The sequence below is a fragment of the Opisthocomus hoazin genome, chromosome 3, assembly GCF_030867145.1.
Source record: "Opisthocomus hoazin isolate bOpiHoa1 chromosome 3, bOpiHoa1.hap1, whole genome shotgun sequence".
Lineage (NCBI taxonomy): Eukaryota > Metazoa > Chordata > Aves > Opisthocomiformes > Opisthocomidae > Opisthocomus > Opisthocomus hoazin.
Genome location: NC_134416.1, coordinates 33,983,568 through 34,055,368, shown reverse-complemented (window position 1 = coordinate 34,055,368; position 71,801 = coordinate 33,983,568). Strand labels below are relative to the sequence as shown.

The window sequence follows — 71,801 nt, the reverse complement described above, 5'->3', positions numbered from 1 at the left end:
TAATCGTGGAATTAAAGCTATGTGCAACTGGAACAATAGTAGTTTGGAACAATAATGTGGATTTCTGTAGCCTGTTCTGGACTGACTCTACACAATATGTGTTTACTTAGTACCCTGTACTGTGACTTTATAGTGACTATAGTTCTGGCATCCTCTCTCATAAAGGTGTCCTATTCATTTCAGTGATCTCTGTGGAGAAGAACTGAAATCACAATCGCTATCCCAGATTAAATTGTCCATTGGGTTAAGGAGTGGCCTTTGTTTCTTCAGACCGAGTCTATGTCCTCTATTTTTTGTGCCTTCAAAATGAATGTCTAGGGAAAATCCCACCAGTTACACCCAGTGCTGCTTTGGTGAAGCTGAGAGGGAAGCATTTTGAACTGTCAGTAATCCATAATTTAAAGGGGAATGTAAATGACACACTGAAATGACACCTAGAAGAAGGATATTGTTGGAGGAATGACGTTAGAGCAGGTCATCCAGAGTCAACCACAGGCTGAAGCACTTGGAAGAAAAGGACCCAAAGAGATTGTCCCATGAAATAGTTGGATACAGCTACCAGGAGTCCAGCGAGTACCATGAGGGGAGAATACATGACAGTAGAAGAGAACAGCTTACTTTGAAGTAAAAAGCAGCATGATGCTTCACTTTGCCCTACAACTGGCACTTCATCTCTACTTCATCTTTGTGCGAGGAAGGTGTTCTCTTAAACTTGCTTTTACCGTGCAGTTTTCTATGCTTTAAAGTGTTCTTTTAAAAAACCTCAAAGGCTCTGTGTATTCTCTGACTCATCTTCTGCATAACTGAAAAAAAAAGCAGGGAGAGATAGAAGAGGTAAAGAGAAGAGATCAGTGGGCCCAAAAGGAAAAGGGAATATCGCTGCTCAAGACATTTTGATCGCGCTGATATGTTGGTATGCCACAGTTTTTCTTCTGCTGGGTCTAATGGTTTTCTGGAAGAAACATGATATTTTGCGAACATGATAACTGAAGACTTCAGTCTTGGATTGTGACCATATTTATGACGACAATATTCTGACAAAGGAACTCTTTTCAGAAGCTCTTTAAAATTTACTTGGGATAAATGTAGATTGCTAGGCTTGTGAGATGGGACTATAAGCACAACTAAAAACAGGTCATCAGGGAAGAACATTCTTGGGGAGGTGATTTTCCAGGGATCTAGGTTAGCCCTGTTCAAAACAGGCTGTGGAAAAGCCTCATTATGGAAGTGTGATTCAGGTATGCTTGCAGACTTGCTTTCACTTCTTAAAGCAGTGAGATAATAAGGCTTAAAGTGGATTTATCACTGCCCAAGTGCCAGCATTTCACAATCTGAAACAAAATTACTCAAGGCTTCCATAGCGCACACTCTACGCTGCATGCACCTCCAAGGTGAAAGGCAAGTGGTTGAAACAATTAGAAAGTAGAGTGTGCTTGCATCAGCCAGGTAAGAGGCTGCTGGAGAGGAGCCCCAGCCCTGTCAGCAGAGCGTGACGTGGTGCTGGCTGTGCTGGAAGTGGTGCAGAGCCTCCCTGCCTCAGCAGCAACCTCAGCGTTTTGGCTGAGACAGCTCTCCTGACACCTACTACCTCTGCAGTTCTTTCCACATTTCCACAAAAGGTGCAGCTGTCTCCCTTTGGGGAACCTTCCCTAGGATGCCCTGAAGGATAGGCATGCAGTTTTGTCCAGGTTTTACAGGGATCGTGCAAAATGGATATGGGAAGACAGGAGGAAAATGGATGTGTGTCTGTCCTTGTTTCTAAAGTGTGCATTATGGTACCTAATGTGACAAATTAATGTCATGGAAAGACTAAAGACCTTGGAAATTATTGTAGACTACAATCAGTGCAGACTGTTGCATGGCCCAAATTCTGTATTTTGCAAAGCAGTTTGCTCTGAGTTGCTTGGCACATCTGCTCCATGGACTATAGGATAAGAAGGCAAGGGAGAAGCAGCCTTTATTTTTACTCATGAGACCACAAGGGATGGAAACCAGCTACTCTTACAGTAGTATGAACAAAGCTGTAATTCTCAGCACCTTGCCCTTTACTGCTCTGAATGGGAGTATCCATGTCAGCATGGTTTTTCTTTTCACAGAGCTGCATCAGAGAGCAAAAGTCTCCATCCAGCAAGACTGGTACAATATCTGCTGGTGGAAAGAAGACAGCTGCAGTATGCTCGTTGCTCCAAGGAAAATGTAATCTATGAATGAAGAATGTGTATATGGGGATTTCAGCATTTCGAAAGACACCAAAGTCAAGAATTCTGAATGCTACCCTCTTAAAAAAGACATAATAGCCCCTCAGAGCACTTTTTTTCTTGCTCTCCTTGTACACCACAGGACAGGGACAAGTCCTTTTAGTACAACTTACATAAATGAGCGTGTGCGAAAATTCAACCCTTTGAGAAATTTCATTTCTTCAGAAACCTGAGCAACTGTTCAGACTAGTAACGAGTTACTGAACACTTTCTTTTGTTCAGTCTTTTATGGATTTTTCTAGATGTGCTGCAACAGCCCAGGCCTCTGACCATGTGAGACAGCAAAAAAGGGTGATGACAGTGCTGGATTGTGAATGGAGGAGTCCAGCCACAATGCCACCAACCTACAGAATGCAGTCTTCAACAGTGTCATGAAAGATGCTTTGTGAACCAATAGAAAAGCGGAGAAAGGACCGGATGGGTACAAAAGCTGACTCTAGCTATATATCCCAGTGCTGCCTACATGGGGAGACGTCATCACACTGAGCATAACAGCCTCAAATGATTCCTTAAAACCACAAAGCCTGCAACTGTTCATTTTCTGCATATTTCTCCCACATCAGTGGAAAAGATATATTGAGGAGAACAAATACCACTTAAATTAGAAATGTTAATACAAATATCTTTTCTTTTTTTTAGCTGCTTGAATGGTTAGGACATGCTTTGAGTGGTTACATCCACCCTATTTTTGTGTGCTCAGACTCCTTTGTCTCCTCTCCACGTTCAGAGGCCTGCAGATTTTCCGGTATTGGTTTACATACGTTAGTGATATAATTTGTATTGTTTCTGCACTAAGTGCTAAAATTCTGTCTTATTACTCCTAATGTATGAGCTGTCTTTTAATTAAAGACAAATGCAATGCAAACCACAATAGTAAAATAGATGATAGACTCCATCCCTAGTACCTAACCTTCATACAGCAGGCCACGCAAACACAGCATGGTTGCTCATCTCATCTCCTGGCACGACAATGTCCTGAAGACTTCAATTTGTACAAACATAACTCTTAAAATGTGTGAATATTTCTTGTTTCTCCTGGCTTTTTGACGGCCTCTGAGAAGGCCCTGTGAAAAGAGCCAGGAGAAGGCTGTCATTTTCCGAGTGATGAATTCAGCCCATTCCCAGCTGTCATCCTACGATGGGAGGGATTGTAGGTCCTGGTGGTGGGAGGCTGGTGGCCAGCGCTGGCTCGTTCTGCCAGACCAGTTTGTCTGGCACTACGGAGCAGTCCCCTCCTATCCCTGGGAACTCTGGGAAAGAAAGCAGGAAGAGTTGGTCCAGATTAACCAGTTTGTCAAGCCAGATCTAGTGGGTTGGTTTGAAGTTTGACACCTCTGTACTAAGTAAATTAGTATAATACCCATTTTAGGCCATATTTAGGAGCTAAATATCTTAGGAACACTATAGATGGAGATGTTTCATGATACATGGATGCTTAATTGATGCATATTTTGAGTTAATAATGGTAAATTGTCAGTACCAAAAAATTTAGCTCAATCCTTATCCTGTCTTTGCTAGCATTATCACAATCAGTCCCATAACTCTCTGGCTGAAAGAAAAAATTCAAGCCACATTACATAGCTGGAAGTCTGGATATCTGTCTTCATTTTATCTATATCACCATGTAATAATACCTTGCTGTTTTGTGTAGTTCTTTTGGTCTTTAGTGACATATTAGGTTCTCATCATGGTCACTCTTTCGTAGGTAGGGAAGTAGTATAAGGAATGTTAGTTCAAGTGACAGTCGAGAAAGTTGGAACACAAAGTAGGTTTTTATAGTTTTTTTGTTTGCTAGTACAACCACTTAAATTACAGCAGAATTTAGGGGCTTTATGTTGAAATTATAGGAGGGGTGTTCCATAACATATGTTGTGCAAGTTAGATCAGAAATTAGCTGCTTTTTGGCTTGAGAAATTTAAGAACACTGCTATTGTAAGCCCTGGGGAAAAGTACTGTTTGGATAGAATTTGAGAAAGGCAATTATTGCCTCCTGTGACGAAGCTGATGGTGCCCAGGAAGATGTGACTGTGTGTCTAAGTCCCTTTATCTAACCAGCTTTTGCAGCTGTAGGCTTGCAAGGTGGAGAATCTTGATGCAAAAATTGACACTGTCATCCCAAGCCACAGAATATAAAGACAAAGAAGAGAGTCTTGTGTTGGTAATGTTTGCTGAACCATTTGTTTTGCATCTGGTTGATTGACAGGGCTTTTGAGATTATTTAGGATTTGGAAAGCTTAACAGTAGCTCCCCAGAGGTAGTTTAATGGGCAGAACTGGAACATGGCATCATACAGGTGCCACCTTCTTCTGTTTGGGATATTATTAGAGAGGAAGAAGTTTATTCTCTTCTTTACAGCATGTTCAAAAGGGTGTCACTTCAATGTGGCTTTTCCTGCAGATTATTCAACAGCACTTGACCTGTGAATGAAAAGGGAAAGTGCAAATATATTCTTTGCAAAAGCTGCATTGAAAAAAAATGAAGGCAACTAGTTTCTCCACAGTTTAACTGCTATCTTTGTTCTGCACCCCTATATAGGAGTCACATCCACCAGTATGCTTGAATGTCTGGAGTATAGTGGATCTTTAGTCAAAATCTCAAAACGTACCAAGCAAGTGCTTACCTACTTAGAGAAGAATGTATGAAAAGAATGTGAAATAGTTCTTCAAGTGTTTTTTAAGAACAGGTCAGCATAATAAGAAGATGTAATTCTAGGAAACTATGACTACTTTACGGGCTTGTGTTAGTTAAACTATGCATTTCTGTGCTGATCCAGTAAACAAGCACGAAGAGACAAAAAGCACTTTGTCATTACGAGTGAGGCAGCTGATGCAAAGCAGCAGCTTTTGAGTTTTACTGGTCTGTGAGGGATGGAGGCTAACAGTTGTCCCTGTTGGGTTGCCTGATACCTGAAGTCTGAAGTCTCTTCCAAAGCCAGTTCAGTTTGTGGTTCAAGTTGAAGTAAGACATAAACAAAGCAAAATTTAAAAAGGCAACATAATACTAGTGAGTTAGAGGGAAGAGGGAAAGAGATAGTAGGTGAACTTGAGAGTGATTTCTCCCTAAATCTTTATAAAATCCCAGTTTAATCCTGAAAGATTAGGCTGAGAAATACCGCCAACAGTATTTTTTGTGGGTGAACTGATGTTTTCAGAGGTTTTGGTAATGGGTTTTACAGGTTTCATTAAACTGTACTCTGTCTGGGAAAGCAGCCATGAATTTGTGACTGACTGGAAATCCAGATGCAAAGCTGAGCCATTTTTTGCAGTTGGGCTCCAGTGAACGTAGTGAACAGTTAAGGGAAATTACAAAGCGTTCCTGAGGGAACATTTGGGGAGGGAGGAGTGTAGACTGTCTCCACTTTGGCAGGAAAGAATGTCACTAGGAAGTAAACAAATCTTACTTAGAATCAAATGGAGAATTTTTTTCTGAAGGACAGTTGCCATTTTCTTTTCTATAAAGGCAAAAAGTTGTGTTTGTCTCAGGAAAGGAAACGAATGTGGGACCACTTACTATAATGTTGTTACTTGCCTTACTTGCTTTCAAAGCACTATAGCACATCCAAATGAAGACGTCCTTTTGGACATCCTGCAGGAAGGACTACTCCTACGACCTCATCTGGTGAACAGAGCAGCATGGCATCAAAGCAAAGCAAGAGCAAAGAGTGACAGCCCGCTTCCTCTTCCTGTTAACAAGCCAGGCCTGGTTCCTCAATCCTCTGCTACAAGTACGTATGTTTTTAATATATACAAACAAAGGACTCTAAAGTAACAGAACATAACCCAGAAAAGGAACATAAGGCAAAAAGAACAATGCCCCAATGTATAGTCCAACTCTGTGCTAAAGAACATAGTGACTGTTTTAAATGTAAAAACCATTTTACCGCCTATATAGGTTAAAATAAAATTAGACTGATGTAGTTTTTGCTTATTGCTTTGTATCTTTTTCTTCTAAAGGTTCTTCTTCAGCGCCCAATTTCTTTGACCTTCACAGCAAACTATGCCACACCACGTGCTGAGCCTTTAAATGAATTGGCAGAGACACACCCTAGGAGTTTCAAGTCTGTTCGTATGGATTAATTTAAAGATTATGGGCTGCTGTAATCTCGTATGAGAAACAGAAACATGTCCTTGAAATGAGACAGCCTTTGGTAACTTCTACAGAGTCCAACAAACTATGTAACTTTGCAAGTCCTTCGGTGTTTTGCACTGTTTTCTAGCATCCCCATTTTGTTTCTGTTGTGCAGAAACATTTCAAATGCCCCTTGTGCTCCTGCTGCAAGGTGATACCCGATGTAGGGTGGGTAAGGGAGGACTACTCCTGGAGGGGGAAACAAAAACCTAGTCCTCACTCACGACAGGAGCAGAAGCAGAAATCCCTGTTCACCATTTGTCTGCACTCTCTGTCCTTTCTGCTCATTCAGATTTCCTCTCTTCACTTTACAATATGGTGCACCCTGGGTCACAGTCTGGCCTTTTTCTTCTCTATCATCATTCCTCTGGTGACCTCAACAGAGGAGGGTGCACTGGGGTAACTGGAGGAGCAGAGGTTCACTGCCCTAGGGAGAAGCCACATTTGACGGCTAACGGGTGGGGACATTACATGCAATGATGGCAGGAGGAATAAGTGTTCGTGGAAGGGAAAAGAGGAAATGACCGTAGAGCTTGGGAAGGCCTGGGAAAACAGGTGAGAATCACCTTCTTGCCCCAAATTCTATTCTGCTTCTAGAAGCTTCTAAAATAGTGCTACCCCTTCCCATTTGCCCATGTCTTTCTGCAGCTTCCTCCTTATTGACTCCTCCCCCTACCCACCTTGCCTAAAACCTTCTCTGCCATGACCACAAAACACAATTCAGCCCTCAGGGTGTGCTGAGAGCAGTGCTGAGGCTTGACTCTGGCTGTGTGACTAAGGACCCTCAAGCAGACCAGGGCAGTGTCCCATCAGCTCTGATGGGACAGCGGAAGGTAACCATCTCTCTGAGCACTTCCGTTGCTTCATGGAGTACGTGGAGCTGCTACAGGTATGGACTGTCTGTAGTGGCACCTGTGTGTGAGAATTTGGAGCCACTGGGCCACCACCTGTAAAGCAAAAAATGAAGTTCTGTGGAGATACAGTTATGAACCTTATGATCTCCTTATCAAGCTATCATGCAAGTAAATGACCTCAGTTTTTGGTAGAAACATTGAAGAGGTTAATTTGCCTACATTTTGCCTGTCATAGGAAGCATGCAATCAGAACAGCTACCATCTCCTTTGAGGTCCCTGTGGATTGCAGAAATCCTTGTCCAAATACTGACCAGGCAAAATCTTCTCTCCTATAAGGCAACAAACAGGGTACAACTCAGAAGTTAATGGCAATTCTGTAAAATAGTTCAGCTATGTTACGTTCCTCCAGCTCTTTCCTTACCCCATTAGCTAAAAATCCTCAGAGAATTGCACCAAGGACAAGTTTCTTCACTCAGCATGAGTCAAAGGGTGGATGGATGCATCTCAGAAAGGCTGACACCGAGGAGGAGGTCCCTACTAAAACACAATAATAATTATGACAATTATATGTCAAGACTACTTTGCAAAATACTGTTAAAATATGGCAAGGTTTTATTGCAGGAAAAGAGATGGAGAGTCAGAAACAGTTGCTGTATCTTGTAAATGAAAGTCTTCATTGCCAAGTCCTGTGTTGTTACAGTTGATAAGAAATCTAACAATAATAGATTCCTATAGTAATAGGGTTTACTTTACAATAATATTTTGTTACTGTAACAGCAGAGAAAATACTCTATGAATTGAGACCCACTACCAATAAGGGCTGTCATAGGCGTGAACTTTTGTAACTGATTTTAGTCACCTGTGACCTGATTATGAAAATGCTAGACTTTTGCAATGCACTTGGAAATAGCAGGCTGAGCATGAGAATGCTGCTCTAAGTTGATGATTACATTTTATCCTCTCTGGTGTGACCCTTGGCCTACTTAAAGCAAGTATCAGATGACCTTTTCTGATTTGTCTCATCAGCAAAGAAGACTGGATATTTTAATGAGCCTTTATTAAGCAGTTTCATGCCCCAGCTTGGGTTCAGGAGGGTGGATCAAAATGATATTCAAGGCGGAAATTTATTTCATCCAACTGCCAGAACAGAAGTTGCCTCAGTGAGAGCCCAGCATGGCCACTGAGGCTCCCTCTATGTGCAATGGACAAGAATCCCACCGACCCTAAGCAACCGTTTGCAAATGGGATCAGTCATTCCCTAGCGCTTTCTGGTTTTCTCTGTTTGTTATAGAGAGAGCACAAATGACTAGATTATACCTAGACAACTGCCAACAAGACTAAGAGGGTTAAGGCAAATTAATTCTGCTAGGTAAAGAATAAAGGTAAACTGAGATCTAACAGTATGCTGTCTCTGGATGGAGTACTGCGCATTGCTACCTAAATGGCCTGTCAAAGTGCCTCACTGATGAAAAATAGTCTAAAACTGAGTCAGATCAAATAAACATGTAACTGAGGAGAAGTCAAGAACTTGAAGTAGACATAACTCAGTCTTGGACAATCCTTTGACAGGAGGCACTTACTCCAAAGGAAGGTAAATAAATCATGGGGCTCTTCTGTAACCAGGTTTTGCTGACACCTGAAGGAAGCTGGTAAATGGGCATGAAGCCTAGGGGGTTTTCCACGTATGTCTTTTTGTACTTTTTTTTTTTTTTGTAAATGTACAACATTATTCACCTGTCTGATAAAGGGAGAATATGACTTTTCATTTACTTTTTTCTTGAAAGAGATAACACGCTTCATGTATTCACTATGGTCTTCAGGAACTGAGAGGTGATCAATTCCTGCTGCATTTCCCTGACATGCCCATGGAGTTCTGGTCCCCATGCTAGGACACTTGCCAAGCTACTTACTGCTCTCCTGATGCAAGCCAGGAGCGTTTCATCCTTGGTGACGTCCTCATGCTGAGGAGCATTGCGTCTCTTCATTTTTCATACCACCACACCCACTGGGCTTTCACTGAAGTCTTCTCAGGGGGGTTATCAATGCAACACAATACTCCTACAGCACTGCAATGGCCTAATGGAGAATGGGGGGAAATAGTTAAGATTTCATCACTGCTCCAAGCTATCTGAATCTCGAAAATCTGGAAAGCAAATGTTGAACTCAGGAAAGCCTTTATGTTGCCCATTGTTAAGTGAAAGCCTAGGAGAAAAATGAAAAAAATACAATGCATGTTTTTCTATATATTGTTGATCTCCTCAGAATAAATGTTCTACAAATGGTCTCAAGGAAGAATAACGAGTGTAATAGATGCATTTTTGTTTGGACACATTCATGAATATGAGGAATTATCCGTTTCCTGATGATTTCCACTCTTACTAGTATATACTACATCTTTCCAAGCATGTTTGCCTTATTGCCATCTGATCTGTTCATTGAGGACAAGCGTTTTAAATTTCATGTTTGCAGGGTATGTGGGAAGGGTTACATCAATTAATTACTGAGAAGGAAATATCTCAGTTTTCTTGCAGAAGTGTCAGATGAATGGAATATTTTTGAGGTCTTTGGCAACAGCTTGCTGAAGGTATTACTGGTTTTAGACACAAACAAGGGAGATGAAACTTTGTTCAGAAGCAAATGATTTAATATACCATGGTGGCCAGAATGTATCTTTTTTTGCCTTCATAATAATGTAAAATATTGAACCATTATTTTCCTAGGCAACGACAGACATGTTGATTTTTAGATTCACTCTTGATCTTGCACAGTACATCAAAAGAGATCATTTGCCTTCTATATTTAACATTGAGATTTTCTTTTTCTTGCACAGAATTTCATAGAAGATTTCAACAGGAGTTGAGAACTCTGACTTATTCGCCAGCTAGGAATTTTTTCAAATGCTCATGCAAGTGCTCTCAGCTAGAATAATCTGGCCGCATGCTTCCTGATGGGCATGGTGTACCAGGCTGTATCTTCCGCAACTTTCCTGGTGACCATTGGTCTTACTTTTTAGTGGTGACACCTGTGAATCAGTGCTTCAGGCATGTCACAGTCAGCTCTCCCATCATTACCGAGATAAAAAAGTCCCTCAGGCAACTGTCTGCCAGGCTCACCTCAGCTGCTCACTGGTTCTTCCACTCCCTGCCTCATGTCCTAGTTTGCTCCTTACCCTCCATCCATGAGTTTTCTCCTTTTTTCATGTCTTTTTGGAGAACATGACCATTGGTTCTGCTGTGGTCCTGGAGCATCTGAATTAAGCAGCTAAAACGAGCTCCACGAGCCTCCTCTCCATCCCTCTAGATTACTTTCCACATTGTCCTATCTCTGGGATATTTTTACTTGATCTGAAATTTTCTTCCTTGCTCTAGTGGTTCATAGCACCTCAGAGAGGAGATGTGCTCTATATGTGCTCTGCCTGGGCCCCATGACTACTCTTTGTCAAGGCTCAATGTAGGATTTTTCTGTATCTGTGTTCCTTGTCTGTGTCTTTCTGTCTTTTTCTTAGTTTACGTCTTGAAAGAGGATCCTAAAGTGTGCTCTCCATCTCCCAGGCCTATTTCTGGTCTCTTCTTTTTGTTTTCTATCCAAGTTGTTCTCTTAAAACCCGGACATATGTTTCCCACCATGGCCAAACATTTCCTTTAGTGAACAGGAGTTCTATATAGTCCAACATTCAATTTGCAGAAATTCTCTTACAATAATATTTTATCTCCCTCCAGAAATCTCTCCACATCCATGAAGTGCAACTGTCTTGTATCGCACTGAGGAGTTGCTGATATGTTGATAGGCTGAGCTGTTTCCAATTAATAGCTCAAAAAAAATTATTAACAAAGAGTTTGAAAGTATTCTGAAAAGAAAATTTTCTCTTTAAGGACTGCATCCACTTTCAGGTAGAAGTGCTTCATCATCCTTCTTTTCTTTTTCATGGGCTTTTCCAAGGTCTATCATCCACCAAGTGTAACTGAGCTGTCTCCAGCAATGAATTTCTCTTGTTCCACATTTCTGGATGACGTTATAGCTCTGAAATGTTCCTGCCAAACCATTTTTCATGATAAATATTTTCTATTCCAGCCATAAAATTGCTTGATCCTGATTGTTCTCACTGAGATAGGAGTTTAGAGGTGTGGACCCCTTCTCCTTAGAGATTTTTAAGAACAGATCATGGAAAGTCTTACAGGAAGGGATGGACTAAGTGCTCATTACTATTCCTACTTGTCTACAGTATGAATGTCTAAGCTGAGAGAGAAAGTGGTTTCTGTGAATCTCAAAGCAGAGTAGGCCATTACCGGAATAAATGGTGACACCACTGTCACTCTGACTCGATATTACCTGGTGCACCATCAGGCATTGGCTCTATTCTTTCCTTTAGACTGGTGAGTGCTATGAAGCCACTCCAAAAAACTCCACGGATTGTAACTGTCTGCAGTGGAAGACCTTCTGCGTAAATTGAATCTTATCTGCATTCCAGCGTTCCAGCTTTGATCCACTTTTCTTCTTACCTGCAGGTATACTGCACCATTCCTGTTAAATTCAAATATACTAATCTCACTGCGTATCCATGTTACTCAGAACTTCCTCCTGCCTAAGAAATCTCCCCAGCCACCTTCGGAGTGCTTGCTGTAACTTTGAAGTTACAGTAAGCCAGAGAAGCCTGCCTGTAGGGAAATCTCACTCTTTGTTCCCTTTCCCTTTACGTCAGGTGTTGGATTTGCACCTTCTGCAAATCAGCACGAGGCTGCTGAGGCCAGAGAAATGGTCTGTTCAAATCTAGGTGACTTCTTGTTCCTGAGGGCGACTGGTCATAGAGAAAGACATCCAAGTGACTCTCAGATCCTGTGTTTTATTTATCTTCTTTTAAATTTCCTCAATCCCATCTTCCTATAAATATAGAAAAATAGCTTATTAAGATTTGAAAGCATACTTGATCATCTTCTCTTTCCAAGCTTCCTGCCTCTCCAGACAGCTTGTAGTTTGTCTAAAATTTACAATCAAAACAGGCAGCTTTAGCTACCATAATAAATAGGAAAGGTTTCCTGTCCCTTCTGGTCCCTCTCCAAAACTTTCTGTTATTTCACAAGAACAGGTCCACTGGACAATGAGAGTGTTTCCATAGCTATTGTGCTTTATGTATCTAAGGAAGTAGGGTTTGCAGGGAAAGCTATATGAAGTCTTTATTAAACTAGCTGGTACAGGTGGAAAAATCAGGTAACATTTCAGGCTCAGAGTCCCTTCTTCAGCTCAGCCAAAATCACTGTGTTCCACCGATACGGATATATATCATTTCTATTTGTTTGTTTCAGCCCTGTTACTGATGGACAAGGTTGTAGGAGTTTAAAATCTGGAAGGAAACAAAATGTCACTGTTGTTGATTATTCAAGCTGTCAGCTTTGATCACTCATCTTCTGGGAAGGACTGTGAGTCTGTCTGCATAGAAAAGCCTCTACCTTTCAGATGGCTCCTCATTCAGGGATCTTGAGTTCACTCAGAAAAGTTATTTGAGACAAATGCACTTCAAAATCTGAGCGCTGGGATGTGTGTGACACAGTCAAGTCTCCCAAGAATGCTTTTTGAAGGAATCCATACGCCTGCTGCTAACAGCCCTTTGCTTATTAACTGGAATTATTTGCTGTAAAGTTGCATTGATTTTCTCAGCACTGTAACAACATTACCTAGTGACATTAGGCAAGAATAGCCTGTACAAGTCTATTACCACATACTCAGCAAGTATTACCAGACAAGAAAAAAGAACAACCCTTTGAGTACTGGGAGAAAGGTTGTCCTAGTTCTTTGGAAATCTTTTTTGTTTCTTCTTTGACCTAGCAGGGACCTGAAACTGCCCGGTGGTTTCTTCAAGGTTTTGCAACCACGAGGCAGAGTCTGGCAGAATCTCAAGCGCGGAATCAGTCAGGGCAACTCTCTGAATTCACTTGATAAAAGTGTTTGGAAACAAGATAACAAAAGAAACAAGCCAGCACTAGCTATTTTCACTCCTGGTAAACAAAGGGTCAGGGCTGTGGCCCTCAGTGGGAAGGCGAGCTTGGAGTGCTGCTCTGTGAGACAGAGACGAGGTTACGATGGGGCAGGCTGAGGCACATCTGGAGTTTCAAGCACAGAAGAAAAAGTACAACAAAGTGCAGAGCGCTATTGTGATATTGCTGGCTCCTCCTGTCCTGAGCACGTGATGGAGAACGGCACAAGGAAAATGCTGCAGTTCTGATGTCAAACGTCTCCTCCCGCACGTGGAGCTGGCAAGCCATCTCTCTGTCATCCTTGCACAAAGGTGCGCTCTCCTTTACTTTAGTCATGTGGAGACATCCCTGTCATCAATCTGCAGTGGGCCCTGTCCTGTCAGGTTAATAGACCGTCTGGTGCCGATGCACAGAGATCTCTTAAACTGAGGGATTCTTTTAAAAGGATTGGGAGGGGGATATCCTGTACTCCACGCTTTTTGTCTACGCCAGCTCTGGCCCCCTCCTTCCACTCCCACACCCTGAGCTCAAGTTTGTAAACCTTTTGAACTATTTTAAAAAATGTACAGCTTGTCCTCCAAGACATAGGAAATTACATTTGATGGTCTATTGTATAAGAATTTCCATATTTAGAGAAAAATCAACAGATACAATCTCTGATTTCCTTTTCCCTATACTCCTCATATTCGCCTCTTCTTGCATTGCTTGATTTGGCTGCTGCCATGTTGTAGCAGAAGCAGATATCATCAATTAGAAGATGGAGTTAAAACTAATGAGGGCTATGTTCAAAGATCCTACCTGCTCATCCAGCTACCGTGTAATCACCCTGGGCTGGGTTCTTCGCCCCAGCCCACATTGGGTGTTTTTGATGCTTTGTAGTGCTTTTAAACGTACTTCAGAGATAACCTTCTACTCAGCCTGTGCAAAAATATGTCACATATAAGGAAATTTTGTCTCCCTCATCTACAAATTCTGAAGCACTCTTTCTAGGACTCAGAAAAACAGAGGTCAGTGATGTTAGACCGGATCAGTTATGTAGCTAAACTCTGAAAAGGATTTCTAAACATACAAATTGGGTTTCTTGCAGTTAACTATTTGCTATAATCATAGTGTAAGTTTTCTCAGTGAAAGTAAACTCAACAACAACACTGATTAAGGAAGGAACTCACTTGCGGGAGTTCAATAACTCTGAAGTAGCAAAACTCAATTGTACAGGGGCTGGAGAGGAACACTGCCAAGCAGAATAAAACCAGAAAGATATGTTTAAAAATAAATGCAGTAAAAATTTAGCTGTCTGATTTAAAAGGAAACCCCTCAAAATCTTTAAAAGTGTGATTCTGGCTAATTTTAAAGACAAGGAAATAACTGATAAATTCAATAAATAAATAGATAAATAAAAAGCTCTCAACTGAAATGATGACAGCAGCTGCAATTAATCATATAGCCTTGAGACAAGACTTTGGCCCTTTGTCAATTTACACAAGAGCTATTCTCATATTTGGTTTCCAAACTGTGAGATGAACTCCCTTTGAAACCAAAGACGCTTGCAAAGATCCATCTTCTACTCTGATGACAGCACAGACTTTGACCTTGCCCTTCCCAAAACAAACACACATTTCTGTACTTATTGCACACATGAATTTATTGCTTGGGTGGACTTTGTGAGAAAATACATCTCACACGGCTGATGCTGGTCACCTCCTAAGGCAGAAATTGATGGCTTCTGCACTTTGGTACCCAAAGTGACCCAGGTGCCCAGCTCTGAGTGGCAGGAATTCCATGTGGTTAAAAACAGTCTTTCGTGAAGTGTTGCTTGAGAAATCTGAGGGTTAGAGTCCACAGGAAACAAATTAAGTTATTGTCAAAGAGAATGACTTCTTCTTTTCTTGTGTTTTGTTTTGTTGCACTGGATCTGTATCGCAAAATGAGGCAGATATTTATAAATCAAAACGTTAATGCTTTTTGCTGTTCACCTTCCCACTAGTTTAAATATTTTTGGCAGTTTTCACTGTTTAGAAAGCACACATAAAGCTTGCAAACTGGCCAGTTTTTTTGTGCAGTATATAAATTTACAATATTTAGGTTCAGCTAACAACCATATTTTGCATTGTCAGTCTTCTGGCTCTTTTTCACTGGTCTACAAAGTATATTTTGCACTCTGAAATACCCAAGTAACTACAATGTTTGTATTCACATGGAGCAAATTATAAGCACATGAAAGTAAAGCACATTCCTCATGATCTTTACGCTGCTTGGAGATTAAGAATACAATAGATTAAAAGAATCCAGGAATAAATTGGTCTCAGGGGAGCATTCACAATATTTGTCTAAGTCTATGCTGCTTTAGCATATGAACCACAAATAAAGCCCTAATAGAAATGTCTGAAATATTTTCCAAGCACTCTCATTATATGGCCTCACCTCCCTTTGGCTTTTGTATTTCAGCAGTAGAGCTGATCAGAAGAGCTTGTACGATGTCTTTTAACAAAAATTAAAAGCTAATAAAAAATATAGGAGTCCAGTCTGTGCACAGTAAGACAGTTCAAGCTAAGTAGTTTTGCAAATGCTAGGAAAACATTCTCAGAAAGCCACTGTTTCCAAATAAACAGATTCTCAAAACAAATACGTAGTAATTTTTTGCAGTATTTATGCAGCTTGACTTTTTGTAGATGGTCTCTAGCACAAGAATGACATGGACCTGTTGGAGTGGGTCCAGAGGAGGGCCACAAAAACACTCAGAGGGATGGAACACCTCTCCTCTGAGGAAAGGTTGAGAGAGTTGGGGCTGTTCAGCCTGGAGAAGGGAAGGCTCCGGGGAGACCTTATTGCAGCCTTTCAGTACCTGAAGGGGCCTATAGGAAAGATGGGGACAATCTTTTTAGCAAGGCCTGTTGTGACAGGACAAGGACTACTGGCTTTAAGATAAGGGAGGGTAGATTTAGACTGGATGTAAGGAAGAAATTTTTTACAGTGAGGGTGGTGAAACACTGGAACAGGTTGCCCAGAGAGGTAGTGGAGGCCACATCCGTGGAAACATTCAAGGTCAGGTTGGACGGGGTTCTGAGCACCCTGGTCTAGGGGAAGGTGACCCTGCTCACTGCAGGGTGGTTAGGCTAGATGACCTCTAAAGGTCCCTTCCAACCCAAAGCATTCTATGATTCTATGATTCTATGATTCTATGATTCTATGATTCTATGATCTCAAGGCTCTAGTAGATGTTTGGGGCTAGATTAAGTAAGTTCAGTGTAGTTAAGTTGATTGGTGTGATCTGAAAAGCTTAACCATTAACTGCTTCGATCAAGAAATCACAACCACCTTGTCACATGAAGCAAAAGCTGTTGTCAACAGATGAATCATTTTGAAACAAATGATTAAATTAAATTTTTAGATCTTGTTAAAATAGAGCGGCCAAGTGGTAGATATTAAAAACTCATCTAGCAGGTGCCAGCTGAAAAGCAGTAAGAGCAGTGCTAACACTAAGTCACAGGTGACGCACTTCAGAGAGAGTTCTTAATTTATAATCCTTTTGCTATGATATCAACTTGAAAACTGTATTTATCCTTTTAGGATTTATCCTATCCATATTATTTCAGAAATAAACAAAACCAGACATCTGCTTCTCTCTTATAGGTCACAAAACTTTATCTTGCTCTAACTGTATGTCTCTATTCTTACTCAGTTTTGATAGCAATCTATATTCAAGGTGTATTTGGCAAACACTAACAGTCTTCCAGTTGTCAGTGAGAAGCCAAAAGCCCAGGGCTGAATGCAAATCTGTTTCCAGGAGGATCTGACTGTCAAGCATGCACTGTCATATCTGCTGCTTTCTGTAAAGTTAGATTCTTTGGAATGACACAAATAAACCTTCAAGAATATTTTATTATGTGTGACTGAAACCTGTAAATTAATTTCCATGATATTGGAAAAATGAAATTTATCTGAGGTGATCAAGTGTGCAGGAAACATTTGCCCTGAAAGAAAATTCCCAGTTTATTCATGCCTACCTGACCCTATGAGAGTATTGTGAGAGTACGTGTTCTCTTGCCCCACTTTTAAAACCTTCTGAATGATTTCAAGTGACCTGAGGTCCAAATGTTGTTATTCCCTGTGAAAGTAGAGAAATCAATTTGCTCGTCTGACCGCAAGACTGGGCACGGTAGTCTCCTTGGACACAGTGTTAGTGCCTTCAACCTTCCTCAAAAGCTTCTTTGGTTATTAGACTTCACAGCCTGTTAACATCAATGGACAAAAGTGATTCACAGCTCTCTGTGCCCATCAGTGTCCTTTGAATCAGAATTTGCCTTTTGAATGCCTGTGCATAAATTAAATTTTTGGTCAGCACTGCTTTGATGATTTCTGCATCAAGCTCCATTTTGTGGTAGAGACGTCCCTGTTAGCTAATACAAAGAGAGCTTGCAAAACAGCCATCGTGAAATGAAGAGAGTGCTATAATCAGATGTTGTTAGCAATAAAGACCTAATTAGAGTCCAGTCCCATGCGTGGTGCCAAACCCAAACAAACTCTTATGCATGAATTTTATTGTGCGGCATATTTAATTGAATCCTTTGAAGCAATCTAGGATTCACATCCAGATGATTATAACCCCAGTCTCCTTAAGAGTTAAATCCTCAAATGCTGTGGCCAGGAGGAAACTTCAAAGCAGAACTGCTGGCAGCTTTTACCTCCTGCGCACGCTCAAGGAGCAGCAGGTCCGCGACGCCCCGGCGGGACGTGCCTGTGGAGCAACCTCGGCATGTCAGGGAGCACTGTGCGCGCACGTTGGCAAACGCTTCCCTCCGTCCAGCCATACAGCCACAGTGTTGTCCTGGGCTAGCTGGCACCTTTCACATTGTGGTTCGTGGGGGTAGCGTGGGCCAGGAGCAATCCCCACTTAGCAAGTTGGATGTGATCTCCTAGTTTGGGGAAATGGAGGCGCCGAAGGCTGTGCATGCTACCCCCTATCACTTGCCTCACTGCCAGAGAACAGTCGCTGACCCCTTTTAACTATTAGCACAAGTGCAGCCCCTGAGACCTGTTAAAACAGTGCATTTGTGCAAACAAAGATTGCTTTAAGTGACAGAGATGTATACTGGACCAGTTTGACTCGTGTGTTAGGAATAAAGACATCTCCATGCTTTGTTAGACCAACAGGCAGTCTTTTCTCATATATGATGCTAGAGGAATAGGGATGGTCTGAATGCTCTCAAAGGATGCTTCTGGTTTGTGAGGTTATTGGACCCAGGTCTATGAACTCTACTCTACTGGTGCTTTTCTTCCAGTATTCTTTAGGAAATGCTAAAGGCAGAGAGGTATGTCTGATGATAGGAAATTAAACTTCTGCAAAACAATCCTTTTTCTGCTCTGAAGGAATTTTTTAGAAAGCCTGAGCATAAAGACTCATATTTAATGCCTAAACAAAGCATTTCAAATGGTACACCAAAATATCAATATGAGGAACAAATAAAATAAGTAGAATTTGTTACAGATTTTACAAGGGAACTTGAAATGAGGCAGAGGTGCTGAAATGGCTGGTTTCAAATCCGAGTGTGTCCACCATTGTCATGACCTGAATGGTCTCTTGGGCAGCCTGACTTCAGCCAGTGTGAAACATGAGCAGGCTTGATGGCCCTGCCTTCTGCTGGCAGAAGCCAAGTACCTCCCTAGTGCTTTGGGCAGGGATTTCCTTTGTTGCTGGATATATTTCAGCCCTGAATGGGTAATCATGTCATTTTCTAATAATTACAGCCAGCTTGCATTTCACTGAGGTGAAGGGGCAGGGCTGCCTCTTGGATTTTTACACATTTAAAGAATTATAGCAAACAAGTGGTATTAGACAGAAGTTCACTGAAAGATGACAGCAAGACACCTTTCAAAATTGTTTTCTGAGATACTTGTGCTCTTTTCATGAAAAAGCAAATGAAATTTTTCCTGATTTTATTTCACATCTCCTTGCTCTGGAGAGTGAGGGGAGGAAGCTTCTTTTAGCCAGCCTGGCTGGGTAGTCTGGTGGTGTATTAGAGAAGGTGCTTGTGCGGAAGTAGGATTTCAGAAATGAAAATGGTTTAGCTAAAGTCCACAAGGAAGCTGAAATGTGATGTTCAAAAAGCTGCCCCCAGCCCCCTTTAATAAATATAGTTTTCCCATTAAGGTTCATACGCTATCCTGGGAATTTAACTAGGAATTTTGTCTCTGATTCAAGATGACAGGACCACACTCCTGGTAATTAGCTCACTAAGCTCAGCTATTCTCAGGCTATTCTCATTCCTTTGTTGCATGTGGCCGGTATGTTTATGTCTACCACGGGCATTTCTGGCCTACTGTGTTTTCTGCTTTGCAGACATACAAGTTGAAAAACGTTAATGAGTGATTTATGTGCAGTTCTTCCCACTACTTTAATGAACAGCAAAAGATAAGCTCTTTCTTCAGTACAGTTTTTTATTTCTCCCTGACCGTATCTGTCAAGCTTGTTGCATGAAAACCGAACTAATAGCAGCATTTGCTATACAATGCTGCTGTGTTCAGTGCAGTTGAGAAACCTGTAGTCTCCGTTAACTTTGCAATATCAGGAAGTTTACTAAAATATCAGGAAGAGCTAAAACCATTCGGTTAGGTGAGCTTTCCTGGACTGTAGGGTGGAGGGGAGGACAAAACATTATAAACAAGCCTAACATCAGAATCCTCTTTCTACAAATGAATAAAATAAGGCATAGAAAGCTACTGTCCATCTTTAGCTTGTAAAAAAATAACCAGGCTCAGGTATGATACAGACTTACAAAGTAATTTGTAGTCTGGGGAAGATGAAGCAAGAATGGTTGTTTTCCTCCCTTCACTTTTTGCAGAATCCAAGAACTTCAGGGAGTTAAGAGGCAAACACTGAAAAAGAGGCAAATGGCCATGATTTCCACGCAGTCACTAAAATTTGCTACATGGTGGAAACTGAGACCCCAGAATGGTGAGAAGACCACATGCAGAAAGCATTTTGAAAAGCAACTAAATTAATTTGGGGAGGGAAGCATCCAGAGTCTTCTTTTTAAGAATGTGCATGCGAGGTCCAGCTCCAGCAGTGCCTCATCCGTGGATATCTGGGAGGATGTAGGAGGCAACAACCACTTAGTACATGCCCTGCTTACTCTTGTGTGCTTTCCTCTGCATCCATAGATGGCCACTGCTGGAGATCAGGTCCTAAACACATTTTTATTCTGATCCAGTGCAGCAGTGCTCATGTTCTTATCTCTAGGTAAGCAATGCTTAGGCACAGATTTATTTTAATGCATCTTTATCTCAAAAGCCCTGTCAAGCAATTTCTAAATGATTTGAATAATTTCTTTTCATATCCCTAGTAAGTGATGCCAGGGAGCATTTGCTGTTCAGCATTTGTGAAAGTGCTGATCTATAATCAGATACTAATCTGTTCCTTTGCTGCCTGGAGAAAAAAAAAAAAGTTGCAATAAATTCAAAGCTGTCTCATGAGGACTGCGAAGATCAAACGCTTTTTGTTTCCCGTTTTCACCCACAATAGCCTGCTTCACAAACTAGCTGCAGTAGGCAGTGGCACAGCAAGTGAATTCCAAATCGCTCTTGGCTTTGTTTGACCTAGCAGTCAATATAAGACAGAGACACAACTGCATTATAACTTCCTTCCCACAACACAGCATTGTTTGGGAGCTGCCCAAAGAATATTACACCACCAACTACATTCTTAGCCCAGTGGGTATCGGTAGCCCAGAGAATTGGTTCCCTCCTTTGTTAGTCAGAGTTCTCAATAGGAACGTTATAACATTTTTACTGATCATTAATGAAATGGCAGCTGCTGCTTTAAATGTGATGTCTGCTTATTTAATGCTTTCTTCCTCCTTCCTTCCCCTGCACCTGTTTGTGTCCTCAAAAGCAATATATTTAGTCATGCTGTCTTTCAAGTAGTAGGAACAATATGAGTACACAGTCACTGAAAATATGGCATCTACCATGAGTTTACTTGATAGTGACGGGTTACATGTTTTAATTAACATCGTATCAGTGAAAACTATTATTCACAGAGGCAAGCTCATTATAAACCCTTCCTATACTCTTAAAGCAGGCAATGAGGGCACAAAGTCCAGGAAGCTATTTGCATATTCAAGATTAAGCACTAGCTGAAATCCTTCACTGTTTCAGAGTTTAAGACAGTAAGATATGATACTGAATAAGGAAGATAATTTGTGATAATCCATGAAAAATTAGTTGTGTTATTAATCCTGGCTACCACACGGTTGGATATTATAATCCTGACACAAACCTCTCCTTATCTAAGGCCAGACTGTCTTTGGGTCTGATCCAAAGCCCACTGAGGACAGCAGGAGTCTTCCCATTGACTTCAATGGCCTTCCAACCAGGCTGTTTGCTGTCATCTATTTATAGGCATTTTTTGCTGTGTTTTGTTGTATTTTGCAATATCTGAACAGCTGCTAATTAAACACATAGGGGTATAATGGGGAGAATGTACCAAGAGCGCAAAACGCTGCCGGCGTGGCTTGGGGCAGGAAGCCCATGCCTGGTGCTGACGGCAGCTTCCCTGGGGCAAGGCACCAGGCTTGCTCCGGCAGGCCCAAATCCCTGCGAAATGAGGGAGGAGCGGGGTCCTGCCCTGCTAGGACAAGCTGTTAAATCACTCAGGAAATGGCTTTCATTCCTGGCCCCACTTACCGAGGATTTCTATGAGGATGTCCATCTTTAACGTGCAGCCCGGAGAGCAGTACTGAGAGAGCGGGCGGTGGGCTTGCTGGCTTCCTTTGCTTTCCAGAGCTGTTGCCTGCACCCCACCCTGTGCAAAATATAGACTGCAAAAGGAAAATAGGTTCATTAATATCCCAGTGTCCTTGCTTCAGGTTTCCTTGTCTTTCCCTGGCCAGGGTGCCACAGCAATTGGTGGTGCTCTGCGTTCACTCCAGGCACAGGGTCTTGCGATACCTCATGAAATAGGTCTGGGCTGGCTGCGGTCTCCAGGACCTCGTGGCTATGGGGCTGGACACAGGGAGCAGGGGATGGGGCTGATCCCAGGGGCACTCCAGCAGATGCTGGTGAGGACCAGTTCAGGGCCTGTGCCAGGACCGGGTAGCGGCACGAGGTGAGGTACCTGTGGGTGAAGTGCTCCCAGGAGGTTCGCCGAGAGGGGCAGAGACTGAGAGTGGCTCCCTGTGCTCTGAAATGAGAAGATGTTCCATAACACCCTAGGCAAGGTTAGGGTGAAAAGTACCTTTTTCAAACCAAAATATCACCTAATGTTAAGTAAAAAAGTGTGATTACCTGAGTTTCTTAAGAAAGATATGGCAGCTTTGGTGATCGCAGTATTTCTTGATTTGCAACCCAAAAGCGACAACACAAGTCTGTGCAAATACACTGCCACCAGCATCGGATTCAGAGTCATTTTTACTTATTCTGAATAGTCTCTATGGAAAACCATAAATGTGTATCACAAATACAGATGAATTTCTGTCCGTGAAGATTTATTAACCCAGGTTTGAAAAGAATGGGGGTTTAATAGGCAAACCTATATATATGAAACGTTACTGGGTATCTCCTACCCGTACGCCCAGCAGCTTTGTCACCTCACTTTAAGAAAGAAGAGCAGATTTACAGGTCTTTTTTGGAAGATGGTTTGGATGTTGGCATTTACCCAATGAAGCCAGTGCCTCTGTCTGCTAACTGTAGTGACACTTCGTTGCCTCTGTGAAGGCATAGCTTCCTCAGCTGGCATTTTTGGGATCATTTGAGCACACAGGAGCACAGAGCTTCCTAGGGACTAATGTGATAGTGATAGTGATAAATCAGGGTGCTCTAATTTTAAAAGAAAGTGTCCTGCTTACCAGTCACCTGGCAGCCCCAATGAAACCAAGTGGTTATTTCACTTTTCCCATGTTGGCTCTAGTTTGTTAGCTGGAGACGCCAACTCTGAAGAGGAAATATACTGAAAGGACTCATGTGTGCACGAATTTCAGACCTGTTAGTACCACCTACCTCAGATATGTTACAGGATATCTACTAACACTTTTTGGAAGAGATGATATCTGAGCGAAAGAGTGAAAAGGATCCTCTTTTGCGAAGTACTGCTTAGCCTATAGAAAGTGTCTCCATCAGGAAAGCAGGCTCCCTAACCACCTTTCTTCTATTGCCAGTTTGGTGTCACTGTTTTGGGGAAGTTCACTACAGTTTTCTCTGACCGTGTTCTCATGCCCTGACACAAGCAGACCAAGAAAATGGCTTTTCAAGGTCAGACCTGGCTCTAGAGCACTCATCACAACTTCAGCCACAGAAGCGTTTAGAGAAGCTCTACTGAGCCTGTGCATGTAGCTCCCTACCTGCTGTTGTAGCTTTAATCAGCAGATCACAGCTCATTCTTACAGCTTGAAGATCTCGCTGCCCCAGATCACTTTCTTGGAATTTGTGAAAAGCAATGTTTGTGTTGTGCCCTCCCTTTAGATTCACAGAAAAGAAAACAACGTCTCTGCTGCTGGGTGCACGTTGAGCACAGCTGGAAGATGTCTGTGCCATAGGTCTTGTGGATATTGATAGTAGACTGTGCCGGGAACCCACTTAGAAAAAAAAGAACAATATGATCACTGAAAGTCTCTATGTACTAAGCAGAGGAATTATTTCTACGAGGAAATTTTTATCTTCTGAGGGCTCAACTTTGCAGCTAGCACCATTCTTTTTAACATTTCAAAATACCGTATGGATAACCTATACATTCCTCTCTTAATAAAGCCTAGATGAGTGAAGGCACAGAAAGTAAGCTGTAGACTATGCACTTTTAGCTTGCCAGCTGGAATCCGACTCATATGACTTATTCTCCTCAACAGCTCTCGGGAGGTCTGTGCAGAAGCAGAGTGAGTTGAGGGCCATTTTCTGCTTCCTGTATCACTTAATCCTGTGCCAGGCTTTGCGTTATCTGCTACGTCTTTCCAGGGATGGCCATAGGGATTAGAAGTGTCATTAGGCATTAGGCATATTCGTCCTAATAATAGGCCAGGGATGACTTATGCTTGGAGAAAAAATGTACGGGGAAATTTGTCCCACCCTGCACTGTATCCACCTTGAGTAAGACAGGCTGTCGCATGGATGACTAAGAATAGCAATGGCACACAGTCAGCGAGAGTGGTGACTCAGAGAGTGTTTTTCAGCTGAAAAAAACCTCAGAGTTGTCACTGAGGATTATAGATGGATGAGGAAGGTAGCATTAAAATTTGGCCTTTTGGGTTTTATTCCTTTAATAATTTGTCAACCCACACATTTCTTCATGCTCATCTACCACACATTTCTTTTTAGAACAAAGGTCAGTGCCCTTCTGCCCTGCACAACCGTTCAATCACAAAAGACATGGAAGAAGAAAATAAAGCTATGTATTAGCATTGTTTTTAAGCCACTCATGTAGTTTCAAACTTTTAAGAAAATATAAACAAAATACTACCCCCTTTTCCCCCATCAAACTGTCTGTTTCACATTACAGGTTTGCTGTATGCCCCTATTGCAACTGACAGGGTACAAAATAGACAGTACATCACAAAACACCAAAACTTGTCACAGGTTCCAGATACCTTCTGAGTAGAGGCTGATGAGCAAATGTTTTAGTTAGATGTCATTTGACTGCCAGGGTCTTGGAGTGTCCACTTTTCTGATTACAGGAGTAACTGTGGGATGCTAAGCTATAAACTTTCTCAAAATACTAAAAATTCTCCCATTCCTCAGCACCATGCCAGGATTTCTGCATGGTAAGGAGTCATGTCATTAGTGTTGGAAAGCAAAAATTCTTAATGAATATAAGTTTTGCTAATCAGCCACCAAAAAAAAATCAACAGAAATCTGCTGTAATATAGTTTACTGACTTCAAAGGCTTTGTAAGTCTCTGTAAGTCGGTTAACTGCATCTTCCCCAAACCAGCTTTAAAATAAAATAATACGTATGATCAACAGGGGTCCTTGGCTTAGGATGCATGTGACTTTTTAACATAAACCTTAATCCTGGGCACTGAAGCATTCACATGATTATTTAATACATATTTAAAATACCAAGAAAAGTACATGACTTTGTAAGATCACTGATTTACCATATTCCTCTCATGTACAAATGAAAACCCAACATTTTATACATGCAGCTGCTTTGCCGAATCTTCTGGGACACTGTTCTCTGTTGGACAGGAAATGAATTGTATAATTTCCGATTTATTTTCTGCCAAAAAGGTTTTTTCTGATTTCACCCAATGCCTATCCTTCAAGCATACTTTAAACTGGAGTGTGCAAACTAGCTCAGAGCTTTCCTAGAGAACCAGCTCAAATATAATGGGTATACAAAGAAAGAATATTTAACATGATGGTTTGCATTAGCACGTGAATGAAGTTGAGAGTGTTTTTTACATGCTTTGTGACCTACTGTTCACAGGCCCAAGTACTTGAAAGGGTAGCAGTGAAGTCGAAGGGAGGTGCCTATGGCTCCCACACAGTGAAAGGACAGTGACAAGCACCTGGCCACCGTTCATGGGGCAGCCGGCCTTGCTAGCTGCAGGTGCCATCTCCCTGGGTGCCTGGGGAAAGAGAACTGCTCAACAAACAAAAAATCCGTAACTGCAGGAATCATCTTGAAATACAGATCTAATACCTGTACTGACAGGTAAGGTTAATGTAGCCACAAAACACTGTTTTTAGGGTCAGATTGTCTGTGTAACTTCTCAACAGGAACTGACCTGAGGAGATTTTTATCCCAGCCAGGTATTATAAGAAGCAGTGATACAGCCATTTCTGTGGGACACCTGACTTTGCAAACTCTTGTCTTTCTGTGGCAAGCTACCTTGGCAGTGTTCAGTCCCTTTGCTCCAGGAGAGTTTCGTGACAAGAGCTGTGTATGAAGTCTGTTCGAAAACGTGTGGGCTGACCTTATTCATGGCGTTTCTACTGTTGTTCTTCTACATTCAAAATCTATTACTGATTTCTATGATTTAATCCAATTCTTTCACCTCCTTACCCAAACAGTTGTGTTTCAGTGAGAGTTTGTGAATCTGAATCACGTATTGCTGGACCTTTCAGATGTGTTATCAGTGCATACTGTTTCAAAATGCAAAAATGCACACAGTAAATAGAAATAGAGAAACAGAGAAAAGAGAATTCCCCTAAACTTTTCGTACTTGGTAGGCATATTTGATCTTTAAATACACACTGCGGAGGCAGGAGCCTGGGGAAGACATGGCTAGAAATAATAGACAAAACATGGACTTTAAAGGTAGATATTACCTTCTTCTTTTTATAGAGCTTTGAGTTCACTAAGACTCATGTGGACCTTCAATGCTGTCACATGATGTCGCGTTAATTTGGCAGAAAATAAACCCCCTTGCTCTCTAACGCTCTTCACCGAAGTGAGAGGCTAGGTGCGGCTAGGTTTAAATTCTGAGTGATATCCAATTTGCCACTACCAGTCCAGTCGCGTTTAATATGTATGTTAAACTACCACGATTCTGGATACACTAATAGCAGTCTGCACCTTCAGTCCAGTCGTGCTCATGAACTAGCATGGCCGCATTCGGTCACATTCAGTGAGAAACTGTGACAACTGGCTACTTAAACAGTGCAGTTTTATTTGTGCAACAGATATATAGGTTTTTTTGAATTGCCGGTGATAGTGACTGTCTGCAAGAAAGCACGTGCAAATATAAAATGCATGAAAAGGTTATAAATAATACAGCCTGGCTATAAACATTAGGGAGTAACTATTCCCGAGAAAAGCGCTTAGTTTAAGTCTCACCCAAGGCGTCCCAAGGGGGGGAGAAGCAAGGCTCAGCCCGTCGGCCAATCCCGGTTGTCAGAGGCAGTCTTCTCCGAAAATCTACGGTGTTATCTTCTTCTCCAAAAATCTACGGTGTTATATTCTTCTCCGAAAATCCCCCATTTCCCTGGCTATTTTTATATCCTTTCTACCTTTAAGGTGGAGTTTGAGTGACTGTAGTCATACATACCTTTTATCATGATTGGTGTAAAATTCTCTCGCTTCACGTTTAAAGGTATAGTTTACGAAAAATTGAGAGTGCAGACTCGAAGAGGGGTGGTCGCACCTTGGAGGCGGGTAGCCTTTGGGATGGAGGTGTGTTTTGGTATTAAAATGATATTAAAACGAGCAAAGTTCACGAGAGCATAACACTTTGGCAAGGTTTCGAAAACCTGTTGGCTCAGGGGGCCAGATGAGCTGCGTATCAGTTCTAGAGGACCATTTCTTCCCACTATATCATCACGGAGCAGGGCCACGGAGTCTCCACTCTGTTCCGTCCTCTATGGTACATTGCAGGGAGTTGCTGTGTGAGTGGATTCCTTGCATGCCTGCTGCAACTGTGTCCCATCCTCAGAGCTCCTTTTGATTTCATGCTTTCCCTCAATGGGTGAACACTGCTACGTTTTTCATGTAAACCTTAATTTTCGGATGTAAAACCTTAATTTTACTAATAATTCCACACATGACCCTCTAGTTAAATATATATAAAAGTATTTTTTGTCTGGTTTTTGTGTTTGTGGAGTCAGTCAGGTTTCCTTGCACGTTTTTTTAAAATTTGATTTAACAATGTTTATTACTTTGCTTCTTTATTCTTAAAACTGTTTTTCCTGTAGTAGTGTTATCATTTGAGAGCTTCAGATTCACTAAAAAAAACCCTGACAACAAAATAACCAGCAAACTATTAGCAGAGGAAACTTGAAAATGTGATCATTAGCAATGGACGGACCAGAAGACAAAATGAGAGGGGTCTGAAGTACTGTGGTTTTGGACAATATCAGGGTTCTACGTGTTTGGGGCTGATGACAATGAAATGGTGAGGCCTAGTTACACATTTCAGAGAGACAAGATTCCTGTGCAATGACATGCAATACGTGCTAGATCCACCCTTAAGGAAATCTCCCTTCCTCTATGGTGGCATCACATCTGTAGTTAACCTCTTCTGTCTCTGTACTACATAAAAGGCAGTTAGCGGTGTTAAAACATCCGGGTAGAGAACAATATTTCAGTTTCCTCCAACAACATGTCGTCTCAGAAGTCTTTTAAAATAGTTTATAAAAATTCCAGTAGACACAGCAGAACAATAAGGTGATAACTTAAGAATATCATCAAAAGCAAACTAGGAAATGAAATTTTTAGAAAAAAGCTGGGTAATCATGAAGACTGTCTACGCACTAGCTTTTTTTCATGTAAAGAGGAGGAAAATATTCTTTAGTTGGTAAGGTGGAGCTATGCAGAGACTTTGTCAAGTTACCTCTAGTGCTACCTGCTATTAGGAGTAGCAAGTGGCAGCTCCATTTCCACCAATTGTGTGCCTTGTCTTCATTTCTTCTACAGGTGAGAGCAAATGTTTGTCAGAAATCTTATGGATGATTAACTTCTGTTACAACAGATTAAGTTTAGCCTGTCCACCTCCAAAATACGTTTTGATGGTCTCTGTCTATTGATAATTTTGTATAAAGTACTCCTCTTTCTCCTATGCTGATTTTGCAGCAGTCAGAGATATTTCAACAGCAGATCACCACAGTCAAGAGATCAGTAAATAACACAGGTGGGAGATCTTTTCTGAGACTCATTGCAACGGAGCCTGAATTTTATACTGGACATGCTAGAGGAAAGGGATGCCATCCAGAGGGACCTTGACAGGCTTCAGGAGCAGGCCCATGTGAACCTCATGCGGCCAAGTGCAAGGTCCTGCACCTGGGATGGGACAACCCCTGTTATCAACGCAGTCCTGCAGAGTAGGACCTGGGGATACTGGTGGATGAAATACCATATATGAACCACCAACGTGCACTTGCAGCCCAGAAGGCCAGCTGTATCCTGGGTTGCACTGAAAGCGGCGTGGCCAGCAGGTCAAGGGAGGCGATTCTGCCCCTCTGCTCCACTCTGGTGCAATCCCACCCTGAGTACTGCATCCAGCTCTGGAATGGTGATGAGGGTGGTGAGACACTGGAACAGGTTGCTCAGAGAAGCTGTGGATGCCCCATCATTAGAAGTGTTCAGTCAGGCAGGATGGGGCTTTGAGCAACCTAATCTAGTGGAAGATGTCCCTGCCCATGGCAACGGAGTGAAACTAAATGATCTTTGAAGATCCTTTCCAACCTAAACCATTCTGTGATTCTATGATTCTAAATATCGCCCTAGTCTTTGCAAGGACAAATCCAGTTTAAAAAAAAAATTTGAAGATCCTTATTGTCCTGTATAACACAGAAATCTAATATGGCTTATTAGCTCTGTTATTAGCTGTTCTATCTCACATAAGCAGCCATACATATTGAAATAAATGGAGTTTTTATGTGTGTTGTTTTTATTTTCATCAAAGCATTTTGACCTTTTCAGTTATTAGTAGTGTAGGTTTCTTTCATTCTTCCACTGCACTTTACCTCCATAAGCCTGCCATAATCTGGAGTGTGTGGCCTCTCCAATTTAATGAAAAGATGCTTCTTTCCAGGAAAATTTGATAATAGGGAATCACATTACTTACCCTATTCCCTTCCACACAGGGAGGCATTATTACATACCCGTGTATATAAGGTGCTCCATTAGAAAACCCACACTCTTAAACAGCCCTGCACAAAAACAAAGGCAAATCTATGTACACAGGAAGCCATCACAGCTGTTGGATCATACTTTTAACAGCTACCTGAAAGTTATGTAGTAAAATCCACAAAAAGTTACAACAGGAAACACTGAGCCCTATCCAAGTGAAATCCCTGAAATTCTGAGCCCAAGGATCTCCTTAGCACAAGATGCCCAGAGTCATCACCTGCAGAGTCTGTGACACAGGAACCTGAGACAAGGAATAACCTACAGACAGTAACGCAGTGCACAAGCAAGGAAAAGGGCTTCGTTACCTTACCTGGACAGAGAAGAGACTCTGGCATGAGACTCTAAAGTGAAGTACATTGGAAAGTGTAAAATCAGTGCTGAACATAAATGGGATTTTTGCAAGAATACTTTTCTGTCCTTTCTTGTTCACTGAGAATACTTAAAATGATTTTTTCTTTTGAGTGTTTTCAGTTTAAACAACACTACTTTCTAACAAATGAGGCAATACAATTCATCACTATTTTGCTTTTTCTGATTGGAGAACACACACAGGACAAAAAGAGTATGATGTATTTCACTATCTTTATACAGAAACTTTTAATGTTGGAGAATAAGAAGTGGTTTTATTTAGCTTTTATAAATAGCTTTTCTTTCGTGGCTATAAACATAACACAGAGTTACTGTTCCACTATTCATCCATCTCGAGTATCATGCTTAATATGGAAATAAATAATACATGTCTCGGATTTCATGAGTTGAAGCTTTCGTTTACCTGAGGGCTGGATTTCTTGCGATTGTTTGTTACAGGTGACTGTGTATGCTCAATGACCACGCTGAAAACCAACGTGGTGCCCGAGGTGGTTTTTGGCCCAGTACTTGCAGAGTCAAACTTCAGAGCAGATCCTTCTGTTTGGGTTAATAAAGTAAAAATAGAAAATACTCTTTTCTTTTCATGGAAAGACTTTTCTTCCTTCACTTTGAAATGAACGTCAACTTTTTGATGTGATTTAGAGTTCGTTCCTTAAGTAAGTGTCTTGGGAGACAGATTGTCATGCTGAGGTGAAAAAGAAAAGCAACGAGCTTTCTGCACATTCAACTGCAAACAAGTCAGTGCATGATGACCCATCTGACCATGGGTTCTTTAAAAAATGGCATATACAGAATGATTTTCCCCTCTATGTCTTGACACATGGCTCCTTTCACCTGTCTGCCACAGTTACCATTCACTTGTGGTGACTACATCATCCTGTTCTAGTTTCCACCTGTATGAATGCGACTAGACTGTGCTTGGTAAGTTTTTGCTTGTGAAAATGCCACAGTAAAAAGTAGTTTGCCTTGCTGTGGATGCACAAACTCAGATCAGATCCGCTCAAGAAGATGACAGAACAGCAAACACAGCACTGGTGGAGGAGAGAGGATATGTAGTCTTTCAAACCTACAGTCTGCTGCTTTCAAAATGAGCATCACTTCCTAAGTGCTCTGATTAGCAGCGGCATTGATTGCTTATTACTTTTTTGAATATTCACCAACTTAGGTACTGTAGTTTGGTTAAGCCAGCTGGGGAGTGGACACAAACCTCAATGTAAATACTGTTCTGATAACATGCATGGAATCCATTTTGCAGAGCAGTATGCAGCCTGGACTCCCTGCAAGAATGAAATTTCTCCAGCATGTGGAAATTGTTTGTATTTACTGCAGAGTCTCTCTCAGCTGCAACCAGTGAATTCAAAAGCAGCAATTCAATTTTACTTCTTTTTCTCCATCACTACTCAGCTGCCACACAGCAGCAAGTCTGCATTATTGGAGGTGTGTGATAGTCCAGGTCCTTGTACCACAAGCTCTGTGGAGGAGAAACTATTCTCTGTGTTAGCAGAGGCTAACACAAAGGGTGCTAGTCCTGGCTTCATGGTATTGTTGCAGTCGGATTGCAGATATTGTTCTCTTGGAGCCAGAAGATCTGATAACAAATGGTTCTGCTTTCCTATTGCTAGCAAAGAAGATAACCTTGTCAGATAAAACATCCTTCTCAAGAATGCTCTTTTAAATTATCATCCTGTATTTATTTCTTATTAGTAGAAGGGCTAGTCACATCCAGGAGAGTAAATACGAATATATTTAGAGAAAAAACATCACACTTTAAAGGAGAAGAGCATCTTTCTTATAGAAGTTGTAGACAAGGTTCCAGAACGGATGAAGAACAGTCTATGGACTAATAACAAATAAACAAGAAAAAAAAAAAGCATGTTTGTTTCAATTAATATTGTAGATTATAACAATTAACAAGACATCTTGTTGAGTCTTTTTACTACCCCACAGACTGTCACTGACCTCACTTTTATGAGATTCTCTATAGGCTTTCAGTAAGACCAGAGACTAGGCAGATGTCATACATAAGCACCAGAAGGAAAGACCAAAGATGTATAGTGATGTACTGTTGTTATGCCTTCAGATTCACCTCTTCCCCATAAATCGTTGCAGAGGGGTCAATCACAGTAATTATTGCATTGTAAGATAACGGATTACTTGGGTTAACTAAGGAAAGCTAATGGATTGTTTGGGTTAACTAAGGCTAGTGAACTTATCCTCTCTTAATACCTCACATTTAGATGCTAAAGGGGATACCTCAGTTTTTCTGTCTTTCGGCCGTGTGCTCTCTCCATTACAGCTTGAGAGACTTCTCAGAAATTTGCAGGATTATAAAAAGTTTTAGCCTATGAATGGGCTTGTAAGCAGAAGGAGTACATCAGCTCTGTGTGTGTTTGTGTGTTATGAAAAGGATGTGAGTGGAAAGGCATGTAAATTACAAAGGATAGTGTCATGGTTTATAACTTATTTCCTTTAACAAGTACTTCTATTCAAATCCAGAGGGTGCTTGGAGGATTCTCTGCTACTGAAAAAAGAATTCCCTTCCTCTTGGCCGCAGTACATCCTTGCACCACACCTGGGAGTGACCCTGGTCACATTCCCGTCACCTGGCTTTGGATCTGAATGTTCCACTGTGTTCTCATAATGTGCATGGTCAGCTCAAGTCCCTGAGGTGATGCCTCCCTTTTCTCTGGGACATAAGCAGCACGCTGTTGTTGAACTCTAACATCCTTTCTATGTTTCACCCTTTCCCCATCTACTAAAAGTACTCTCTGCAGACTTACCAAGAGAAGGGGAAGAAAAAGCAAAGGCTGCTCGGGAGATTACTGAGTAATTTCCTGATTTAACAAGTAAAGCTTGAGAATCTTGCTGCTATTTTGTGTTGCTATTTTGTGAGTAGAAAAACCGCAGTATTTTTAGCAACAAATGAGGAACAAGGATTCAGAGTCAGTTTTGCTTCCAGCATTTTCAGTGTTTGTCAGATTCACGAGAGTCTCCTGGGAGCCCAAACTAGGTTATGACACAACAGCACATTGTTTCATTTAGGCAAGAAGGACCTTTTAACCCCTCAGATTCCCACACGTTTTCCTAACACTACAATTGCAAGCAAGTCGAAGCTACTTGCGAGTTCGGATAGGAAACCAGCTGGAAAGCAGCCATCAGTACTGCCCAACTGCTTAGCCCGAGAAGCGGGGCAGGCTGTCAAATGCACATCAAGAGCAGGAAGCACAGTAGCAGCATGCATGCAGGGGCAAATGAACCGACACCACCACACGTAATGACGTCTGCCCATATGTGATCAGGACCACACTTTCACATCCGAGTGGAAGGAAGGTGGTCACCTTCTCTGAGCATCTTGGTAGACACTCTTCAGTCATGTTAACAGAGTGGATCCTGTTTAGAGAGCGTGGGTTGAATTTTGCAGGTGGGTATCACGGAGTGTCACTGGCACACAGCCAGAAATGTAGGAGGGCTTTCATTGCATCACCAGCATACCACCTCCACTCTCCAGCTGGGTGCTCCTTGGAGGTCTGCCACCAAAGTTAGCTCAGCCACGGACCTGTTAGCCAAAATAGTGGTGAGACCTACTAAACCTTCAGCTCAGTGAGCTATTACATCAGGTATCAGACAATAATATACAGCTTTGAACAATCAGTGAAGAAGAAAAGATGATTCTAAGCTGTTATTCGTCTCCTGAAGAAAACATTTAAAATAGGTCAGCTAAACAGTTTCCTGAAGGTGCTTATCTTTCTCTCAGCACTATGTAGGGAGATATTTCAAACAGAGATGTTTACGGTGGGTCAGGTGGAGATGTCTATGCTGTGTTGAGAAGATCAGAGCCCAGGAATCAAGAGGACAGTAGTGTTAAATTCAACAATTTTCTTAGATGGGCCCAGATCAATTAATATACATGATAAAACTCGTTGTTAAACCAGGGCTCAAATGAGGAATGGAAACAGAGGGAAAGGCATGGGTGAGTCACAGCAGGAAGAGCAGGGACATCTGTTTGGGGTTGCTGAATTCAGTAACCCCACAGAGGTGAGGCTGCCTCAGCTCTATACCCCAGGTACCATCAGCAGCGAGGATGAATTTGCCTACCTGAAAGGCGCGCGTGCCCGCACACACGCACACACACACTATGCATACAGCTGTACGCACGGCCAGCCGCACAGACCAGCACAGGCTGAAACACTCAGCACTCACGCAAGCACGGACAGGTCCTGTTCTCCTTCCCTCCCTGCTGATCAAGATGAAGGTGCATTAGTGGGAAATTAAGTTAAACCAGTCATTTAAACAGCTGTGGAAGACAAGGAGTTGGGAGAAGAGGCAGAGAACAGCTAGTGTGGACTGTCTGTCTGGTAAAAACAGACGGGGACAGTGTGCTGCAAGCAGTGTGGATTGCCAGGAGGAACAACCTTGAGCTATAGGCAGGAAGGAGAAAATATGGGGGGGGGCATGGAGCCACTCAGCCCAGCTCCAGCACTACCGCGCTTTTTTCAGAATGCCATTTGTGACTGGGCTAATCACTATCTTCCGTGCTGAGTTTTTTTCAGGAACGGTTTATTCCCCCAGTGCCCGGGGATAGACCCCATCAGTCTGTCTAGGTGAGCTCTGACACCAGTGGGCACCCAGTAGATACTCAGCAGTGTTTGGCAACAGCATAGGTGACCATGAATTTGTCTGAGCAGCAAGAAATAATCTTGGCTGGTTTCCTTTTTGCTTTAACTATTTCATAAGATGTTCATTCCAATTGCACAGCCTTACATCAAAACCTAAAACCATATTGACACCCCTATGCTGACCGTCAAGTGCTCTCAGGGGGGTTTCCAAGCTGGGTTCAGGTGAAAGAGCTGTTGTTGATGCGCAGTTTGAGAATATCATTTGTCCAACGTATGTCTTCAACCTATGACCGCCAGTCCTCAAAGGGCTCACAGCTATCATATAGGCAATTCCTGCTTTGGGAACACAGAGCTGGTGCTATTACATGGATTTCAGGGAAGAACTCTGGCTTGAGTACACTTAATTTTAAGTCAAAAAGCACATTCTTCAACTGTTTCCACAGGCCCCTGTGAATAATCTGAAATGTGTATAAAAAAACAATACAGCAATTCTTTACTGATCCTAGAAAAGCTTTGGGAAGATGACACTTAATCATCATGTGGTCAATTCCTCCATAACAGTGACAGGGTGACAAGCATAGCTTTCTCAGGACATACAGTGTATTCTATTTTACGAGCACTCTAGCATTTCTGAAATGATGACAGATTTAAAAGTTTTTTTTACTTATTTCAGATTTTGTCTCTTTCTGTCATCTTTTTTTTCTCAAACTGTTTAGCATCCAGTTGCTTAGATACCTTGAACAAAGCAGCATCTTGCTTTAATATATTTCACGTGCATGCAATTTCAATCTCCTGTTTCATATGACAAACCAGTTAGAAAATATAAGTAATAGGAGGAAATGAGGACTGTTGTTCGCACTTTGAGGAATCTACTCTTTTGCTATAGTTCTTGTTCAGATTGCATCTTTTTCTTTATATACTGCGCTGTTGATCTATGAGAACATGTACTTGGGAAACTGAGGAGAGATGCACTGAACAGTGACTCTCATAGCAGTTACTGCAGAGGTGAGGTAAATCTCAGCTGCGTTGACTCCTCAACAGCTTCAGTGGTGGAGAACAGTAGTCACAGGAGCTTGGTCCTGTGTCACTGGCTGTGACTAAAACCATGTGTATTAATGGATAATTCTGTGTATGTCCTTGTGTGTGTAAATCTACATATACTGCACATCTTATGTATCCAAGGAATTTGGTGTGTCACCACAGTCTTCTGTGTGCTTGACCAGCCTCCCTTTCCTGAATCTCTTCTCACTAATAATTTCATGCTTCCATTTAGAGCATGTTTTTTAGGCCTCATTGCTTTCTTCTGAACTCTTTCCATTGATCCACGAATTTTGCACTGTGTTACTTGGAACTAGGCATGATAGCACATGTCCTGGAGGCTATACTAGTGATAAGCAAACAAGTGAATGACCACAGCTCACTGGCTATCCTCCTGACTGTGCATCCCAATATGACGTTTACCTTTTTTAGTAATGCCACATTTGCTGCTCATATTCAGCCTGTGATCCACTATGAACTCCCAATGTTTGCACTAGTTCTTGCTTGTTCTCCATCTGGTGTTTGTGCTCCTGCTGATATTGCCTAGTGCATTTTTTCCTCTTAAATGTCCCCCTGGTTGTTTCAAACTATTTCCTGAGTTAGTTGAGATCATTTGAATTTGAACCCTGCCCTCCAGTGTGCTTGCATTTCCTCTCCTCTCTGTACAGTCTATAAATAATACCACGATTATTACTGAGGAGATTGAACAGGACTGGACCAGCACGAGTCCATTTGATACATCCTTCCACTTTGACAGTGAACCGTTGACAGTCCAAATATGGTTTTTGCATGAGTGTGTACCCCTTCTCTGTAGCAGCAGCTTAATCTAGCCGAAATTTATTGCATGTTTATGAACACATCTTAGGGCTTATTGTCAAAGCCTTACAGAAGTCAACAGAGCAGGCTGTTACTATTCTTCTTCCACCCACAAGACTTGTCATCCTGTGTAGAAGAAAATTAGATGGGTTTGAAATGACTTATTCGGATAGACCCCCATTCTTTAAACAAATGGGTGGGAACACAGTCTTAAAATTATTCCCCTTGACACAAGTTTTCCAAAGTCATTAACCTAGACTATAACGATTGCCTCTTTATTTCACTACATGCTCTCTGCCCAACTGGAGACAGAGCCAGGATAAACTGTGCTGATGCTTCTTGATTACACCAACATCCCCAGAAAGAGGAAGCACCAGGGAGAGCCTTAATGTTGGTTCCTGTGCTCCTGGCCAGAGGGCTCAAATCCTGTCTGGAAAGTGCAGACATTCATGCACCTAACCTTCCATAATCTGACTGCTCTATCTCTTGTTAACTTAAATTAAAACATTTGTGTTAAGTGGGTAATTAGGGTCCTGGAATATTATGTCTTACAGTGTCAAATTGCTTTGCAGTCTTATTTTCCCACTGTTCATAAAGAGAGGAGCTTTGTGAAGGAGTTAATATTCCTTTTAAATGAATTTGCCTATACAAATTTGTAAGAGTCACTAGGCTATAAAACTCTGAACACTCTATGGTACCAGACACAAGAAGGTGGCACAATGCCATACAAAGCTGTGACCCTCTGCTAGGAGATTCTTTAGATAAGGAGACTGAGGTCTCCACCTTCACTGTCTCACAAATTTTTTTCATATCAAACATGTAGAGCTTCCAAGTAAAACATGCATATATATTTTAGATTTCAGCTCTGGAAATTCATGCCAGGATCTGAGAGATAAATGAGATTATTGTTGGTGTGTATAAGTATTGTACAGTAGCTAGATACATTAAATATCTCTATTTTCTGGTAATTATGTCTATGGATTTCCCAAAGAAACTCTAAACTCTGCCAAACTTTTCACAACTGTGCTTTAACTGGCATGTCCCACAGCTCCACTATAGATGTCTCCTCCTGTAGCTTTATCCGTGATGCTGTGTTTATAAGCTTGAAGAACAAGATCAATTCTTGCAGTGTTTTTGACCCCATTGCTGACAGAGGTGCCTCTTCTAAGGAAGTCTTATTCACACGGGAGTGTGCCAGGGAATGTGTTCACTTGGAAGTAAATAGAAAACCCTTTTCCCCTCCCTTACAGTTCTCACAAATAGTATGATCAATACTGGTGATCACATTACAGCAAATAATATGAAAAATATTTTGAATACTTTCAATTAATACTCCACTCAGGACTTGAAAATAGATCCAGCTGCAATTCATTCACTTCACCCTTCCTAATCCCCGAATCGTCACATTCCTCCTGATTTTAGTTTTATATATTTTCGTAACATTTGAGGAAAGTATATTTAAATACTGATTTGCTACTCAAAAGGTAAAAAGAGCACAATCTCCTTCGAAAATACTGTATGAATGGTGTGTTAACACAGCTTTCTTTCTCTGCAGTGTCTCAGGGACTGCTTCATTTCCAGTGTTGTTGTGCCCTTTAGTCCAAATAACATCATTTTCTTGTGTTTCCCATCTGCAGCACGATGGCCAGTAGCCAATCACAACGTTTTTCATTGAAATGGCAAGGATATGCTTTAATTACCTCCATAACAAAGACCTTGATTACATCTAAATTCCAGGATTCTGAAGGCAATTTTTTCATGTCTTGAGCCTATTTGTTTCTGACTGATTATCTCTTCGGCGTTAACCTTTCACTCCTTTGTATCCCAGACATCAACAGAACATCTTTAATCCAAAACGAAAATTAGGGAAAGTAACAAAGTCTTAAAAGGCACAGTTGAGCAATCCCTGTACAGCACAGTGCTTATCAGAATAAGCTTTTTCTCTGAGAAAATGTGAAAAGTGGTGAGGACTTCTTACAAAGCGCAATTGCTTTAATACCACAGCCTAATCCCCATCCCCAAATCGTTACCATCTCTAGAACTGCTTAGCCATATGTTTGCTGTCAGTGAAACTGTCCCAACAGGTGACAAGGTTTCTGTGTGAAACAGCAGCAAAGGCCAGGCGCTGGCCCCTGGATGGGTGTGAATTCACTTTGCAGGAGTACAGTTGCCCTCAAAATGAACTTATCTAAAACAGCCAAGCGAAGTTCAAAGTTGCTACCTAAGATATCAGCAGGGACAACGATTCCTTTGCAGGAGAGTCAGTGGCTTTGTCTCTCCTCTCTGCTCCACTCCGTGTGGAAAAGACCAAGGTGCAGGGTACAGTATCCCAGGTTTACCTATGCATCACAGGGAGATGTTTTCTATCACAAATTGCCAAACTCTGCCCAGTCCAAGGCAACAGCTACAGTAGCCGGTGTCCAGATGCAGCTTTTATTTGATTTCAATGCTCCCTGCAGGAGGACTGGGGCTGAGTCGGGCTCTCATCATGCCAGCTTGCTTCTCCTGCCCCAGGCGACAGCAGGCAGGGCAGAGGCAGGCAGCGCTGGCAGGTCGGTAGCAGCCGGAGGATGAATACCCCATGCAGGCATTTCCCACCCCCTCGGGAGGTGCTGGCCAAAGGAGATGTGGCAGAGCCTTACGGCTCTCGCAGAAAGAGTGACCAACATGAGAAGAGTGTGAGTGTGGCCCCCTAACATCAGCCAGGTTTTTGTTACCTGGGGTGGACAGTAGATCAAGCTGATTGCTTTAAATAATGCTGTTTATATGCTACTGTCAGGCTACCGGCATTTCTAGATGAAGTGCATACACAAGCCAGGGAAATGGCAAATGTACTTGTTTATCAATGTGAAAGCACAGTTCAAGACACAGGCATCATACCACAGTCTATGTGTTCTTTCCATAAGCATCTGGCCCATGTAAAATGTTTAGGAAAGAACAAAAACTAATTTACAGTATAACATAAAAATGACCTTGAGACTACACAATTCATATTCCCCCTAAATTCTCCCGGAGACCCCAAGGTTTGCTTCACAGACACCGGTATCCCAAAACGCTCCATTTTAGTGCTGATTTGTACCACCTGCCTTATTGTTTTTGCCTTCAGCCCTATCAGTTCTGTTGCACTTTTCCTGTTTTGGAAAGTCTCCAGCTTTCATGACATTTTAAAGTGACCTTTGTGTAGAGTGAAAGTGCCAAACACTAGGCTCTTAATAGCATATCTGCACTTTGTTAGGAACTTAAAAACCCAAAGCTATCATTATAATCTCTGGGAAAATAAATCACATTTAAAGTTCCATGAGGAGAAGAGGAGAGAGATGAGTTATGTCACAGAAAAGGGGAAGACAGTAAATAAATAAACAAGGACTAGGTGAGCAGTCCTTTATTTTTTCTATTGTGACTATTTCCAGATCTTGAAAAATCACAATTTGTACCACAGGGAATGTTTATTTCCTTTTCACAAGGAAATAAAAAGCTGAAAACTGATATTTTATTGGAAAGTTTTCCATTTAACCTCAGAGAAGCATTTACAGGTTGCAGCAGGAAAAGCAAAGGAAATACAGAACTTGTTTGCAGCAACAACTACTCCTTTGCCTGCGGCCCAGGGGTGGGAGAGAATCTCTGCTTGAAAGGCTCCAGACAACTTCCACTTTCCCAGAGCCTCGCCAGGGTGGGCAGCTCCGGCAGCCTCGCTGGTACAGTGTTGCACTGCAATGGGAGGGAATGAAGAAGCTATGGAGTGAAAATCCAGATTCATAGGTCAGTTTCAGGCCATGGCAGACTCAGAGCTGTAAGAAATGTGTTTTCAGCTCTCTGTTAAGAGTCTAGGAGAATAAACTGGAAACTCACGTACAACAAGAATTCACTTTGTATGATTGTTCTTATGGAAGCCTGGTGGATGATCTTCACTTTAAGTGATTACAATCTGTTTGTAGTAGAAGACACAAGAGGTATCATGTTGACTCCTTTCCTTGCTACAGTCACAGAAACTCTGACAGTCACAGAGGTGAATTTTAATGGTAAGGCTGAAGATGGGGAATTTATCCCTCTATCTAGGTTAGAGATGAGGATAAACTCTTCCGTAAAACTGCTGTCCATAAATTTCACAGCCTTCTCTCACAGCTCGTATTTTCCAGAATTCATCCTGTTTGCCTTCTGGCAGCTGCCTCCAGTTTGCATTTATATATAAGCTGGACCCAGTCTCTAGCTTTTCCAGTGATGGGTAGAGAAGAAAGGTGACCTTTACATTTTGCATTCAGTTATGATATCTGTCTCTTAACCATCTGCTTGGCCACTTCAGTTTAGATCCTGACCTGCAAGATCTCTCTTAGTCGTGAGAATTTGTCTTCTTGACTATAAAACCAGTAGGCAAAGGTTCACATCAGCACTTTAGCTCCTAACAAGTCAAAATAAACACGTGCGCCTCTCACAGTTGTTTTAACCCTACAGAGAAGGCAGGGAGAACTCTGCGTGGTGGCGTGGAGGCAATGACAAAGGATAAGATACTCCAGTACATGTGTTTAGCATGAATGTTGTGGTGTTACTGAATACTGTCTAATGGAAACAAAAATTAATAGGCTGCTAGAGTGCTTTTTGATTCAATAAATTTCCAGCACTCTGGATTTGGTTTATCTATTTTTTTCCTTATTTAAAAGCAGAGTAAGTGCAATGGGAGGAATGAACAGCTTAGCTGCTCAGCTGGGCTTGGTAGCAAACTCTACCCAACATAATCTTCGTGTGCTCAACTTTAAGCACATGATTAAATGCTGTGCTAGAAGTAGACTGGATTGCTGACCCCTTTCCAAAATGAAGCCCTCTAGCCGTAAGATTTCTGGAGTTCATTCACACCTGCTCCACACGTATTTTCAGAGATCAAGAGCTCTTTTGGCAGGGAAACATGCAATATATTCTGGTAGTTCTTTCCTCCAGTAGTTGTTCTCTTCTTGGTACTGAAAGGAGTATAAATATTTTTGAAGGAGAATGAAAAAATGATGTGGTAAAACCATAAGGCTGAAACAATAAATCATACTGAAAACTAAAAACTCTGGCGGTAAAAATGGTTTTACCTATAGGAACTATTCAGCAATAAAATCTTTTACAGGAAAGGTATATTGAATCCACAAGATGATAATTTTTCATGTATCAAGGAAGCAGTATTAATCCTCTCTCAGAGGCAGATCACCTGTGTTTAACTATTTTACTCAGAAATTATCCGACCTCTCATACAGACAGGAACAACAGAAAAGTAGTGCCATTCAAGATAGAAAACTTAAATCATTCATGTGGAGACAAACACTCTATTTTATGTGTTGAGAAGCTTTTATTGGATCACCACAATACTTTGGATTAGTTACACTATGGCTCTGAAATATCAAGTTATAATTTAGTCATTTTCCCAATAAAAGGAAATAAGAAAATAAAGCAGCACAGTGCATGAGGCTTTGGTCACTGAACTAAGCCGAGTTTTAAGAGCCAGTCCCAGTCCGGTGCAGAGAGGGAATTTCTTCACAGTCTTTCATAGACTCTAGTGCAGACAACTCCTTTCATGGCACATTCCTAAGGCACAAAGGAAAAGATTGATATAAACCTTTCGCTGACAGCCGGTGTGTCTGCTGCAGCAACTTCTGAAGTCAGTGAAAATCCAGATGTCATGTTCTACATCTTCACATAACTTTTAGAGCAAAGCTATATTAAGCTAATGGAGTGGTTTCTATTCTAACATCTTCAGACCTAATTAAGTGGCATATAATGACAAATAGATTGCAAAACTGGGCTCAGCATCCAGAAACAAATTTACTGCCCTGGGTATAATTGCTGGCTTGACAGAAATATCAGCATTACCTAGTCTATTATACCATGGCCCACGAATGCTTTCAATTTTAGAAGATTTTTTTTTTTGTGGAAGCAGAAGTAGCCTGGGTAGTTCAGAGGTCAGGCTTCTGGCCTAAAAACATTTCCACTTATGAGTGACAAAAAATTTCTCCTGACTGTCTTGTCCCAGTGGCCTTCAGCGGCTCGTGGTGACTCACAGCCATGAGGCGCATGGAACAGAGGTGACAGGACATTGAAAAATACCTCGTCAGTCTGCAAAAGCCAAGGCCTCCTCCACCAACCTGTGCGAGGCAAGGGGGAGACGGCAGGATGGAAGAGGGACCCCACCTCTCTGCTTTTTAAAGATGGTTTAATAATTAGAAAAAATCTACACAGAAATGCAGTCATGAGGAGATGCGGAAGCAAATCTCCCTTCAAAATGTATGAGAGCTTAAAGCAAAATGCAGTCAGAACAAGCTAGCAAGTAAAGGCATAATGCTGCGGATTTCAAACAAGTCACCAAAAGTAGTTTGGCTCTGTTCTTTAAAAGCTTTAATGAAGAAAGCACTTTCATTCAGAAGTGTAATCTTAATTTCAGTAGTGACCCTTACAACTAGGGTCCCTAAAATGTGTTATCACCCTGGTCTGACACATCTATGTCTTTCACCAGGGTTGAAGGGGGGATGAGGGGAAGCTGCCGTTCCCCCGCCCTGGGAATGCCGTGGTTCCCTCACCACAGCGGGCATTTCGGAGGAGTCATCAGGACTTGCTGCAGGTCACCGTGCGGGCAGGCCTGAGCACAGAGATGCTGGCTCTCACGCAGCAAACCTCAGGCACCTGCTTAGTGCGCTCGGCATGCTCACACGGAAAAAGCAAACAGAAGTGTGAGAACTGATGGGCTTTAGTGGAAGTAGATGTGTGAAAAGTTGTAAAATCAGTTTTCTACAGTGGACAGGCTTTATTCCAAAGATACGGGAAAGGAAAGAGCCATTCCAGGAACAGCAGTACACAGCTTGCAAACTTTTATTCACATTTCACAGGTTTCTACTATTTGAAGATGTTATTTCTTTCAAGAATAATAATCTTGAGAGCAGTAATTATGCTGTCAATTTATGGCAGCTCTGCCAATGTAGTAACTTTAAAGACAATTTGCTGTATGGAACAATATTTATTTCCTTCCAGCTTGTTTCCTAAGCTTGGTTCCCTTCTTCTCCCTCTTAATTTATCTCATAAGTCAGAGAGAAATCCAAATTGGCAATCTATTTAGACAGAAGCAAACTGAAGTCTGCGTCCTTCTGACCTTTGTCAGCGTACAAGGAGTGTGAACTTACCACCACCATTTTCCCATCAACCAGTCTTCTCCTTATCGTGGTCTCTTTGCCATTCCACTTCTGCACTTGCACCAGTGCCCCTTTCTCCAAGGTTACAACACTCTGCAAAGGCCAAAGGAAGAGTTTCAAACTGCAGTCTGAGCTTCGCAGATTAGAGTAACAACTCACTATACGTTCAGGAAGATCTGCATTCTTGGGTAATGACGCATTTACTAAGATTAGTTTCAGCACCATATTCTTTCTTCTTTCTGTGCTTTCTTTGAATAGTTTGGAAAACTCATAGTGTACTAAGGGGGTAGGAAAAACTCCTCATATTACTCTTCTAGGAGATGTCCAGACCACTCAGAGATCATCAGCCCCCTTACCTTGACTTTCCGGTCATCTGCTGTCGTTTCATCAAACTGCTGGCCCAGTTTGAAAGAGATTGTTGTATTTTTGAAGGTGCTTTCAGTTCTAATCGTTACTATGTCCCCTTTCATACTGATGATCACATCAGGCTTTGCCAGGCCACCCAGTTTCCGGGTAGCTAAGCCCACTCCTAGAAATCAGAAACAAAATAATCAGTACATTCTAGCAAGCAAGAAACTCAGTATCCTTCCATAAATGTTCAGTGGAAGAATAAGGAACAGCTTCTTCTTGAATATTCTAGTGCCTAATTCGGATGAGACACTAATTTTTCAAATATGGAGGCACTGCACTCAGAAGCTGAGGCTGAGTGCACCTTCAGCAAGAAATGAAGATATACATGAGTATACACTTGTGTACATTTAGCTGAGAACAATCATAGACAGTTACAATCTGCATGAATTTGTGGTAGAGATAGCATGGGTAGAAAAATTCAGAGGAAAGCTGTATTCCTCATAAAGCTAGCAAAAATCCTTTTCTGAAAAAAATTCTTGAGAAATCTGAGAATCTGCACTTTTGTTAACCCGCTGTATGAAAGAAACTGGATGTTGAACTGCAAATATGCTGGTGCTTGTTCATTAAAACGTACTGGAGACCAAGAAATTCCTAGCATCCCTTAAGGACCCTTGCCTCTAAACCTCAATGAGAAGTGCAAGTATGAAATATAAAAAACACTGAAGTATAAGAGTGAAGCACTGCAGAGAACTTCAGGGAAAATCCCATGTCAAAAGCCTTTTATATTGGCTACTGCTTTTCAGTCCAGTTCATCGTCTACACATTGTGAGATCTGGGGCAAGTTAGAATGAAGACCATGGATGATGTACTGCTGTTTTATAAAAGCAGAAAGGGGATAGCTGTAGTTATTGCCTTTGTTAATGCTATGCTATGCTCAGATGGAAAGATCCATATAAAAGGATATAAAGCTATCTGTAAAGTATAACATTATTTGGAGCAATTATTCTAATCTGAAACAGTTTTGTTCAGATCTTCAGAAAAATATCTGTAGCTGGAATTTCATCCCACATTTACTCTGGTTAATTAATTAACTGCAGTTCTTTTATTACTCACTGTAACATTTCAGATAAAAGGAATCAGTGTCTCAGTGAATCATTTGTATAGCAAAAGAAATACTGTAGCTGACTGTCTGTGCACTTGCTACATAGGAATGAACCCAGCATTAAAATGAAAAACAATGCCTAATTTATTACATGCTTGGCATTCTTGAGTAACAGATAGATTCATTCATAGGATTTAGACCTCTGAAACCAAAGTGTCATGAGACATCAGCTCCATTATATATTGCAAATTATCACAAGTCACAAGTTTAATGGTGTAATTGAGACAAACATAAAAAGCCTGCTGCATCTCCACAGATTCTTCTCGTTACAGAAAAACAAATTAGATCAGGTCAGTTCAGTTAGACAGAAATAAATTTATGACAGTAATTCAGCACCTGCTTTCTGTTTTTTCCATTTTAAATGCTAAAGGAAAGAAATGAAATTATGCTAGAAATGTAATCAAAGTGCTTTTGTGGCCAGGAAGCAGGCATCATCCATGACCAAAGCATAAGATGAAGAAGAGACATTCCCAAAGAAAGCTTATTAAAACAAAAACAAAACAAAACAAAAAAGAACATTTCTCACCCAGTTCTTTCATATAGTCATCAAAATTTTCACTGGAGACGAGTTTCCAGGTTCCCACAAATCGGTTACACATCACCTTGGCTTTGCGAGGCAGTGGTCCTGCAGAGAGTGACAGCACGGCTCTTGGTGGGAGTCAGAGGGATTGTGTGCCCGGCTCAGACCTTGCTGGCCTCCTTTTAAAGATGGCCAGTGTCTGCGGCAGTCCGGACGGGCCAACTGCAAAGGCAGTGCCAGGGCAGGACAATGTGCAACTTGTCCAAGGCGGTCGTGTCAGTACCAAGGCTCCGGGTGACGCCTGCCTCGGCTTCCTCCACTGAATAGAGCAGGACACGGAGAGGGGCACGTGGGGACGGGGAAGTGGGGCTACCAGTGCAGCCGCAGAGCAGTCAGGGGACACTGTGATGGGGTCCGAGCCACACTGAATCACCAATTATGAGTGCACTGCATCCGTAGGAAACCCAGCTCTGACTGTCCTCCCGGTACCATTCTCCTGCTGTCACCATTACCACTGCTGTCACCCGTGTGCTTGTCAGGTAAATCAAAGCCATGAAGATTTACGGGGGGAGAATGTCAAAAAACTCTTGTACATAGCGTCGTTTTGTTTTACTTTCATGATCCATTCTGAAAAGCGTCTGTGTTTTATCATTTAAAGGCAGAAGTGAATGATTCTGTCCTGTTTTCAGCCTTCGTGTCAGAGCAATGATCCCAAGCTGTGGGTTCTTCCCTGCACATACCCTAGGCAGCACCACAAAGAGAAGAGTCAGCCAGACTTCACTGCCTCCTGTCTTCCAGAACAGGGCATGCTCAGAAGATCACTGCGTTACTGGAGATCAGCCCTTCTGCTTGGCAGGTGGACGGTGAGAACACAGTTTGAGTCATTCAAGGTGTTATCCTCAGTCCACAGTCACATGGTGAGAGCAGAGCAGTTTAGTGGGCTGGGAGGAAGGCATATACCGCTCTCTTTTTGCCTTTCTGCACCTGGAGAGTTGCTCTGTCATAGAGTTAAAGGCAGATTTAAGCCAGTGCCATCATACAAGGCCTTGAATTCGAATAGGTACTACTATCATCATACATCTTCAAGTTTGCCCCCACGAAGGGCAATAGCTTCTTCCGTGCCATGTGAAATGGCGCATTTGGGCCAAACATCTTCCACCACCAGACAAGATGATATAAGAATCTGCCACAGAAATCCTTTCTTCAAGTGGCATTACTGAATGGATTAGAATGTGTCTGCATGCCTCTTTTGTTGCAACTTAAATTTTCACACAATGACAGAATGGCTGAGGTTAGAGGGACCTCCAGAGGTCAGCTGGTCCAACCCACTGCTCAAGAAGGGCCACCTAGAGTCAGGTGCCCAGAGGCATGTCCAGATGGCTTCTGGATATATCCAAGGATGGACACCTCACAAATTCTTTGGGTCCATGTCTGCCTTGTACTGGGGAGCCCAGAACTGGACCCAGCACTCCAGGTGTGGCCTCACCAGTGTTGAGCAGGAGGGAAGGATCATCTCCCTCGACCTGCAACAGTTCTCCTCATGCAGCCCAGGGCACATTGCTGGTTTGTGTTCAACTTGGGTGTCCACCAGGAACCCCAGGTCCTCTTCTGCAAAGATAAGTCTGAAAGTTTGAAAAGTTTGAGTCTGAACATTCAAAATCTTTTTTTAAAAAGAACATTTAGAACTATAGTCTTGTGTTTAGCAAAAACCAGTCACAAAGAACAAATCCATAAACCAAATGTATATTTGACAGGCAGAAATTTAAAGCATTGTCATTCAAGACAAACTATCTGAAACTATTTAGTGTAAGACCACATCAATTGTAATTGTGCCCTTCCCCTTCCTGAACCACGTTCCTGGAGAAAACTATTGCTTGCTGTATGAAAGGATTAGATGGCTTCTTTCCTGTCTGAATGAAAACTAGTTGCCTGTTTGTCTTTTTTTGCATGGTTAGACTTTTCTGCGTTACGACGACCTATAGGGGGTTTTCAGATCTACATTGTAAAGATGGAAGGATGCTGGAGTGATAGGTTGTGGGACCAAATTTCTTGTGTTCAGGGTGGAAAGAGTGAGCTGGAGCTGATGCTGGGCCAAGGAGGGTGAGGTTTGGGTCTTGCCTTGAAAGCTGTCATATGCAGCAAGGGGAACATGCTGAAACAGGAAAACAGTACAACCTGGGCAGGGAAAATATTGTAGTCTTTGGAGCATACTGTGTTAATGGGGAAGTAACAGGGTCCTAAGTCACAAATTTTGATTGTATATGCAAAATGTTTTTATCCCATCAGTCATAACATCAACAAGAGTAACTTAAGTAGAACTTCCCGTTTCTGCTCAAGTCCAGTTACAGTGCAGCATAAGGAGGGAAAGTCTAGAGTGAGTGAGAATGAAAACAAAGTAAAGAAGAACTCTTTTTCCCCCATGGTAGGAAGCAGATGCTGTATCTGCAATAAGTAAATAAATGTCAGTCTTCGAAGGTGTTGTCCACACAATGCTCTTCTGAAGCAGAGATGCATTATATCACATTTTGTATACAGAACAGCTAGCTCTTTTATCCAATCTCTGGAAATGAGAGAGCTCCTCCTAAATGAAACTATCCATTATTTCTCAAGGAATAATAGGAAAATATTCTGCCTTTGCTCCTCAGGCATTCTTTGTTCTTTCTTTTAATTGTCTTATCCACATAAAGGCACTTTAACAAGACAAGGCCGGTGCCTTTGGGAAATAAAAGATTATTGGGACGTTGTAAAATCAGGCCCAGAGAAAATCAAGAAAAGCAAATTGGTCAGAATAGAACAGCTATACTGCAGTACCAGTAACCTTAAGAACAAAAGTGACAGAGAATTATCTATACAGACAAACCCCTAGTCTTAAGCAGGCTCAAACAATGTTGTCATTGCTACCATCTATCTCTTTGTCACTAAGAAAAATCAGCACTTTCATTTAAAGGACTTGCAGTCTGGAAAGAAGAGCAGAGAATTACATCCTCAGTAGAAATGGTATCTGTGGAAACCAATCTTTTCTTCAAATTTAAAGAAATAAAGGGGCAAGGATTGTGAGTATATGTGGTGAGAGGGAGATTTGATTCACATTTTTTGCTTATAGCTGGAGTAAACCAAGATTTGAAATAAATACACTAAAAACTGATAGAGAGCTAGAATAGAGCACTAAAAATGTGAAGATACTATTCAAAGAGATAGAGAAAGTAAATTTATGTCAATTTCTTTAAAGGAAATATGATCTGGGCAAATTTAGTGCCAATAAAAGTCTAAATTAAATTCCTAGGAGAATAATGAAGAAAACAGAAATAAAAGCAGAGAATCAAGGTCAAACTTCTGCCTCACTGTGAGGACACAGAGGATGTTTTAACACTGACTCTATGGAGCTGAGGAATTCACTCCAAACACGGGGTTAGCAGTCTGCCTCTTCCCAACAACTACGCTGCAGGGTGTGAAAAGCCCTCTCTCTCCTTAGCTGGGGCACCCCACGAGACCAGACCAAGACTGCCAGGAACGAGGGAAAGGGGGGCAGCTCAGGGCAGGCTACGAAGCTTGACTGGCTGGGACACAAAAGTCCTATTAGTTCCTTCCAGTGGAAACAAAGAGTTAGAAGAAAAACAGAAATATAACAGAAAGGTCAAAGCTCAGGATAAGCCTTGCTTCATCTTTCTCTTCAGCTGCTAAAAATCTGTGGGTGTGAGTCCCCTTTCCCTGTTGTCGTCCAAGAAACCTGTAAAAGAGTAGTGAGCGAATGCGCTAACAGGCAAAGATCTCCTTCTCTCAGCACTCAAGGGTGCCTGCTGCGATAAGTATGTTGCCCATGGGGTTTGTAGAGGCTTGTTGAGGTCCTCCTTTTTCAGAGAGGAATGCTATGGGATGGTTTCTGATTTTTGGAGAATAGTTCTGCACTACAGAGAAGAGAGGGGGACCTGTGCTGGTCTGCAGGCGAGGACAAGACACTAATCTGCCTTTACCCCTTAGAAATGGGTGCTGCCACCTCCATCCAGGTCTAAGAGCACACACCTTTGTAAGAGAGGAATTATCTCCATTTATTCAGGAAGTCACTAGGCTTCTGCCTTTTTTAGAGAATAAATTTTGGCCTTTTTCAGATAATAAATTTCAAACATGTTCATATTCTAAGAAAAGCACCACTAATACTTCATTACGGTGCTGGCCCAGCTAAAGATTACAGACAGAATGTCACTTTATGGAAGTTTCCAGAAGCTGAAGTTTTAAGTGGTTTGATTCATTCACAAAGCCTGAATTCATTCACCACATACCAAAATAAATGGTGATGCTTTCAGAAGAGATTACCTGCCTCTGAAAAATCAGGCTGTGAATGTTACAATTGTAATTGCAGGCTTTATAAAGAATGTAAGATTTCTGGAAAATAAAGGCTGTTTTATGAATACTGAAATATTGGAAATCTGACCTCTGAAATACAGCATTTCCATATCCGTGGACAATGGGATATATCTAACTATGGTCTGATCTTTAATGTCTATATATAGCTTATCTAAGTCAATGTTGTGGTTTCTTATGATCACCTCTCCCATGTAGGTTTTCTGGCACTGAACTGTGGTTTTATCTTGGCTTTTGTAAATAATTTTGGTTCTTGTTAAGTGCTAAGTAGATTTATTGTGTTATATATGGGGTACTCTGAAGCATACTTCCTTCACCTATGCAACTGCTGTTCTTTAAGCTAATGAGATTTAACAACAGATGAAGCCAAGGTAAAAACAGGGGAGTTGCTTGTTCACAGGTTTTTTAACACTTTCTGCAGAATTTACTGACAGTCTTTCGGAGCTGGTCTTAAGTGACTGCTTAGCTCATCTAGAGTGCAGAAGTCCTTCCTTTTCTTTTCCCCTCTCCAGCTGCATTAATAGTGCAGAAGCTTGGGAACAGTCTGAGTCATGCAGAGGAAAGTTCAAGTGTATGAAGTCTCTGCTGCTGGCAGCAAGCACTCAGCCCCATCGCCTCTGACAGCTGACCTCAGGAATGTCAGGAATATGTGGAATTTGGTTCACAGGTCTTAATTGCACAGCATGAGATATGCTCATTTCCCCATTTTGTAGTTAACTGCATACATTTTCAGATTCTTCTTGTCCAGGTTTTCCCTAGACTTTTTTTTTTTTTGTCCTCAGTTTGAGTCCTCCCAGATGTAGAAATCAGGGGTCCTGAGGCTTGTGTTCCCAAAACTGATCTAACCTAATGAGCTAGTAGATAATGCATATAGGAAATAAAGGAAGTTGTACAACTAGCAAATTTTTATAGGATATTAGTAAGCCTGAGAGTACTTTTTAAGCTATGATTCTTAATTCAAGGCTTTTTGTCTAATCTAGGACTAAAAGAGATATTTAGGAAAGGGACGTTAACAAAATAATCACAACTACGAGCTACAGCAGCTATAATTTCACACTTCAGGTGGAAGAGAGCAAGATCAAGCCACTTCAGATTACCTCTGGCTTTAAAATTGTCAGCACTTGTGCGAGGAGGAGGTGCCTGGTTCCTTGCTCACGTTGGAAGCCAACCCTTGGCATCTACAGCAATCATCCTCCTCCCTGCCCTGGGAACAACGCCCTTCGCTCGAAGCCAAGAGCAGCAGCCCTGTTATTCCCCTTGCTGTGCACGGACTCCTTGCAGTGGGTAGCCCACACACAGCGCTCACCATAAGATGTTTTTGTGTCCAGCTCTACATCTATCTTTGTCACACAAGCATCACTCACCGGATCGTCTCTGATTCTCTTTGCGCAGTGAGATGGGTCACAGTTACTGAGTGTGGTACCAGCTCTCACGCGATGCTTTCCCGCACAGCACCCTTTCCCATGTTGCATCCCCCCCCAGCACCTTTCTGACAAACTCCAGCACAAGCACGGGTTGTAGAAAGCTGCGCATTTTATTGAATAGCCACAAGAAATTAGACTCGCTGTATGTAACTCTTTTGGGATATGTCTGTAAAAAGTACAGTTCTCCTCAAAATGAATTTGTGGAGCTTTTCTCCTTCGGTTGTTTTTCTCCAGCTTTAAGCATTAATCCTGTGTGAACATGGCTTCTTCATGCTTTTTCATACACTCTTTTGCAGGTAACATTATTCATGGTGCATTCCTGGAAAGAAAGGCAAATTAATAGGCTTTTAACTCTCACTAAATGTTTGTCAGTCAGACGGTAAAGAATTACTTATGCATTGGGAGTCAACGTAAGAAAAAAATTGCATTTCTCCTCCTCTAAAACCAATTGCCAAAACAGTGAAACTCAAGTTTGAGAGCTTCAACAACAGAAGTCTGAAATACAAGCACAGGACTGAAAGAAGATCAAAGGACTACTCCAGCAACCCCCAGGAGATTTCTAATTTCCTCTTAAAAACTTCTAAAGGAGGCTCCTAGGACTTCTATGGAGAGTGACTGGATGCTGGAGCTGGGAATTTGTCTTTTTTCCTTTCACCTTTTGCAGCTGTGGCTTGTCTTCTTCACACACGTGTGCACAGCACACACCCACGCATACACCCACGGAGTCCTACACAGCTTTCAGACTTGCAGCTGCTGGTGTCAGCCTCTGCATGTTAGGCTCTGTCCTCATCTACTTTTCTGCTAGATCAAACTCTGTTTTGTTGAATCTTTCTTTAATGAAGTTGTTATTAATAACTATTTCTATTTATTCTCTTCTGGTCTCTATCCAACGAAATTTAAATCTGAAATTTATGGACTTATTATTTTTCTGCAGGGGAGGGCAGGACTCTTCAGGAATTTCATGTATGTGTATCGTTTTCTAGCATGTAGGAATCTCAGCTGCCTTTTATGAACCCAGTTTTAGTCCCCTCCCAGATTCTTCAGAGTTTCTTTCCTAAAACTGGAGAGCGGCGCTGGGAAGCCCCAAACTGCATGCCAGCCTCACTGGCACAAAGTCAAGCACAATACTCTCTGACCAGATAACATCAACCAACAGAGCTGGCATACAGGGGTTTTTTTTTTGCTATAACATCATATTATTGATTCAGTTGTTGGTGATCCATAGTACAGTTCCCACCGATGGCTGTTGACTCTCTACTGGAGATGAAGAGGAGTATTTTGCACCAGGACAGGGCGAAGGCTCCTTGCTAATGTTTCCTCTATACTGTCCAGGACTTAAAGAATCTGATATAGAAAAATTTCCCTCATGGGGATGTTGGGTTTTTCTCCCCACTCTTTCCTAACCACATCTTGCTATGAATGGAGAACAGGCACTGCCGTACCATCCCGTAAGTTCAACAACACTTCAGTTTTAACACATACTCCAGACTCATTCAGAGAGACTTCTCACCAAGTGCACAGAGCCTTTTCAGAAGATTTTTACTCCCTGTGTTTGAATCCAGTGTAATACGTCTGCCAAACATGAATTCTGCGCAGTGAATTCAGTGATTAATTAACAAAAACAAACTCACCACCACCAGGCTCCCATCCACCACTTTTCTCTTAATGATAGTTTCTTTTCCATCCCACTTCTGCACCTGGTTCAGTATGCCGTTGTCTAGGGTTATGACATTCTGCCAAAGAAAAAAACCAAAGCATGGCTGTTTCATCAGGGTGCTCCGGGCTGAAGAGAAGACTGTTGCCATATCCAAACAGCACTGAAGCACAGAGCATCCATAGCACTCTTACCTTTGAAGGCAGCATTTCTACACTGGATGTCAAAATCACAACTCCGTCCTTGTGCTCCCACACCCTTTTTGAGAGATGCATTTGGAAAGTGCTGGTTTTGAACTCACCTTTGTTTTTCTGTCATCTGCTGTAATCTCATCAAACTCTTCACCCAGCTTGAAAGAGATCTCTGTATTTTTGAAGGTACTTTCGGTTTTGATGGTTATCACATCACCATTGATGCTGATAGTTACATTGGGCTTGGCCACACCAGCCATTTTCCTGGTAGCAAAACCCACACCTGTAAATAAGACAGGGCACTATGAAATTTTTACCTTTAGTCAATGTTTTTCTCTTATTTGTTGGGGAAAAAAAAAAGACTTCATTGCTGATTCCCGTATTACTTTCTGATTTTTTTATTCATTCTATGTTGCAGAGTTTCCTTTGTAACATCTCACTAGCTTGGTGTGTTTATAGACCAAGCTGGGTGGGATGACGTAAGAAAATTCTCTGCTCTGTCACAGTCAGAATAGTAAAAGAATTATTTTGAAGCCTGAGACAAGATTTTAATGCCAGATATTTGCACATAAACTTGTTCAAAATAACTGTGGTGGTTTGTACACTAACACATACACTAATTGTATCTAAAAGTAAATAAACAGAAACATATGACAGTTTCTAAGCCACAAAACCAAAGAAACAAGCAAGAAAAAAGTAAAAAAAGAAACCACTTTTAATATTTTTCAGTGGCTAGGCTGAATAAAAGGAAATGATTAAGAAATTGCTGGCAATGGTTACGTCCTGAGTAAAATCTGGGGTAAAGATTAAGAGTGCAAGACTCTCACTGAAAGCTGTCTGAATGCTGCACAAGTCTCATTGAGTACTTTATCCCTAATATGCAAACAACCCCCCAGCTTTTTAGCATGCACTGATTCAAACAGTGCAAGTTACCCCACACTTCCCCCATGTAAAAGAACATGGAAACCTTTTAAAGCTCTGGTTTAATTCTAAGCAAGAAGTCTACACCTTTAGAGAAAAGTGCTGTCTCTCAAATCTTTTGTAAGTATCTGCCTGAATCTATGCAATTTTCTTTGTTAATATTCACTGGAGGCAGCTACAGAGTTTCATTCACTACAATATCCATGACAATTAATCCGTCTCCTAGTCCAGCAGCAATATAAAGAAGTTCAGTTGTGTTGCTTCTAGACATAGCGAAAACTTGCTGCATTCTAGCATTGCACCATTTGTATGTCCAAGGATAAAAGCTAATCCACAAAAAACATTGCCGTGACGTGTTCTACTCCCATTTACAACACTACTAAGTAGGCATGCATAGGCTTGGCTTACCTGAAACTATTCCTTCCAGTCAAGGTTTTTCTATGTTACAGGAATGTGACACCACTAATTCAAACAATCAAGTTCTCCAGTTTAAGACTAACTGATCAAAATAGTTGGACTAAAAGCCCCTTGGTAAACAGCATAGCCAGAAAAAGCAAGTAAGGAATAAAGTTCAAAATCAGCATTCCTTCCCTGTACCAGATACAACATCTCCAAATAACAATTCTCACCCAGCTCTTTCATATAGTCCTCAAAGTTTTCGCTAGAAAGGAGCTTCCAAGTGCCCACAAACTGGTCACACATTTTGTCAGGCTACAGAGAAGTCTTCCTCAGGATCAAGCAGAAATGCAGAACAGGAGGATAGTATGAGCTCCAGGAGATCAGGAGTCATCTTTAAACAGGAGCCTTGGCCACATGATGCTCTAGGATGACCAATGAAGAGGGAGTCCCAGTGCCCAGTGTTTTCCTTCCTCCTCCACCCCTCCTTTGCCAGTAGGTCATAGTGTTATTATTCATATGCCCTTACTAGCACAAAGATCACTGTCCTGTTTTCATTTAATTATTTTTGTTATTCAAGCACAATCCACTTTATAGGCAAATTAAATCGTGTTGTCTTTCAGAACAAAAAGGTAGGCTCATCCCACAGAGGGTTATGTTCTCTCCCATACCCTTTTGTATCATTTCAGTCCACCATGTTAAAGGGACACAACTAAATTCCTAAACTGTAAGATCTGAAAGGCTCACTGAGATCATTTAGTTTGCTTTCTGCACCCCCGCAGTCAGATACTTTCTCCACGGAGGCACAGAATTACAGGAAAAAGTGGATTTGGGGCAGAAAGAGAGAGTGTGGCTGCAGAAGGGTAAGGCAATAAAGTTGCTTCCTTGTTTGCAATGTCCTTATTGTTGTACCACCAGAACGAATTGACCAATAGGTCCATATTCTGCTTTTAAGTGATGGAGAGAGATATAGGGCCCTGTGAAAAGCAAAGTAACAAAACAGATGATTTCTCTCCCTTTTGCTCCTGTGCCTTCTGAAGACCTATGTCCCAATGACTAGCATTATGGCTAGTTACGGCATAAAGCTAGGCTCTGATGTCGTCCCACCAAAGGTCCCTGGACAATTCATGTGTTTTCTGCCAAGCAATTTCTCAGACTTTTGTTTTTGGCTGTAACATGCTATTCCAATGGCAAAACGTAGCTAATAAGTGCAGATGCCAACCCCTGCAATCTTCTTTTGGTGGATTTCCTGGAAATACTCTGCTGGTCATTAGGCATCAAGTATGTTGGCCCATTTATTTTCATACTTGTTGACTTTGTCAGTAACAACACTGTTTGCACTCCCAAAGCCATCTCTTAACCAGGACCAACCACCCCAGTCCCACAGCCTCTCCTCACAGGGCAAGTGCTCCAGCCCCCTGAGCATCCTGGGGGCCCTCTGCTGAACCCTTTCCAAAACTGGCTGCAGTACCCTGGATATAGCCTGAGGAAAACGGAATACTCACTTCCATCAATCTGCCAGCTGTGCTCCTGTTCGTACAGCCGGGGACTTTTTTGGCCTTTCTGCTGCCAGGCCTCAGCTCACTGCCCACCAGGACCCCGAGGGCCTTTGCTGAAGAGCTTCTCCCTAGCCAGTCTGTCCCCAGACTGCATTGCTGTGAGGGCTGAAAATGTTTGTACATGTATAATTAGTTACCCTCTTGTGATTTTAAGGCTGCAGACTGTAGGAAAAATTATTCTTTTTTACCTTTTCTTTTCCTAGAATAGTTAATCTTATGTTTGGTCTATTTTTTTTTGAGTTTTTGCATATTTATTGACTTTGGGTTAATCCCAAAATAAGTAAAATAATATTCTAATTATTGATGTCAATTATGCCTTTCCTGATTGGTTTTCTTAGAGTATCACATGCTCAGGTCCTCTTTAAAAGGAAACTCTGAGGGGCCCTTAAATTTGTGTCATTATCTCGGGTTTTTTTTCTTAGGATTATTGACTTGAGAAACACTGCACCACATGTGAGCAGTTTGTAGGAACCTGAAGACTGAAGTCCAGTAATCACATACTGAGTGCTTGAAAGCATTGGGTGAGGATTGCTGCAGGGCCCCAGACAGAAAGGTTGCGATCTGGTTGAACTCAGTTCCTGCACTTACTTTTCTTGCCTTTTGGAAACTGTCCTGTGTGTGGCTTACTACAAAAACGATTCCTCTCTTTAGAGGGGAAATAAGGCTTTTATATTCAAAACTACAGCCTGAGAGAGAGAATTCGCCTTCCTTTGGTGTTAACAGCTGTCTGCAACGCTTGTGCTGCTGGAAGAGGTTTTTGGGAGAGAAGTGAAGCACCTGTTCCATGGAAATCAGTTTGCAGCAGACAAGCGCACCCTCCTTAGGCAGCCAATTACTTGCTTCTATTTAAAGTGAATCTGGGCTATTTGTAGATGTCTTGCAAACACGATGACTCAAAAATGCAAGAAGAAAGACAGCTTGTGGGTTGACTTGCTTGTTTACTTCAAAGCAAGCAGCAATCTGGGAGTAGGCTCATGGCTCTCACTTGGGAAGTATCCTACTGATGGTCTCCTTTCCCTTGGGAGAGACTTCCAGTGACAAGAGATAAGCTTGTGGCATTGATGTCATCTAACACAAATCCTGACTGCTGTCTGGGGCAAAGGCCTCAAGTCATACAGCCCTGCTGATAAAGACTGAACTGCTTAATGCTCATGAAGATATCAGTGGGGCTTCTGAGCCCGGAGCTTAGGCAAACCCGGGATTCACGTCACTTGCAGAAGTGTCTTGCCAGCAAGAGCTGGGCAACCTGGCTAAACATCTCTGTGGTCACCAGCACTGATGGGATCTAATAATGTCAAAAGCAAGGGCATCTTCAAAAGTGCAGAAACCTCCTTCAAAATAAGAGGGAATTTTGAAGAAATCACAGCAGGGAAGAGGTAAACCAAGGAAGGAAAGCTGGCAACTGTCCAAAACAGTGAGGAAATGCTGGTGAAGTAAATTTGTCACAGAGGGAAACCCTGTCTCTTAATCCTGGTGTGAACGGATGTAGCCATAGTCTGTAAACTACAATGATACACTGTCTGCAACATGTTTTTGGGGTGCCGTGAGCTTTGAGGATGGTTCCTGATGCAGAAGGCGCAGAAGTGGAATAGCAAGGCAGCAGCTGTGCAAGGGAGATTGGTGGATGGGAAGGTGGTGATGGTGGGTTAATTCTTGCTCTGTGAGTCAGACCAACTGTGGAGATCTACTTGAGATAAACAGCTTTTCACAAAAATGAGCGCAACAGTAACCTCCCTGTGGCTTTTCTGGGTGTGCATGAGGAATGATGCTGCTTCACATCACTAGAGTACGTGAGAAAGAGGACGCTTATACCCTTAGATGAGATCTGTCACTTAGGAAAGCTTTTAACTGAGGACTGTGCCAAAGTTTTCCTGGTACTTTAGATATGTATGGATTTGTCAAAATAAAAATACAGCTTACTCTCAAATGTGAAAACATGAATTAATAAATCACAATTATGACCATTAGCAACACTCTGCTTAAATAAAGTCTTTTTTCTCCAGTTCCTCCTTGTCCCAGAAAGGCAACTGCATACAACTCCCTTGACTGCTATAGCTATTGAACACTTGACTACCAGTGAACAGCAGTGTACTGGGCTTACACAGTTGTCTCCGTAACTCTGCCACTCTTTGAATCAAAAACTGGGATTAAAAGGTAAAAAGACATCCATGCTCGATTCCAAACCTGATGCCATAGCAGACTATTAGCCTGCTGACAATGACTTCTGCTGAAAACTTTCTTAAAAGGAACATGGCTACTATGTGGGGTTATTAGTGGCACAGATGGCAATGTTCACAGTAAGAAAAAATACATATTCTTGAAAAAGTTACTAAAAATAGGGATTTTCCCTTAACCGCGGAAGAAAAAGTGGCTTTGCTGCAAGTTTCCTGATCAAGCACAGTAATATCTATGGAGAGGATGGGCTATAGCAACTCTTACACCACAAAGGAGGGACCATGTCACACTGGTGCTGCTGCAACTTAGGCTGAGCAAAAGTATTCTTAATACTTGTCTGGCTGGATACTGGAGTGGGAATCTGTTCTAAGGCCCCAGGGTAACTTCAAGAAAGGTGAGCTAATGCTGGAAAGCAGGCAGGAACAGGTAAGATGATGCCCATCTCTGCTCGCCAGCTTGCTATTTGCATTTCTGATTAATGTTTGAGACAGGTGAATTGCCTTCGACTTCTGCCTAGCTGGGAAAAGCTATAACCAAAGCTTCAGCACTTGCAATGTGATGCATTGACTTTACAAAATACTGGCTTCAGCTGGTTTGAAAGTTCAAGAGGCCAATTGGTTTTCAGTGTTGTTTTTCTCTCTCCTGGGGAAGGAGGTGAGCAGGAGACATGAACAGGTCCTTTTTCCTCTGCTCGGCAGAACAGTCCACAGCAGCAAACTGGTGCTCCCCCACTTGTGACTTTAGGCCTTACTCAGGACTGAGGGTGCTATTGCAAATGGTCACTTTGCTGAAGAAGTCAAATTTTGCCAGCAGCAGCAACAAATCTGTTGTTTCCTTGAGTGGCTACCAGCCCCACTCTACCCAGTTACTTTGTTGGTCTGTGACATTTGGAGACCTCAGACTGGCGGGCCCCAGTAACTGGCTTTTACTTTCTGTGATTTTGGGTTCTTGTGTATCCTTCTGGACTTTAGCCCAACCAGTGAGTACTCCGCACCCTTAAATAGGTTTCCAGTATCCGAAAGCAGGACTGTGAAACTTGAAACGTCTAAACGGTGTTTCTGAAGCACTAAGCTAAGTTTGTGGTAATGCTAAGAACAGAAATGAAATCTCATAACTGCAAGCCATAGTAAGATCAATCCCAGAACCAAACCTGGTGGTTGACACCATTAGGTTGCAATGAAAATACACAGGATTACATTTTGTGAACTTGCTTTAAAGAGGAATTAAAAAATGCAGATATGGCTGGAGGGAATGGCAAACCTCTGGACCCTTGCCTTCACTGCATTCTCATGAGAGTAGTGGTGACAGCAGAGAATCTGTTTTTTCTCAGCAGATGGCGTGGCAATAATGTATGCTCTCAAACATTTGTTGCTCATGCCAGACGACTGCTGTTCCTGAGGAAAACACTGACTTCTCATACACTGCTCTAACATGTCTGTGTTCCCTCATTCCTGGAGCAAGTCAGTTGGCATTGTGAACCACATCGAGCAATGCTATGAATCGCAGGGAGTGAGTTAAAAGGAATATCAGAAGAGTAGGGAGAGAGAAGTATTTGCAAATCAGTTTTCATTGCAACGAGAAGAAATGCAGGTATGCTATCTCGTATAGGCACGCAGGTGATAGGCTTCCAGAACATACTGTGGGCATTTCTGTATAAGAATACTCAAAATGTCAGAGATCTACCTCAGATACACTGTATTCAGGAAATGCCATAGAGATATTAATGATAAATCTAACTTTTTGCCTTCTGAACATTTGTATGAGAGAATATCTTCTTTTGCTGGCTATAATGTAGGCACTGCAGATGTTTCATGTTTGTAACTACCTACTAATTTCGCTCGTCTAAAGAACAAGTTTAAAATTGTTCAAAGTTTCTGATGGTCAAATCTGTCCAACTTCTTTCATGTACTGTACAAGTCTTGCATCTAACATTAGGACATTTCCTCTTGAGAGCGTACAATGAAAGTCAGCCTTTTTCTGAGTCCTACTTTGTCTTGTCCATGGACTTCATTTCCCTCAACTTGCCTCAGGGCACACAAATCCTGCTTGTTCTTCCTCCCGGGTCTTCCTCCCCCCCCCCAAAAAAAAAAAAAAAGAGTGCTTTTCTTTTCTTACTTCTTTATCCCTAAAATTCTCTCAAGATTTAGGGATTGCAGTAGACTTGCAAATGAAGAAAGTCATCTGTTTCCCAAAGCACTTTGGGGTTTTTTCTAGCAATTTGAAGACGTGGTAATAACATTCTGATAAATCCCTTTGTAGTTTTTCCTAAGACTTCTTCCAAATTATCCCAGGTCATCCAGCTGAAACCATCTCTTCAAGCACCCGTCTGATCAAGGCGATAAGACTGTTGGCTGCTTCTGCTTTGGGACTGCCCAACAGGACTCCATTCCAGTTCTGCCTTGTTACAGCAGCTCGTATGATATCGCATGCACTGAGCCAGGCTTGCGTCTTCTTTCTATGCAGATCTGCATTTAGAATCCTTCCAGTGGTTTGTTTGTTTGTTTGTTTCTTGCTAGATAATTTTCAGCAAGCTGAGGAAAAATCTTCAAATAAAGATGACAGACTAGTGCATTTTGGTAACCTGCAATATCTTGTGTGTTTAAGCTGTTCTTATCAGTGCCTGTCCTTCTCTTAACAGTTGCCCTCTTGTGAAGTGAGAACATTCCCAGAATTTCACTTCTCTAAGAAAGTTAAAGAAACAACAAAGTGTAAGAACAATATTTCAACAAGACTAAAAAGTCCCTGTACAAAACATTTAAGCTTTGTTGAACCTGCACTTTGAGTAAATATACATGGGTTTTTTCCATCCTTGTTCCTGCATTTCTTCACTCTGTATGTCACAGTTCATAGTCAGCAATGTTTAATCTGACAGGTTGCTCTGAAACTTTCATAGAAGGAGCTGCTTTGTGGAGGCCACCAGCTGCAGCCCAGCCATGTACCTCGCCTGGGCCAGCGGCCTCTCGCAGCTGCCTCCTCTGCAGCATCACCTCTGAATTTCACTGTCACAGCCTTCTCATTTCATCTCGTCTCATACCGGATAAAGCAGGTTAGGAATCAAAAGGATCTCTGAGGAAAGAAATGCACAGTGTTTTCTAAAGCAATCTATCACTCCTGCCTTTCCTGCTCTGCAGAGCTGTCTTGACAGAAACAAGTCAATATTTCTTATGTTTGGCATCTAAAAATGCATATTTCCAATCAGGGGGTGCCTATAAAATACATTGCTTAATGTCAAGTAGTAACCCAGATCCTTGCTTGGGATGCTGCAGAGGGCCTGGAGGCACAGGGCAGCTCGCACAGGAAGGACAGATCTTGCCGACACATGTGTTGCATCCCTCCCTGCAGGCATTTTCAGCAGATGTGGGCAAGGCTGTCTCTATGGTTTTTGTTGCCCAAATCCCTAGCTGCAGCTGAGCCTTAGTTTTGGCATACACAGAGTCTCTACAGCTCATAGTGACCATTATGACACCAGGCTGAACCCTAAAATGGACCCTGCAGTCAAAAAATTACTTTAAAATCCTCTCTGCCTTCTACTTTTCTTCCTCTGGAGGTTCTCATCACAGCTGGCAATCTTGGGAAATTTTGGGTCTCTAGTGGAGACAACATGATCTTTCAGGAAAAATGAACATCTTCAGCTGTCCTTCTCTGTACAGGCAGCTGTTTCATTGATTTACCTTCCCTGTGCTCACTACAAAAGCCCCTCACTACAAGAAGGACACTGAGTTGCTGGAGTGTGTCCAGAGAAGAGCAAAGAGGATGGTGAAGGTTCCAAAGAACAAGTCCTATAAGGAGGGACTGCGGGAGCTAGGGCTGTTTGGTATGGAGAAGAGGAGGCTGAAGTGAGACCTTATCACTCTCTACAACTACCTGAAAGGAGGTTGTAGTGAGGCAGGTGTTGATCTCTTCTCCGAGGTAGTTAGCGATAGGACGAGAGGTAATGGTCTCAAGTTGCATCAGGGGAGGTTTAGATTGGATATTAGGAAAAATTTCTTTACTGGAAGAGTGGTTAGGCATTGGAACAGGCTGCCCAGGCCAGTAGTTGAGTCCCCATCCCTGGAGGTGTTCAAAAAACATGTAGATATGGCACTTCGGGACATGTTTTAGCAGGCATCGTGGTTTTGGGTTGACGGTTAGACTTGATGATCTTAGAGGTCTTTTCCAACCTTAATGATTCTATGATTCTGTGCTTTAAAGAGGATTTCTACTTATCTCAACATCTTCCCAAACTCCTCAAACTATCAAAGAGCGAAGCGCTGCTTTAGCTTGTAACTGCTCAGACTGCTGCATTTCATCTATTAGGACATTGTCAAGAAATAAGCAGACCTGGAAGCCTTATCCCACACTAACATCAGCTATTTGTATTTGCACACTATCTATTGTAATGCTGGTGTGGCGTTGCTTCATGGAAGCACTGTACAGGAGTCGGCTATTGCTGTTATCAGCCAATTTTCAGAGTGTGTTGGAGTTAGAGCCACAGCATCCCTCTGAGATGCTGACTGAAGGCCTGAAGCACACGACGCCATTTGCAGGAGCATTGCTGCCTCCTTTTCCCTAAAGCAAGGGCCCTCTATCTTGGCCACCTTTATTTGTTTCAGAGCTTCTGATGTTTCTTTACAGTACGCTGAGTTCTGTCTTTCCTGTTGGGGAAGGTTGTTGCAAACACTTGTTGAGGTGTTTGCCCCATGATGAGGGTACAGCAGTTTATGCTGCCTTAACAGAGGCTCTTTGTACCTGTTTTTGGTATCGTGAAATGCCTGGTGGAACCACCAGCGCAGTGTACATGAGGTGACAGCAGCACATCTTCCCACGCAAGAACTGAAGGAGCCAGACAGCAAGCACGGCATGAGGCTAAGCACGTGTTCTTTTTTAACAGACGCCGCTTCTTCCTCAGCCCCTGCAGGTATGGCTTCCTCATTCCCTCATATCATTTTAGTCTTGCTGCCAAATTATTTAAGCTGAATATTACTTAATTGCTTTTATGATGTGTTATGGTTTTAGGTTGTACATATCCCTGTTCTAACTACTTTCTTTGTTAGTTTTGTGAACATGAACTTCTGGTAAACCAATATTAACTTGCTGGAATTATATTGCAGTATTTGAAAATCCCTTCTGTCATTTATAACTTTCTGCCTGACTTATTGCTCCTTCAAACTGCTCACCACAATTAAGGCATGACTGTCCCCTTCTTGGTCTATATAAAGCTTCTGTGAAGAAGCTCCCTGCAGTTACAGCACCTCAGGTCCTTCCCCTGCTTATATAAGTGGCATGAGTACAATCATCAGCATCAAGAGCAGAAGTGAATGGCAGAAATGTTACTTTTGACTGTTGAGAATGACTCCCTGGGTCACAGAGCCTGAGCCAGAGATATTGGTTGTTTCACGAACATCTAGCACGGTTCTGTTGTACAAAAACAGGTTTGGTAGAAGAAAATAGTCTACTGTTTGTGTTGCACTGTTGTTCATCCAGTTTCCAGTTATTACCTATGACTTGTTTAGCCTATAAACATTTGTTTATAGTTAAATACATGATAAAGTGTTGCTGGGCTCTGTGGGGTGACTGAACTGTGTCTGGTGTATACCCAGAAAAAGCTGTTTCCTTCCAGCCCTCTTCAGTTCCCTGTCCTTAAGGATGTGAACCTGAAGTCTGATGTCTCCTTGCCTTGGTCTCCTGCAAAGCCTGTTACAAAAGTGTCATGTTTATCTGATTTTTCAGTTTTTCCATTTATATTTTATAAAATGCTTTGAACTGTTAATACCAAGGGTAGAGGTTCTCAGAAAATATGGCATCAAAGTAATTATAAATAACTTTCAGGCTCATGCGTGAAAACTTTTGAAAAAGGTGACTGGAATTTCACATGTCACTTTACTCTTGGAAAACTAGGCCCTGGTTACCTAGCAGACCACTGGTTAAGCTAGGATGGAAAACCAAAACCACATCCCTTTTTCCTGAAATTAGTGTATTATTTATAAATTCAACCTGTGTCCGGGGCTGCCCAGGACCCATTTTCAGTGGGAGGAGTAGAGTGCCTCTTGCCCAGAAGAGCTGATACTTCGGGTGTGTTAGTGGGAAGTGGGGTACACAGGTTTGAATTCCCTCGGGCTGAAGAGGCTACTGAAACTACCTCTCTCAATACTCAGACAGCGAAAGAGAGGGAAGTTTTGGTCAGTTGTTTTGGTTATTTTTCATTAGTGAGACAGTTGTCTGCATCTGCACGGAGCAAAAGCATGTTCACAGCTGACAGAGCTTCACAGAGGTTCCCATATCTGGAGAGGGCTTCAGAGAGATGCTCCTTCTCTCCCGCTGAGCTGGCATGGGCATTTCTTCCCTTAGCATGGTGTGTAGTGGAGATTCTTCTCTTTAGGATCTACCCTTCACATGTGGAATAACGAAAGCTCCCCATTTACCTTGGCATTGAGATGTCTTCTTCCCAGACTTTAGCTTAAGTATTAAACATTTGGGTTTTTGATCCAGCATTTACTGTTCCAGCTAATCGGTTATTATGTAGTGCAACAGCATAAATTTGTATTCTTCTGGTACCATATCTCGATCTCATTTATGGAAATCTCTGTCATAGACTGACATTCATGAAAAGGGAGTACTTTACTGGAGTAAAGACGATGAATTAAGATTCATATATGAAGTCTTTAAAATTAGTTCTAAATAAACCTGCTTTTAGGGTGATGTCCAAGGTGCTTACAAAGTCAAAAGTACCAGTCCATTCACATTCCTTCCTAGAGGAATATGAGCTTGTGAAATGGGAACACATTAGCAGTTGGAGATAATGGAATCCAACTTCATTAACTAGCAAGGTAGATAATGCCAAGACAAAAAGGAGTGGTAATTAGTCCTGGTGCAAATCCCCACCTGCTGTTACCTTGGTTCTCTTTTTGTGGGATTAATTAAAGGAAGGGCTCAGATGATCACCTTGATACACATAATATCATTTCAGATAGATTTTAAGACTTACAAGTCATTAAGATATTTTCAAACTCTTTCATGGAAAAGTGAAAAATGTTGGCCACACTGAGGCAAGCTGTCTGTGAGGACTCTTCATCTACAGGGAAGTGGCATTATCAAACCATGAAAGACTTGATGCACCAGTGGACCACTGTGTCTTGAATGAGCTGCTTGCTTCTTTAGATGCTGTGAAAAAAAGCTTGTAGAAAGGAGTCTCACTGTGGGCAGTGTGGTGTTTTAAATCCATACCTGATCCCTGGAATGGTGATAGAATGTCATCAAATACTGCTGAATTAAACGTGTGCTATTAACAAGATACACAACACAGGAAAGCTCTTTCAGGCTCACTGCCAGTTTTTAAGAAAGTACAGAAGCACCAGGCAACCACAGAGCTCTAACCCGATGGGCCAAGTGTAATCGTTAAGAATACCAAGATCCTTCCGGAGTGTGTAAGTCACCAAGGGAAAGTGGTCAGTAATTCAGGTTATACAGGTACAGTTCTGCACAGATTTGCAAGGAAGAGGAATCTGGTTCACTAATCCTAAATTATGACAGTTCTTCATGAGTTTCATTGTCTCCTTCTATATCTTTTTAGGAATACAGTATAAGATTATCTCCATGAGAATTGATGAGGAATTATTCCATGTAGCATCAGAACTTGCTGTTGTGAACTGGTTTGATTATACCTGAGATTTGCAATCACTTTTTTATAAAAACAACCATCAAAGATTTTACAAGCATATTGAAAGCATCCCTGTAACTAATCTGCCAGTAATTTTGCTTATTAAAATTCACAAACATACAAAGTAATTAATTTGCTGTATTTACTGCCAGTATAGCTATTTGGAGCAATGTTGAAATTGTTTCATATGATGGTATAGAGGTAGTCTGAGACTTTTAACTTCCAGCTGTAAACCTGTTAGATTATATAATTTGGTTCCTTGCTTATCACAGTGTCTACTTAGGCCGCACTCTTTCTGTCTTTAGAAAGGCTGAGAGATCATTTTTCCTACCTTGTCCCCTAGAGAAATAGACATTTTCTGAAGCAGAAAGAACCTGAGATCCTTCTTGTCTTGCCTGGCAGCTAACTTCTCCGATGCAACATGGTGTTAAGCATTTGTTCCCATTAGCAGTAAAAGAACTTGGATGCAACCACAATGTTGGAGAATCAAGCTTTTGTTGGGGCAGAGAGGCTTATTTGCCAGTTGCTGCAAGTAACTCTAGTAGGATAATGATCACACTTACACTGCCTGCTGTTAGACAGAAGGTGTGCAATGTGGGACAGTACCGAAGCCACTGGATCTGCTGGAGCATACTGACACAACTAGCGAAACTCCTACAATCTCTCTCTCTCTCTGTGCCTAATATGATCTAATATCTAGCTGCATAGCATCTTCTGCTCTGTGAAGCAGAAAATATTGGAGACTCTTTTCTCAACTGGTAGTGCAAATGACCCATGTGTTTCCTGAACATTTGCTGGTACAGAACCTGAGTATGGTAGCTGTTTAAAACAAGAATCTTTCTGTCTCGTAGCCAATAATGTAGCATGTTCTAGGATCAAAGCAGAACACGCTTAACCCAGTATCCTCACTGGCACTTGATGAAACTTCTGTTCACTGTTCTTTGGAAGTTGTGTCTATCACGTCTCAAAGTTGTTGGGATGAGTATGAAGGCTGTAGAATAAGTCTTGTCCAGAGAGAACCTGTGTCTTTCATATACACTTGGTCTAGTGTGGAATCGGGATTAAAATTTCTACATTCATAATCAACTTCAATAAGTCAGAAGTGATGGCCTTTGGACTCATGTCTACTTACATAGAATTTTGGAAGATCCCTCACCTTCTGGTGTACATGAAAAAAATCAGCATGCATCAGTACTTTAGGTTAGCACAGCATTATTTTGAAGTTCAATAATTAACACCATCTTTGTTAGTTTCTAGTTGTACTCATATTTCTGTTATGCAGATAAATGCAAGATGATTAACACTGCATACTAAAAGAACAATTTAATTCTGAAAATATCATTTTATCTTCATATCTTGGAGGTATATGAAGTTCAGTTCTGCAGGCACACAGGCCAGGATAATCACAGGAGCTGAAGTTAAAGGTCTGCCTTACATGTCAGGAGAGATAATGACTTTTAGTTGCTTGAAGGTGCAGTGGTATCAGCCAGCTGAAGTCTGAAAATTGAATATTGCTTGAATGATCCAAAAGATCTGTGGAAATACCTTAATGACTGTTCCGGAATAACAACAACCAAGAGCTGATGTCAACTACATAATTTAGTCTTCAAACTGAAATGGTAACTTTCCTATTACTTCTGGGAGAGTGTCAAGTGCAGCTAGAGCACTTCAATCTCAGATTTCTCTCTTGTGAATATCAGAGGCAAGCTGATCTGTCTCCTGCCTCATCTTTTGCTTTTATCTTCAAATTTGATTGTATTGTTACAAGTAAAATCTCTGAAAAGGAAAAGCATGTTGCATGTTGAGAGAAATCATTAATTCCAATGCTTGAACTAAATCTGATTGTAAGTTGTGTTACTTGGATTACTACTGCCCAAAGTCACAATGACTTCCGTTTCTGTGGTTTTAGGTTATTGGCTGGATAGCTGAATTCTCAACCTGCTTTTAGGCAAGAGGTTGTTCTGTGCTTGGGCAACCTGGGCTAAACTAATACCTAACACACCTTCTGCAGAACAGGCGCCAGAGCATGTCCCTCACACTTTGAAACTTAATTTCTACTATGTGTCAAGCTACACTAGAGGAAAATACACTTCTCATTTTTTTTTCCCCTTCCCCACCAAGCAGACAGACAAAACCTTTCTCTTTTGAGAAAAGAGCAGTCATTTAGATGTGTCTGTTTGTGATCTCCTTGACCTGCTTTAGTGTGAACAAGAGGGCCAGCATTGCCAAGGACCAGAGTGTCGTTGCTCAGAGAGGAAAGTGCCTCTCCTTCTCTGAAATTAGGGCTTGTTGATGACATCAAGATGAATGGAAAGGCAGACACTGACTCCAAATAGCCACTTCAGCAAGCCCGCTGAAAACTGAGCTAAATCCTCTGTCATTCAAGTTTGTGAAAAGGCGAAGGTGAAACAGAAGTGGATCATTGCTCTACTTCTACTTCTCTGTGTATATTAGCAATTTTTCCTGCTACTAAGTTGCTTATACTCACTTCCTACTCTCCAAATTCAAGCTCTTGGACTTCAGGAGCCTTTGTCTTGCTGCCTCTGCTGAGTCTCAGCTATTCAAATCTCCCTCTTAGATACTGTGTCTTTTTTTTTTTCCTCCTCTATGTGCCTACCAGATGGGGAACCCACTTCGGTGAACAAGTAAAGGTGGCAAGGGACAAGGAAAAGCTCATGACTATTCTTTTTTTTTTTTCCTTAACAGAATAGTAAAGTATAAGCCTTTTACTAATTTGGTATAAACTTTCCTTTAAAATCAAATGGCTTCTATTCCTTTTCCTGACTCATATAGCATTCTTTTCAAACTTCCCTTCTCAGGAAAACCTGAAAATCAGGTTAGCTTTCCAGAGTCATGAGAGTTAAAGGAAGGTCCCAGACTTGTCCAGCTCAGTGAGGAATGAAGCAGGTATGTGGTGGAAAGCGTTTACGGCTATAGGGACCAAGCAAACTCCTCGTCCCTTTTTCCGCTTCCTGAAAGAAACATTCCTAAAACACAAATAAGAAATTTCTTACTCCTTACATTTTATAATGCAACAATTGTCACGGATTATCTAGGGATTTACTTCAAATTGGTCTTTAGTTCCTGGCATGTGGAAGAGGCGAGCTACTTGCGCGTTTAACATTCTTACTGGAAACTCTGTGTTGTGATACTCCTACAACGAACCAGCATATATAAAAGATTGTCATTATTACAAATTAAATTCCAAACTCAATCCCTAAGAGCATCCAGACTTTTTAAGTAATCCATTTTTGAAAACACTGAAACAAATGTCACTGCAGGTCATCTATTTCTGCACGTCTCAGCCTCAGAGAAGTAGCATGTACCTGTAAACCAGAAGATGTCGTTGACTTGGATCTTCAACTTCAGTTGTGATAATTAAAGGAAGATAACTTCAATTCAGCCATAAGGTTGTAGTTTGCTGAGCTGCAGAAAGGGTAATTCACCAGCTGTTTTGCGGCCACCAAGAGAGCAATCTGTACTTGGACTATGTCCTTGTGGCCCCAGCCTATGTGAAATACAGGGTTTAACTCTCGAAATGTTGGTTAAGGCAAGCTGAATCATTTCATATTTTCTGGCTGCTGTGGCTTGGCTGATATCCTGGATGGGACTATCCTGAATAAATATGGGTGTCCGGAAACTGGATATCTATATCAAAGCAAGTCACCTTGGATTCCCTCTTATACTCAACAGAGGCCCAGTGGGGGCTTACAGAGTACAAATGCTCTCATATTAAGGTCAATGCCTTGTATTACTATCTTGTAAAAATGAGCAAGAGTGCTCCTATCTGAAGCTCTGTATCTTCATGTCAAAACTTAGGTGAGATACATTCTACATGATGACAATGACGATGAGAGTAGGATGCACTCCAGGTTTTTATCCATTTGCATTAACTAAACTTGAGCAGTTGAGGGATTATAAAATTACGGTTGTCCCTGTTCCTAGTAATTAGTGCTTTTCTCTTGAATTAGAATCTAGATGGTTTGTAGACCATCAAGTGTAATTTTCCAACCATACCTTGAAACACTGGTCAGCTTTCAGTCTTCCGTGTCTAAGACACAAAGACATGCATCATTTCCTTGATCTTCAAAGTCATCTTTGTCTTTGTAGTTCTAATATCCAGATGACATCTTGGCCCTAAGTAACCGCTGCTTTGTATCTCTGTAATCATTGGGGAGCTAATAAAGTGCAGGAGATGAAATAATCTCAGCAATGTAATCTTTAAATTAACAATTTGATTTTGTCTCTTCTTTTTTTTTTTGAAGACTACATTGCTAAGACTGCAAATCCTGATTGTAATAATTTTATATAAATTTGTGAAAGAAGAAATATCCCTAGATAGAAGAATGTTGTTTTTAAAATTCTCCTGCCTTTATTTTATTACTTAATCAAAGCTGATAAAGTTATTCCACTGAGTTGCAAAATAGAATCATAGAATGCTTTGGGTTGGAAGGAACCTTTAGACGTCACCTAGCCCAACCCCCCCTGCAGTGAGCAGGGACATTTTTAACCAGATCATGTTGCTCAGAGCCCCGTCCAACCAGACCTTGGTTTCCAGGGATGAGGCCTCCACTACCTCTCTGGGTAATCTGTTCCAGTGTTTCACCACCCTCAATGTAAAAAATTTCCTGCTTATATCCAATCTAAATCTACCCTCTCTTAGTTTAAATAGCCCTCAAATTGACAGAAAATCTGCTGCCACTTCCTTCGGTGAGAGTGGGAGGTTAATATTTGGGATTTTTTTTCTTAGGTACCTAACTCTTTCCATGAAATGTATAGAGGTCTTATGTGACCAGTACATGTTGTACTGGTTCTAGGCAGGATGGACTTAATTTCTGTAGCAGTCCCTATGGTGCTTCGTTGCTGGATGGTGTCAACCCACCACAGACCAACACATGTAACTTTGACTGGATGACTGCATACTTGATAATGCAAAGGTTAGTGTTGTAGTGCATGAATCCTTGGCTGAAATTTACAGACAGCAAATAATAAAACGCTATCAAAAAAAAATGTGAATTTGCTTGATAGTTCTTTATTTTCTCTACCAGTTAGGCAGATGTGTGCAAATTTACTTCAGTTTTCCTTCTAATTGTTTTTATCTACCAAGCTCAATTGATTTAAGGAGATATCTATCAGATTATGTTAGCGAACTAAAAAGAGTAGATGATTTGCCTAGAGTAGATGATTTGCCTAGCTGAAAGACTTGAAGGTCAGATTTTCTTTCTTCAATGAACTAGCTGTGTCTTTGTGTTGTGCTCCTTGTGCCTCTGCAGCAAGAAATCTTAATATGGTTCTTGTCTGGGATGATAAGAAAGCTCCTGTCCTACTGCCAGGCTTTCTTCTGACATGAACTAAATTTAAGGTAGCAGAATCTTTTTTCCCCTCATGTTTTAAACTACTTCTGTAGTTATCTGATTTCACATAATGGAATCAGAGAACATGTTAAGTGTTTTCCTAAATTAATTTCCTCTGAAATGTGTTTTAAGTGCCTTTCTGCCCTTTTTATCCTAAGGTTCACATTTGGGGATTTTTTTCCCCCAAAAGTCCCTTTTCCTTGCCCTCCAGCTATTGATGTTAATGAAGAAAAAAAAAAACAAGACAAGGAAGTTTTGTGAGCAGTCCAAGGCACCTCCTTATCTTCAGTTACACTGCCAGATGCAATGGCATCATGGTGTGAAGCAGGAAGAAGAAGGAGAAAGG

At 41.7% G+C, this 71,801-nt stretch overlaps 2 protein-coding genes across 2 annotated transcripts; both read right to left on the bottom strand.

Moving 5' to 3' along the window:
* Window positions 1-41,902: 41,902 nt before the first annotated feature.
* Window positions 41,903-46,003, bottom strand: LOC104336265 (myelin P2 protein). Its single transcript, XM_009942083.2, has 4 exons — window positions 45,793-46,003; window positions 44,110-44,282; window positions 43,745-43,846; window positions 41,903-42,158 (listed from the first exon to the last, which is right to left on the bottom strand). The coding sequence occupies exons 1-4, from the start codon at window positions 45,863-45,865 to the stop codon at window positions 42,108-42,110; spliced, it is 399 nt and encodes a 132-aa protein (XP_009940385.1). The 5' UTR covers window positions 45,866-46,003; the 3' UTR covers window positions 41,903-42,107.
* Window positions 46,004-51,679: 5,676 nt separating this feature from the next.
* Window positions 51,680-55,084, bottom strand: LOC104336264 (fatty acid-binding protein, adipocyte). Its single transcript, XM_009942082.2, has 4 exons — window positions 54,965-55,084; window positions 53,525-53,697; window positions 53,201-53,302; window positions 51,680-51,888 (listed from the first exon to the last, which is right to left on the bottom strand). The coding sequence occupies exons 1-4, from the start codon at window positions 55,035-55,037 to the stop codon at window positions 51,838-51,840; spliced, it is 399 nt and encodes a 132-aa protein (XP_009940384.1). The 5' UTR covers window positions 55,038-55,084; the 3' UTR covers window positions 51,680-51,837.
* Between the last annotated feature and the right edge of the window lie 16,717 nt (window positions 55,085-71,801).

What these genes read in the sequence shown, in the direction of transcription:
- LOC104336265 (XM_009942083.2), bottom strand. Translation starts at nt 45,865, where the DNA reads ATGTGTAACCGATTTGTGGGAACCTGGAAACTCGTCTCCAGTGAAAAT. An exon ending in TGACTATATGAAAGAACTGG is followed by an intron (nt 44,283 to 45,792) that starts GTGAGAAATGTT and finishes TCTGATTTCTAG; the next exon opens with GAGTGGGCTTAGCTACCCGG. An exon ending in TTGATGGGAAAATGGTGGTG is followed by an intron (nt 42,159 to 43,744) that starts GTAAGTTCACAC and finishes TTTGTGCCTTAG; the next exon opens with GAATGTGCCATGAAAGGAGT.
- LOC104336264 (XM_009942082.2), bottom strand. Translation starts at nt 55,037, where the DNA reads ATGTGTGACCAGTTTGTGGGCACTTGGAAGCTCCTTTCTAGCGAAAAC. An exon ending in CAGATGACAGAAAAACAAAG is followed by an intron (nt 53,303 to 53,524) that starts GTGAGTTCAAAA and finishes TTTCTTTGGCAG; the next exon opens with AATGTCATAACCCTAGACAA. An exon ending in TGGATGGGAGCCTGGTGGTG is followed by an intron (nt 51,889 to 53,200) that starts GTGAGTTTGTTT and finishes CTTTCTTTCCAG; the next exon opens with GAATGCACCATGAATAATGT.